Source organism: Carassius auratus, unplaced genomic scaffold, assembly GCF_003368295.1.
Source record: "Carassius auratus strain Wakin unplaced genomic scaffold, ASM336829v1 scaf_tig00031992, whole genome shotgun sequence".
Lineage (NCBI taxonomy): Eukaryota > Metazoa > Chordata > Actinopteri > Cypriniformes > Cyprinidae > Carassius > Carassius auratus.
Genome location: NW_020525967.1, coordinates 55,251 through 127,339, shown reverse-complemented (window position 1 = coordinate 127,339; position 72,089 = coordinate 55,251). Strand labels below are relative to the sequence as shown.

At 37.4% G+C, this 72,089-nt stretch overlaps 1 protein-coding gene and 2 long non-coding RNA genes across 3 annotated transcripts; all 3 read right to left on the bottom strand.

The window, feature by feature from the left end:
* Nucleotides 1–30,667: 30,667 nt before the first annotated feature.
* On the bottom strand, nucleotides 30,668–33,506 carry LOC113080783 (uncharacterized). Its single transcript, XR_003282025.1, has 4 exons — nucleotides 33,442–33,506; nucleotides 33,317–33,339; nucleotides 32,520–32,630; nucleotides 30,668–32,359 (listed from the first exon to the last, which is right to left on the bottom strand). It is a non-coding gene; the product is annotated as an uncharacterized LOC113080783 (long non-coding RNA).
* A 382-nt stretch (nucleotides 33,507–33,888) lies between these two features.
* On the bottom strand, nucleotides 33,889–49,966 carry LOC113080781 (uncharacterized). Its single transcript, XM_026252839.1, has 3 exons — nucleotides 49,784–49,966; nucleotides 34,729–35,055; nucleotides 33,889–34,351 (listed from the first exon to the last, which is right to left on the bottom strand). The coding sequence occupies exons 1-3, from the start codon at nucleotides 49,830–49,832 to the stop codon at nucleotides 33,999–34,001; spliced, it is 729 nt and encodes a 242-aa protein (XP_026108624.1). The 5' UTR covers nucleotides 49,833–49,966; the 3' UTR covers nucleotides 33,889–33,998.
* A 4,005-nt stretch (nucleotides 49,967–53,971) lies between these two features.
* LOC113080784 (uncharacterized) lies at nucleotides 53,972–54,682 on the bottom strand. Its single transcript, XR_003282026.1, has 3 exons — nucleotides 54,602–54,682; nucleotides 54,211–54,516; nucleotides 53,972–54,117 (listed from the first exon to the last, which is right to left on the bottom strand). It is a non-coding gene; the product is annotated as an uncharacterized LOC113080784 (long non-coding RNA).
* Nucleotides 54,683–72,089: the final 17,407 nt, after the last annotated feature.

Sequence of the window (72,089 nt, the reverse complement as noted above, 5' to 3'; positions counted from 1 at the left end):
AGAACCACTACAACTCTGTGATGTTGCCAGGTTTCCTCATATGAACTGCTTGCTGCAGGTCCTTCCACAACATTTCAATTGGATTAAGGGCCGGAATTTGACCATTCCAAAACATTAATTTTGTTCTTTAACCATCCTTTGGTAAAATTACTTGTGTGCTTGGGGTCATTGTCTTGCTGCATGAGCCACTTTGACCTGACATTTGCCTTGTATAATTCAGAATTCATTGTTCCATCAATGATGGCAAGCTGTCCTGGACCAGATGCAGCAAAACAGAGCCAAACCATGATACTAACACCATGTCTCACAGATTGGATATGGTTTTTATGCTAGAATGCAGTGTTTTATTTCTTCAAACGTAACGCTGCTTATTTAAACCAAAATGTTCTATTTTGGTCTCATCCATCCACAAAACAGTTCTCCAGTATTCCTCTGGCTTGTCCACATGATCTTTAGCAAACTGCAGTTGGGCAGCAATGTTCTTTTTGGAGACTCAGACATGGACGCCATGGTTGCTCAGTGTTCTCCTGATGGTGGACTCGTGAACATTAACATTAGCCAATGTGAGAAAGGCCTTTAGTTGCTTAGAAGTTAGCCTGCAGTCCTATGGAACCTAGTGGACTTTTACAGATCTTGCTTCTAGAATGTTCTTTGTTGGTGGAGCACTCCTGGTACACAGTCTGTCTGACTGTGGATTTGTGGAGTCCAAACTGTTTAAAAAATGCTTTGAAACCTTTTCTAGTCTGATGAACAACACCAACTCTTTTTCTGAGGTCCTCCGAGATCTCATTTGTTTGCGCCATGATATACTTCCGCAAACATGATCAAATTTTGATAGATCCCTGTTCCTTAAATAAAACGGCATGCACTGACACCTGATAGTCATCTCAATGATTAAAAACACCTCTGAACATGGACTTTTATTTCAACCTCAAATTAACATCCTAGAGATTCACATACTTTTGCCACTCACAGATATGTAATATTGGATAATTTTCCTGAATAAATAAATGACAATGTATATATTTTCATCTCATTTGTTTGATTGGGTTCTCTTCGTCAACTTTCAGGACTTGTTGTTATATTTATGCAGAAATAGGCCACGTTCACACAGCAGTAGAATACGATTGCCAGTCCTGTATTTCAGTCCTTAATACGGTTACCGAACTCACACCTGTAAATTTTCAGGACTCACAACCGCATTCTCGGAACACACGCGCTGTGTGAACGGAACAGAACTGGATAACTATATTTGTCTGTCATGTCGTACAGCGCAAGAGAGAGCCACTCTGTCACACAAACGCGCGTCTACCATGTGTCACATGTTTTCGGTAACCTACCGTGAAGGAGAAATGAGCTGTGTGTCACCTGAAAGTTTTAGAACCCGTCAGTTTTCCACCGGAGCCACTACTGTCAGTTTTGTTGTCTGTGTGCGATTCAAATGCTCCAGGGAGAGTGCTGCTCTCCCCCCAAATATAAAAGCTGCTGGTTAATGAAAATTTGACAAAAGAACTCGTGGCTCGATTGGACTCTTGTCATGTCAGAGATAAAACTTTATTGTATTATGGATGTTGCCATCTTTGGGCACTTTTTACTTTGGGCACTGTTGCTATGGTACCTGGTAAGGAATACTGGCTTGACTCTAGTTGCATGTTCTTACAGACAGTATTCCTGTAAACTGATGTTTGAGTGTGAACGCTACATTTCTAGACTCATGTGCATAAATGTGGTGCAAGCGCGTGCATGCACACAGAGACGCTTTTCCGACGGTGCACGAACACGGAGATAATACGTCTTTTGCATCTCCTCATATTTGAATGGACACATACACACATAATTGTCAATAGTACCCATCTCGACGATCATTCTCATAAACGCAGTCAGTTATGTCTTAAATGAATGTAAACAGTTGAGAAAGAAATCGGATGTGTATCATTATACTGGAACTATGCGGTCGGATTTAAAGGGAGAGCAGCCTATAAATACGTGCTGCAGTATATGTCACTAATGTTAATCAAACAACAAAACAGCTATAAGAAAGATTAATATAAATTTAATTCATACAGTGGACACTTTGCAGTGTTATTTTACACTTAGTTGTTACATTTCTGTACTTGAATACTGAATACTACCGTTTATTTTATCTATGCTTGTAAACTGGATTTCTTTTTTTTTTTACTTTTCTTTTTTTTACTGATTGTTCACTTGCCTTTAACCATGTTTGAATTTTCTCAGGCTATAGTTTTTGCTGTAGAAAAAAAAGTACTTAAAGTTTATGGTAAGCAAAGTTACAATGATATAAAATTAGTGTCATTAATTTTGTTTTTGTTTGTATGTTCACACTGATGTTTAAGTGACATTTTCTGATTTTTGACATTACTTTTTATAATTGCTGGTCACTTTCAGAAGTTATAGTAATACTTTTCTAAGAAAGACTGTGATTTTTTTTATTTTTTTTATATATTTTAAAATATAACTGAAATTTATTCTACACACTTTAAGCAATATCGTATCGCATATCGAATATCACATTTTTTAAAGGTTTTCTACAATATCGCACAGCCCTACTAATAACAATGTACAACACGTCACTAATATGAAAATGTATCTATACCACTGCTCCTGATGTTACATTAGCCCCTTTCACAGTGCAATTCCGGAAAATAATGAGAATTATTATATTGAGATTCCGGAAAGTAATGAGTTCCGGCATTTGTACCCGGGTCGCTAGATTTTGCCCCTTTCACATTGGCAGTGATTACCCGGAATATGTGCGTGTGTTCACACACAACCCGTAAAGGTCCCGTAATGATACTTGACTTCAGGATGTGACGTGTAATAATGTACAAGTCGAAAACGCTAGGCATGAAAACGTGTCACTTAAGCTGGTGAATGAGCTCAGTTTCAGTCCGGATATTGAGAAGCTAACTGACCTCTGCTTCATTAAAGTTTGCACATATTTTTTTCCTCATGAACGTTGATCTGCCTTCAAAACACCCGGCAATGTTACTTGGTCCCCAACCCGGGATCAATCCCGGAATCAATCCTGCGACGTGTTTGCGTTCACACAGAAGACGACCCAGCAATTTTCCGGCAATTTTCTGGAACCAACGTGCAGTGTGAAAGGGGATATTGAAACAGTACCAGAGCACTGAGAATCTGTTGTAAATTTACAGTTTTTTGCAGATTGAGTTCACACAGTATCTCACCTGATCACTGCACTGAGTCCTTGTTCCTGATCCTGTAATTCAAAAAAACACACATTACTTTGGTTAACTACAGTAAAACCACAAATTTCACATCTGTAAAGATTATTTTCAAACAATTAAAAAAAACATCTGTATGTAATACTTACTACATTGCCCTGCTTGAGGACACTTGAGATAGTAAATCACACCAGCAGCAGCGATCACTATCAGCAGAACAACACTAACACATATCCCTGCTACAGCAGCTGAAGACAGACCTGAATCAGGAACCGATGAAGACAGACACTCATTATTACTAGTAGTGGTGGGCGATATGACCAAAATCTTATATCACGATATTAGAAATTTTATATCACGATAACGATATATATCTTGATATAGCTATTTTTTCTTTTAATAAGGTTTTTTATGATATTAAGATTTGATACCATAGAATTTTCATAATCCTTGTCACCAATGTCAATATCAAACTAATACAAGAAAATAATAATAATAATAATAATAAAAACTCAAGCTCACTGGAGATACATAAAAAGTCATTGATGAATTAAGAACAAGAAACTAAGAATATAATTACAAGCAATAAGACAAATACTACAATAAATAAGAAATACATTGTGTAAATGAATTAGTTTTCACTGTGTAAGAGATATATATATATATATATATATATATATATATATATATTTTTTTTTTTTTTTTTTTTTTTTTTTTTTTTTTTCAATATCAGTGTTGGGAGTAACGCGTTACAAAAGTAATACATTGCAGTAACAAATTATTTTTTGCTGTAATGCAGTAGTGTAAGGCATTACTAATCAATTGTCAGTAATATTTTACTCTGTATATGTTCAGTAAAGCTGAAAAAAACAGCAAGATGATCAAAAATGCCTCAAGTAAGTTCTATTTCCTGTTCGTGGTCAGTCAATAGCCGCGTGTGGTGTCCAAGTTTGGAAATAAAGACTAAACGACAACTTCTGATATGTTAGCGATATATTATTTCATTCATCTCCCTCTCGCTGGTGGAACTTTGAATTGTGTGACGTCGTCCAGTGAAGGGGTGTTTAGGCCGGGTGGCTACTGGCCCAACAGTGGAAACGCGCCATGATTTTGGCTTGTCCGAGGCTAGCTCTGCCCGGCTCGCTGTTAGCCCCGGGTCGCACTGGCCAGAGGAAAAGCGGCTAATGGGTGAAGATGGCAGAAGACTGTATATGCGCGAGATAGAAGTATGCGCATCCTGTCATTTTACAGTTGCATATGGCATTAGTGTTTACATATAGTCCTGTTGTGTTTAATATGAACAGACCCAAGCTATTCACAGATATTGTCAGATGATTACTTTACCTCTACCATACTTTCAACAGACTTGGATCATTTGTGATTCTGACTGTCATCCTTTCTTGTATTGTCTAGAGCCTTCATAAGCTATACTGTTAGTACCCTGGATAGCCCACATCACCCTCTACTGGATGTTAAATGCTCTGCAGTACATTTTGTCATTTTAGAATGAAGGGTTAGCTCACCCAAAAATGAAAATTAGCCTTTGTTTTATTCACCCTCGAGGCATCCTAGGTGTATATGGCTTTCTTCTTTCAGAGGAATCCAGTCAGAGATATATTAAAAATTGTCCTGGCTATTCCAAGTTCTATCATTGCAGTCAGCGGGTGTTGCAGTTGAACAGTCCACAAGTCGTCAAATAAAGCATGCACATCCTTAATAAAACGTGCTTATGCGTGTTTATGCAATCGTTCAAAGCCAATAAAGTGGCAAAAATGCTCACAAGCTCTATTAGCAGCTGATTATGCACTCCTCTCACACAGAAAGAGAGACAGCGCACATATAGTTCTGTTTTTGTGTTTCAACGACCAAAAATAAGTTGTTTTAAACTGCTGTGCTTAAAAACGCATGCAAACATTACGTTTTCGTGAGCGCGCACATGCTGTTATTCACGCATTTGCCTGCATCCCCATGTTATGCATGTAAGACTGCCGTAATTCAAAGTATTAAAAAGTATTGCCGTAAACAATGTATTTTGCGGCACCACGAAATAAACGATAGACCATAATATGAATCGATAGACTTTTAATTTTGTCCATACAAGTTATATCGTCATATCGCCCAGCCCTAATTACTAGAGATTGAATGATAATCCAACTAGTATTTAACAATATTTCTCTACATCTTGTATAAGTTGGTCATCAGTTGTATGATACTGATTTAATTAAATGGTGTCACCTGGTAGTAGTTTTTTTTTTTTTTTTTTTTAGAAACAAAAGGCTAAACAGAACTGTGAGCTGAGGAAAATGTATAATTGTATGCCTTTTTATATAGATAACATCTACATTATCTCCCATCACTATCTTTACATAGATATACTATATCTGGGATCTCCATTGATTTCTACAGTTATTAAAATACTGTTTTTACTTTACCAGATTCTCTCTCCTTCTCTGACGTTCCCTTCATTTTATTTCAATCAGCAGCAGAAACTCCTGAAACACAAACCAACAGATGCTGAATCATCTTTCTAGAGAGAAAACTCTACATCAAGATAACGTCTGCTGATCATAATAAAAGAAAGATAAGTCAAAAATGACTTCACATGCTCTTTCTTTATTGACTTTGTCTAAAAAGTAATGTATCTATATTTTGTACTTGCAAAACAAACTTCAAGGAGAACTAATAATTATTCATGATAGATGCATTTAAACAGATAAAAAAAGATGATCAGACATTAAATGATGAGAAATTGTCATCTAATAAACCTAATGAATGACCAACTAAAAAAAATATTAAATCATTCTGTTTTGTTCAGTGATGCATGTAAAGAGAAAAAAATGTCACTGCAACAATAAACACAATGAAGTGATTTAACACGTATAACCTGGTTTAAACATTCATGAAATGACTCACCATGAACAGTGATAATGAAGGTCTTTTCAGAGTCACTGCCAGTTCTGATGATCTGTAGATGATATTCTCCAGAGTCTGTGGTTCTGGTGTTTGTGATGGTCAGAGATCCAGTCTGATGATCCAGCTTCAGTCTGTCTCTGAATCTCTCTTTACACTGAACATCTGAACAGATCTTACTGAGATCTCCAGTGAATTGTGCGATACGAGCATAATTAAAATAACATTTTATCGTTTCATGTTGGATTGTTGTAACATCAGTGTGTAGAGTGACTGAATCTCCCTCCATCACAAACACTGACACTGACTCTTCATCTACACCAACACTGTAAACACCTGGAGAAGAATAAAAAAAAATAATTATAATTCAAGCTGTGATAGTGGGACAAGAAACACTGTAACCATGTTTGTGTTTGCTTTAGAGAAGCAGATCTGCTCCTGACCTGACATATTTATGATGTATTTATATTATATAGGCCTACTGCATTACGACTAGAATATAACATTTACATTTCTTTCACTATTAAAGTCAAATAAGAAATCAAATCACATGTTTCCAAAGTCTACCAGAAAATCATAAGAGAACAATGGGTAAATATTGTTATTAGGCTACATTCAGCAAAAAAAAAAAAAAAAAAAAAAAAACATCAGCGAGTCTCTGACAAAATGTAGGCCACATGCTTTCACTATATTAACAGTATGTAATCTACTTTCATATAATAAATCCATAGTTCACTTTCATAATGGTAGACATAGGTAACAGGTTAACAAGGGCATATTTAATCGATTCAGTCAGCTGCACATTGTCACAAAATCCTGACTTCCATCAGAAAACTGCGGTTGATCCTTACGAAAACTATCCATGGTTTTATTGTAGTAAAAGTGTGGTAACCTGCTTTAAACCTTCACACTTTTGCAGGGAAATACTGCAAAGTGAGAAGAATGAACAAAGCAGAGTAATATTTTAGTTTTTGTATCATTATGTATCATGTATCAATGTATCATTCTTGTATACATTATCAATATTGAATACAGTAAATCCTGATGGGCGCTGGACTAGTCCATAATCAATCCGTGATTTGCTCATCTAAAACTATAACATGTCTTCAACATCAGTTAAAAAAGCAAATGGACGTCGGTTGAGCGTAAAATCACAAAATCTAATACAAAGAAAAAAGAGATAGTAAAATGTTTTACCACTAAAGCCAAACCTACAAAACGAAAGTACAATGCAGCGCTTCGGTCTGCCCTCTAATCTTCTTCTTCTTCTTTAGGGTTTAGCTTGCATCCATTATTGTTGCACTACCGCCATCTTCCGGATTTCTTTTCCTTTAATATCCATTTACATCATATTCTTCTCATCAGACCTGTTCTTGATAAAAAAAACTAAAATATTCCTCTGCTTTGTTCATTCTTCTCACTTTGCAGTATTTCCCTCATTCCTGTCCCTATTATTCCAACTTTTCCTAACTCTTCCATCATATTTTTCCTCTGTTCTTCATATTGTTTGCAACTCAACATCACATGCTCTATAGTCTCTGCAACCTGACAACAACCACAAAAAACAGTTGGGTGCTTTCTTATAATGTGTAATGTGCTATTCAGATTACTATGACCTATCCTTAATCTTGTCATAACTATTTCTTCTTTTCTATTCCCTCCCCTATTCTTCACAACCCCTACTTTATTTTGAATAGCATACAATATTATTATTGTCTTGCCCCTCTATTTCCTCAAGTTTGTTTATATCTAATTTTCTACACAGATTGTAATAATTTATAACTACCATTTTTTCCTTTCCCCCCATGTTTCTACCACTACATATATTCTTGCTCCTTTCCTACACCTAACACCCTATAAGGAATCCCTTGTCTTATAAATGTAATACATCCCCCACCACCACCATTTTCCCTATCTTGTCTAACTGATATGTATCCATATATTATAAAGTCCAAATTAGGCTTTAGCCAGGTTTCCTGAATGCATATAACATCTGGTTTTTCTCTTCTACTTCTAACAAATTGTTTAAAATCTTGTCCATTTGCGATCAAGCTTCTTGCATTCCATTGAAGGATTAGCATTACTAAAATTAACCCACACATGTTGTCTCTTGACTCGACTGTACACTGAGTTCATCCCTCATTTCTTCCCACTTTAATCCTGCCATGTCTAAATGATGTATTGCTGCTTTAACAATAATCTGAATTCTTTCAGTTTTAGACCTGACTTCAGCCATAGCATTTATCACCCCTGCAATGAATGTCACTATTTTCTTTTTCTCTTCCCATTTTCCCTTCTTTTCTTGACGATCTTCCCTTGTCACCCTTTCTTCACTCTGATTCTTCTTTTCCTGTTCAATTCTCTTTACAGCCTCAACTTATGAAATGTTTCTTTGTATTTTTATCTATGCACTTTCACTTCTTTTTTCATCACTTCACATCCCCAAAATGCAACACTATGGTTCCCTCCACGGTTACAACACTTTGGCCTTACTTCTTCCCCATACTTTCCATATTCATGATCCCCACTACCAGAGGTGGGAAGTCCAGGTGCCAAAGAGTAAAAGTCCTGCCATATTTTTGTTCCACCCATGAACTCATCAGCCGATTTCACCAGAGGAGGAACCAAGTCATTCCTTCCAAGTCACAAACGAGTCTTGAGTCAAATCCCAAGTCCTCAAAGAGTTAAAGTTAATGAGATAATTAAGTGACTAAAAACAAGCCAATCAGATGAAGAGCCCGTTTTTCTTGCTTTGGCCCAAGCTAAATTGCGGTCATGAAGAATATCTCCAAGCTCAGAGGAAAACCAGGGATTTTCCCGCCCCTTAACTCTGAATCTCTTTAGTGGGGCGTGTCTATTTATTACTTGCAAAAAAGTATCCTGGAAAAAGATCCAGGCTGACTCCACATCGGGAATCAGCTCTATTCTACTCCAATCACAATTAAACAAATCATGGCAAAAGCCCGGTTCATTAAATTTTTTGAGATTCCTCTTACATATTACGCGAGGTTTACATTTAGGCATCTTAGTATTTCTTACAGCAGCAACAACACAATGATCACTTAGGTCATTGCAAAAAACACCAACAGCAGAAAATTTGTGCGGGACATTAGTCAAAAGTAAATCAATTAAGGTGGATTTCTCATGGCACTTAATATTTAAACGAGTGGGAGAATTGATTAACTGTGTAAAATTGACAGAATCACAAAATGACTTAAATTCATCTGAGCAAGGTTTCAGCCAGTCCCAGTTTAGATCACCTGCTAAAATAATTTCAGAGTAGTCCAATCTGGATAAGAGTTGAATTAGAGTCTGCAATGCAGTACTCAGGGCAGATGGAGGCCTATAACACCCAACAACAGTAACATAAAGGCCCTTGGCCAACTCCACCTTCACTGCCAAAAATTCTAGCTGCTCACCGATTGATTCTGAATCGACCACCACCCTTCCTTGGTCTGTCAACACGAAACACGTTATAACCACCCATTCCAATATCCATATCAGTGATTGATTTTGTCAGCCAGGTTTCAGATAGCACAACAATATCTGCATCTGTTAAATTCACCCAAATTCTAAGCAGATCCATGTTGGGTAACAAACTGCGAACATTAAGGTGAATTACACTCAAACCAGACATGGATTTCACATCAGATGGCAATGGAATACACTGCAACTCAGGGCCTGGATTTGGCTGCACATTGCCAGATAAAAGCAGCGGTAGCTGGGCTGCTAGGGCCTGGAGGCTAGAGACGGTAGCTGGGCTAGGGCCTAGAGAAGCTAACAGGGCCTCAGGATCCAAGTAGAGCCTGGAGATGGAAGCTTTTCTGCAGCAAAGTAGTCCATAATCCAATTAAAAAATTATTTCATCTAAAAACCAAAGAGCTCAATCATAGAATCTGCTAAAAATGTTTCTCCATATATGAGCATAAAAGCAAACAAATGAGTATAGATAAGAGGACAAACACACATCAAACCATACATGCCGCCATCTTGGATTGTATTCTCATGCTTTTTTATGAGAGTGAAACACATTTAAACGTTTCGGTCACAACATGACTGTCTTCAGTGCCTGAGCTCATCAAGACACAAATAATACAAACAAACAGCAGAAGAACATCTCTGATTTAAACATTCACTCATCAGACAAACCTGAGTCTCAAGAATGATCTTGTACATCTTAAAGAACGTCACACCATAATGAATGTTATCTTGCCCAGCTATCGTCTCTAGCTTTTCTGATTGTAAACAGTTGTCATGTGGTATTCCTCAGGGCAGCTGTTTGGGTCCATTGTTGTTTTCTGTGTTTGTCAATGATTTGCCACATGCTGTTTCAAGAGCAGATGTTGTACTGTATGCAGATGATGCTACAATGTTTTATGCATCACCTACAATAACTGATATAAGTTGTACCTTGCAGAATGAACTTAATGCCATTACAAATTGGGTGAAACTTAATAAACTAGCTCTCAATATATCTAAAACTAAATGTATAGTCTTTGGTACTAAACGTATGCTTGGCAAGCCTTGCAACTTAAATCTAATTATTGATACATCTGTGGTAGAGCAGGTGAGTCAGACTAAACTCTTGGGTGTGAAGCTGGATAGTCAGCTCTCTTGGGCTGATCAGATTGACCACATTGTGTCTAAAATGGCCAAAGGCATTGCTTTTTCCCGAAGATGTTCAGTATATTGTCCACCATTAGTTATGAAAACAGTTGTCCAATCTTTAGTTCTGTCACATCTGGGGTACTGCCCAGTAATTTGGTCCAGTGCTGCACAGGGACATCTGAAAAAATTACAAATTGTTCAGAACAGAGCCGCAAGAGTAGCCCTTGGTTGCTCTTTTCGCTCCAGTGTGGATAAAATGCATACCTGTTTGGGCTGGCTAAAGGTGGAGGACAAACTTAATATAAGTCTTCTCTGTTATATGCACAATGCTCTATTTAAAAGCAATCCAAAATCTTTTGTAGATAAATTGGTTTTTAGTGGGAATTGTCACGCACATGTTACGCGTCAGGTGAGCTCAGGTGTGTTAGTGGTTCCATCCGCAAGGTCCAATTGTATGACAAGAACAGTTTTAGTTAGATCGTCATCTGCTTGGAATAAATTGGACTTAAGAACAAGGCATATATCCAACATATGTAATTTTAAGAAGACTCTAAAACAGATTATTATTAATAGCATTACACCAGTTAATTTGTGACTGTTATATAGGTACTGACATTTTCAAATGTTGTATGTGTGTCAATGTGTATATGTGGATAAATGTATACATGTGGTAATGTTATATGTAAGTTATATGTATATTATATTTGTGTATTTTTAATTGTACATACGTTTCAGCACATTATGGGCCCCAGGAAGACTAGCAACCACATTGTGGAAGCTAATGGGGACCCAAATAAACAAATAAACAAAAATAAACACAAACCACATCCTGTTTCATATACACCCTCCTTCTTATTCACACACAACCAAATAGTGTTCACTATATTAAATGAACAAAGGGGAGATAATTAATTTAACACTATTACGTTTTGCTAAAAATATTGCATGCATTTTCAGATTTACACTTGGATATCCCAGGATAATGTGAATATATCAGTGTCTTAACAGTCAGTGGAATGGTGAAAAGTTTGACATCAAATATGTATTTTGAGCAATGGGTGGAAAATTCAAAACGTGATTCTAAACTTGTTAATATGATTATTTATTATTTCTCTGCCTCTGTGTCAGACACAGTTCTTATGCTTCAGAAGCAGGAAGACACTCTTCAGCTACAAACTAAACACAGATGCTGTGAATGTCCACTCTCACCTACATGAGGTTTGACCACCAACAGATCAAAACACATTTCTACAGAAATCTGACCGAAGCAGGTTTCAGTTTGACTCAGATGAATACTGGTAAACTGAAATCATACATGGTTTTAACTTACATTGTTTTGTTTTTTTCCATACACAAAAATTTTAACTAAATAAATATATACATTTTTAAAATCATGTTGGTTATGTTCTATTTCATCATGAAATGTAGTTCATCCACAATTTACACAATATTTATATACTTTTAGCCAACGCAGTCACATATTTACACATAATTATCTTACAATACATAGGCTCAATAATAAAAATAAAGACTTTTTAACCCATTAAGAAGAGTTAAAGTCTTATTTAGTGACAAGCACTATAACATTATATCATATGTTAATGCAGCATGTGAACTAGGAGGGTCAAATTCTGTCAGGGGAGGATTCACATCAGGTTCAGTGTTTTCAGCAGATCGTCTTATTACATCAGACTCTGAACAACTGAAGAAAATGTTTCATATTCTTGTTTTGTTCTGTTTGTGCTGCTGTCACCTGATTGGTAAGTTATTACAACATTTTATGGCTTTTAAGATTAATTATTCTTGTGACAACTAGTTTAAATTCAGGTGTCCGTTCTGAATTTTAAATCAAAATTTCCAGGCCTGGACATGTAATGAAAATCATAATGTTAAAACGCATTGGAATTAAGGGAAATTGCTATATTACCACAGGTAATGCCAACATCTCTGGCTCAGAAAGACAAATACTCCACTGAACTGTGTTCAACCCTCGTGTCTTTATTTTTTCTTTCTTTCTTTTTTTTTTTTTTTTAAAGATGCCTAAATATGTGCAAATATCTTAATTAGTTAAGTGTGTTTAAGTGTGTTTTATATAATAAAGTTTAATTAAAAAAAAAAGGATGTTGAAAATATCAGGCAGAATTTACCTTGTATAATTTAAGCTGCAATTATCATTGTGCAATTATATTTAAAATGAATTATGTCCTTGACATATTGATTTTGCTTTACAGCAGATAGCATTCAAACGTATTAAAGATTAAATGTTTGGTTGACACACATCTGTCTGTTTTTATATCTCACCTTACATTTGATTTTGTGTTTCTGCTGTTCTGGATGTTCTTCAGTTCACATTTAAGTTCTTTGTAAACCATTAAGAGTTTTAATTTGTGTAAAACTTCTTTACGTTATCCAGGTGTGTGTTGTGTTGAGATGATGTCAGTGATGGAGGGAGATTCTGTGCTTCTACACACTGATGTTACTGCAATACATGAAGACGACGACATACTGTGGAAATTTGGAGCTGAAAACTCTCTGATCGCTCAAATCAATAGAGGGAAACAAATCTTCCCTGATGAGAGATTCAGAGACAGACTGAAGCTGGACAGACAGACTGGATCTCTGACCATCACAGACATCACAACTGAACACACTGGACTCTATGAAGTAAAGATAAGTGGAACAACACGGTCAACAAAAACATTCAGTGTTTCTGTCTATGGTGAGTAGAGATCATTTGCCCTATTATTAGTCTTTCATTATTCTTCTTCATTATTCAGTCAGTATTATTTTTCTTAACAGCATTCGTTGGATAATTTTGATTTGCCACAAAAAAGAAAAAATATATTCAAGTAAATGGGACCAAATATTATATTTGGAAATTAAACACACACACACATAAACATTTCTGTTAAAACTTGTATGTTATGGTATATTTAACTTAACAATACATTAAGTGATTTTTCAAATTTTCAATTAAACATCTTGAAGATCTTATTTGCTTCCATTGTATGTGCTGTAACCATAAAAAAAATGAAAGAGAGAGAGAGAGAGAGAGAGAGAGAGAAAGAGAACAAAAAAATAGATGAAAAAGAACAAATGCTGTTGATTGAGTTTAACTATGAATGAACACGGATTATTTTTTTAACTACCTACTTAAAGTGTGAGATGACAAACACTCTCTGATTGTCAACACGCTACATTGAAAATAAGATTGATCTTTGCATGTATCCATATTACTGCTTGTTCTCTTAATTTTCAGCCCATCTGCCCAATCCTAACATTACCAGAGCCAGAGATTCTCCACAATGTTCATCATCATCATCATCATCATCATCATTATCATCATCTTCATCACAGCAGAATTGTTTATTGTTGTGTTCAGTGGTGAATGTGAGTCATGTGACTCTCTCCTGGTACAAAGGAAACAGTTTATTGTCCAGCATCAGTGTGTCTGATCTCAGCATCAGTCTCTCTCTACCTCTGGAGGTGGAATATCAGGAGAAAAACAGCTACAGCTGTGTGATCAACAATCCCATCAGAAACCAGACCACACATCTGGACATCAGCAAACTCTGTCACACATGTGAAGGTAAGTCTATTGTGCATGAGTTTATGCCTGTGGTTGAGCTGATCTGATCTCAGTTTTTGTTCCTCAGACTCTGTCCACTGTTGTGATTCTGCTGAAGCTGTGATCCGATTGGTCGTCACTGCTCTGGTGGGCGTGGCTGCTGCAGCTGCTGCTGTTGTTCTGGTTTATGACATCAGATCCAGAAGAGCTGAACAAGATTGAATATATTCCCACAGCTAGAACCGAAACGCTTTTATACGGAAGTTCTAAGCGGCCATGGATTATACATTTTTTCCTCCTTTGTTATAACTACTTAATTTTCTCATTATCTCGACATAACGAACATTTGTTTTCTCGTTATAACGACATGACAGTTTTATTGTTGCCATAGTAAAGAACTCAACTTTGACAGGCATCTGATGGACACCCATGCAGGTGCTCTTACTGTAGCCTATATTTCAGCTAATTTTGCTTCGCCTAGGTAATAACGTCTACAATATTGTACATAAATAAAGGCTGATCAATCACTGTTGAATTTTCCAGAGACAGTACACCAAACGTTTTGTTTTTGTAATTAACATGTTTAAATGGGAACACTTCAGAAGGATGCAGAACTATTTTAAGATCTTTTAGAGCTGCTTGGATTAAACTCACTTTTAATTTTCCCTTTATTTGAAATAAAATTATATTAAAAAATATATAATTTTAGTAGTCATTATATGCTGTGAAAGATATCATGTGTGTTACAAGCTTTTGTTTGAAAAGAGCGTTCATGTGTATGTGTTGTGTATGTGTGTGTGCAGAAAAAAACGATTACAACATTATAGAACAAAACTGAATTAAATTAGCCTATAAACTTTACATATACATCACATTTCTAATCAATATGTTTAACAATAAAGATTAGTAATAAGGAAAAGAAGCACATCACAAATAGCCTACATCATTAAATCCTGTCCAACCTTAGATAAACAGAACATCTCCGCTTTTTAACTACCTAATCATGTGCCTAAAAGAAGCACAAATAAAGATATAGGAACAAATAGAATATAGTGAGTCAACCTTGGTTTTGATAAGCAGTTATTTTATGACACAGAATGTGTTGGTGAAACTCATGCATCTAGCAAGAACTTAATACACAAAATAATCATATTGATTCAAGCATTTAACATTTATGAATTAATTAAATGTCAGTAATGAACAAGACTGCACAAATTATAGCGATCACGAGGAAGGTCAGCGTGCAGTAAAGTGGGTAGTGTACACCCCATATAACACCCCATCAGTTATATTCAGGTCTATAGTGCCACCTGCTGGCGCAGTTTTGTAACTTCTTAGAGAAAATTAAGTCATTATAACAAGAAAACGACTTTGTTTATGTCGAGATAACGAGAAAATTAAGTCATTATAACAAGAAAACGACTTTGGTTATGTCGAGATAACGATAAAATTAAGTCATTATAACAAGAAAACGACTTTGGTTATGTCGAGATAACGATAAAATGAAGTCGTTATAACAAGAAAACGACTTTGGTTATGTCGAGATAACGATAAAATGAAGTCGTTATAACAAGAAAACGACTTTGGTTATGTCGAGATAACGATAAAATGAAGTCGTTATAACAAGAAAACGACTTTGGTTATGTCGCGATAACGATAAAATTAAGTCGTTATAACAAGAAAACGAATTTGGTTATGTTGAGATAACAATAAAACAAGAAGGGAAAAAAATTATAATGCATATCACTTTTCACCATTGATTGATTTTGCCGGAAATTTGTCACAGGACACGTGATATGACAGTTTCATCCAACCATATATGAACTAGCGGTTTTAAATACAGTATTTTTATATTTAACGTTAGTTTATCTGTATGTTTGAAAGTATATTTTTGGATTATTGATGATTCCATAGGCTCTCTCTCGGGCACCTGAGCGGTTTAAAACACCAAAAAGTTTTGATATGACGAAAACAAAGAGTCTCTCTCTTGCTCCATGCATGATAATATTGTATATCGTCGACATGAGCTGATTTGAAAAATGTGAGCTGATTTTTTTGTTTGTTTGTTTGTTTTTAATGACCCGCCCCACAAATAAAGTGACAATTTCTATACCCCCCACCCCCACCCCCATCACTAGTGCATGGCGAGTTCAGACCAAACTAGAGTAAAGACGAGTCGAGATGAATCCTCCAGTTACTTGTAGTGCTCTGAAAGCTGCCAGTTCACACCAATGCAACGAGACGGTGCGTGCTTCATCTTGATATCACTCTTTGTACTTCTGTCCAACTTCCGACTTTTCGGCTATTTTTTGTAGCTGGATATATATCATTTGTTGTGTCTAAATATGAATGAGGATATGGTTATTGATACATCGAGTTGTTATTGACTGTTGTTTGTATTATCATTAAGGGGGGCTTAGGAACATTTTGGGGTGGCTTCAGCCCCACTAAATAGGCCTAACAACGTCCCTGGCTATAATCATAAAAAAATGACTCAAAATGAACTATGCGTTTGTCTAATCTAATTGTACAGAGATGTGGTTTGACCTGCTGGGTGGACACATGTTATTTCTGGATGTTAGTGGCTGATGTCAGTGTTTGTCTTGATGTGTCTGTAGCGTGTGGTTGAAAGGTGTTTTTCCTGCTCATCTGATGCTCACAGTTTGACTCTACACAAAACAGCTTCACTCAATACTGAACCCACCAATAATGACCATAAATAATCCAACTTCTGAGTACAAATATCATATACTATGTATTTGTGAAGAATCAAGATATGCATTTATGACACGTATCTTAAAAAAGAAACATTCAGGATGTATTAATTTTGTTGTTTATTGTAAAGAATCCCTGATGACTCATTATCTTCAAGAATAAATTATTTTGGCATAAGCATCTCTATATATATCATGACCTCATACACTGAGTGCTACATTCAGTAGTTATTTTCAGCTCTCGCTATTTTATGTCATATCTTATTGTGTTTTATACCTATCCTGTGAAGATATGCACCCGCTCCAGCTCTGCAGCTGCCATCTGGACAAGGTTGCAAAACACAAGAGGAGTAATATTCATCCTAATGGGGAAGATAGGTGGCTTTAGTGACTTTCAATGTGACGTTGTTAGTGCCAGACACACTGGTCTGAAACTGTTGGTCTACTGGGATTTTCACGACCAATCACAGGTTTAATAGAGAAGACTGGAAAAATTTAGCTTGGTCTGATGGGTCTCTATCTCCGCTGCAACATTCAGAACGTTGCATCAGGATTTGACAACCAGTGTGAAAGCATGGATATGTCTTGCCTCGTATCAATGTTTCAGGCTGCTGTTGGTGTAATGGTGAGGAGAATATATTATAATGGGCCCCTTAGAACAAACTAAGCATTGTTTAAACGCCACAATCTTACCTGAGTATTGTTGATGTCCATCACTTGTTTTCAATAAACAAAGCGTAATCAAGTCACAGTTTTGAAATGTCAGAGATTCTCTGGTTGGGGGTTGATCTTTCTGTAAACCTATGATAGCCTCTGATACCACATTAGCAGTTTTGCTGTAATAACACTACACACGATCATAACTAATAACAGAATAATAACACTGCTAATATTTTATAACAAGGACAGCATCTCGCATGGTGTGCCCCTTATATAGTCTACAGTGTGTTTGTGTGCGAAACCGTTACGCCATCTAGTGTTGAGTTACTATTTATCTAACAGAAAATCATGAATTAAAAAACTTGAAATCAGTTGTTCAGGTGCTGTATTCATATCTTGATTGAAGGTCAAAGGCTGAATCCTAAACTGCTAAAGGTTGAGGTATTAATGCATTTCAGATAATAACTTGAAAATGCAAGTTATGACCAGGGGCGTTGGACCGGGGGTAAAACCAGTACTGATTACCAGGGCCCCAAAGGAAGAGAGGGCCCTTGAAAAGTCTGGAATATATATTTTCAAGGGGAAGGGGACTTTCTAGGGCCCGGGATCTTGTGCAACGCCCCTGGTTATGACAAAGTCCCAGATTCCAGCAAAGAATGGTTTGTATTTAAAATTATAGTTTAAAGGATTTTTTATGTATATATTATTATTTTATTTTTTATTTTTATTTATTTTTTATTTTTGGAAGTGTGTGAGTAGTACTTACCCTGCACTTTGTGTCAAGATGATTTACGACTTTGACCTTTGACCTTTTGACAGGTTGAACTTCCAGTGACCTTATGATGGATGGGTTGAACTTTCCGAATGACTTCATGAGGTTAACCTATTGACCCCCTCCCATGCATCGATCATGTGGAACCTAGTTAGTCCTAAATCATAGTTTTGACGTGTAGTTTTGCGCTATATGAAGAGAGCAGATGTTTTTGCCGGTTGTTTGAACTTTGTCCCAGTTATATGGGTTTGTGTGTGTGGTTATGTGTGTGCGTGTGTGGTTGGCTGCATGCAAGTTCTCTCTGTCTGACATCCACCTCCCATTACATTCCTGAGCAGTTTATAAATGGGGTCAGTTATTTCATAAATGTGGCATTCAGTTATTTCACATTTATATATAAAACATTCTATAATTTATATAATCTAAAACAATTAAAGGTTGAAAAAACATTTTAGTTATTTCACATTCATATGTAAAACATCCTATCCTTTATATAAATTATATAATAATTATCATGCTAAAGTTGAAAAACATTCTATTCTTTTAAAAGTTTATAAATGAAATGGTTATAAAAAATATACTGAAACCGATTGTTTTACCTTATTTTAGAGAGGACCTACAGCTTGTGAAACGGGCTCGCAGCTCCATCTGTTGGACTCTCTCTGAATCAGTGATGGTAGTTTTGCCCTATATGAAGAGAACAGATGTTTTTGCCAGTTGTATGAACTTTGTCCCAGTTATATGGGTTATATGGCTTGTGTCACAGGCCTGCACCAACCTCCCACTACATTCCTGAGCAGTATATAAATGGGGTCGGTTATTTCATAAATGTGACATTCAGTTATTTCACATTTATATATAAAACATTCTATAATTTATATAATCTAAAACAATTAAAAGGTTGAAAAAACATTTTAGTTATTTCACATTCATATGTATTGAGCAGGCAACCACGAGGAGGAGAGGACTCGAAGAGGACTGAGATGTATCGATAAAAATTATTTAAAATCTACTGTTGTGTAAGTACATTTTGTATTATTTGATTAACGTGCTTGGGTTTTACTTGTTTGACACGAAGGAACGGAGAGAAATGATGCCCACGTTGACAACTGAAATTCACTGAGTATGGCTAAAATTAGCTAACGTTAGAAGGCTAAAAGTTACTTATATTGATGTAATTTTTATTGGTATGCTTTAATTATTCAGGGGACATCACAGCACTCCTGTCTTATCAGAAATGTCCTGTTCACTTTTTATCACAGTTAAACCTCTAAACGTTAGTTAAGGGTGTTTCTCAAGGGCATCACATTAAAGCATAACACCTTTTGTACAATAAAAATAAAATCTAATGCTTTTTGATTACCTTTTTTCAGCTGTAGACCATAAAGATATTTTGAAAATAAGTGCATGTCATTTATCTCAAATCTTTTGTTTTATTTATTTTAAAAATACATGTATTCTCTTCCCTCAGATGCTGTGAAGAGGTGGAGACTCTGAATGGGATGCAGCAATGACAGAACACCTGAAGCTCGCTCCAGGAAGAGAAGGGGGTGGAGGTTACAAGAAATGAGCCAAACAATTGTAATGTGTTTAAGGGATAGTTCATCCAAAAATGAAAATAGTCATAATTTTCTCACCCTCATGTTACGATCATAATAATTTTTCCTACAGTGGCAGTTAATGTGAGATTGTGAGATCTGCTTGGTTACAAACATTCTTTCAAATATCTTTGTGTTTATAAGACAACTGTGTAAGTCAATGACAAGATTAATAAAGAATTGATAAAAAGAAACCATCTTTTAACATTCTAGTAGAAAACATTCTCAAAAATGTAATATTTGAATTAATGTCGGTTCTATACAGTTTAAAATCATTTACACCACTTTGATTTTATAAATAGCAATGATTTCAAACATATTTTATGATGAGGGTCTTATGTTTTATGATTTTCTTGTCACATGACAACAATGGCTCCTGCAAGGTGTTTATGCCACATGTTCAAATATTAATAATATTCTTAATATTATATGATTAAAGTATTTTAAAATAAATGCAATTAATATTGATTTATATTATATATTAAAAACATTAATAAACAAACACTTTGCAAATAGAAATTTTTAACAATAATAATGGACTTCAAGATTGAGTATTTCAGCACTTTTTATTCAGTGATGCCCCTCATTAAAACATATTTCTGATGGAAAAAAATGGTAGGCCTGTAAACTTATTTCAGAAATCCAAAATGGATACAAAGATAACATTGAAAAAAAAAAAAACATTTAATAGATTTTTATCATCTTGAAGATTCTTATTTGTCATTGTCCCAGTAAAGCAAACATGAAAACAATATGGTCAGAACACAGAAAGGTATACAGGTTTGAAACATGAGTTTGAGTAAATGAAAGAATTTTCCCTTTATATAATAATTCAGTATTTCGTAATTGGTATTTTAGTTTGGTTAACAGATGCTAAACTGTTCAAAAACAATAAAATGTGCTAAATCAGAACATGCTTCTTTTTTTGCATATGTCCACAAATAATGTGTTATTGTTTGTGATGTACTCTTAATTAAGACGTTTTATGGACGTTCAGGTCCATTGATAACCATTGAATGTTGTTGGCATGACTTTGTGAAACTTTTATATGAAATAGCATACAGTCGAGGCCAAAAATATTGGCCCCCTTGGTAAATATGATCAAAAAAGGCTGTGAAAATTAATCTGCATTGTTAATCCTTTTGGTCTTTTATTTAAAAAAATCACAAAAAATGCATCCTTTCATTGGATAATAAGAATTTAAAACGGAGGGGAAATATCATTATGAAATAAATGTTTTTCTCAAATACTCGTTGGTCACAATTATTAGCCCCCCTATAAATTCTTATGAGTAAAATATCTCAGAAGTATATTCCCATTCATATTCACAATTTTGATCACTCCAGAATGATTATAAACATGAAATCTTCCAGCTCTGGCTTTCTGTTTCACAGAAATATAAAGAGGAGGGAAAACAAAACCCCAATTTCTCTTAATCATCCATCAAAATGAGAAAAACCAAAGAATATATTTCTGATGTGCAGCAAAAGATGATTGAGCTTCACAAATTGGTGAAGTGGCTTTAAGAAAAGAGCTAGAGCAGTGAAAATTCCCATTTCCTCCATCTGGGCAATAATTAAGAATTTCCAATCAACAGAAAATGTTAGAAAACTGCCTGGAAGAGGTCGTGTGTCTATATCGTCCTAATGCATGATGAGGAGGTCAGTTTGAGAGGCTAAAGACTCTCTAAGGATCACAGCTGGAGAATTGCAGAAAATAGTTGAGTTTCTGGTTCAGAAAACCTTTAAAAAACTGTCAAACAGAACCTACATCAACACATGTTGTTTGGGAGGGTTTCAAGAAAAATTCTCCTAGCTCATCCAAAAACAAACTAAATCATATTCAGTTATCAGACACGACTGGAACTTCAAATGGGACTTGCTTCTATGACCAGATGAAACTAAAAATGAGCTTTTTAGCAGTAAACACTCAAGATGGGTTTGGTGAAAACAGGGATAAAAAGTACCCCATGTGTACAATGAAATATACTGCTGTATTTTTGATGTTGTGGGCCTATATTTCTGCTGGAGGTCCTGGACATCTTGTTTAGACACATGGCATCATGGATTCTATTAAATACCAACAGATAAAAAAATCAAAAAGTGACTGACTCTGTTAGAAATCTTATAATGGGCCATGTTTGGATCATTCAACCATACAATAATCCAAACACAAACCTCAAAAACATCACAAAAATGGGTCACTGAGCTCAAAACCAAGCTTCTGCTATAGCCATTCCAGTCCTCTGACCTGAACCCTACAGAAAATGAGAGGAGTGAACTGAAGAGGAGAAGCTGGGAATCTGGAGTGATTCTGGATGAAGAAATGGTCTCTGATCTCTTGTCAGGTGTTCTCTAACCTCATCAGGCATTATAAAAAAAAAATGTAGAAAATGTAGAACTGTTAAACTGGCAAAGGGAGGTTTCAAAAAGTATTGAATAAAAGGGGGCCATTAATTGTGGCCAATGTGTATTAGAGAAAAACATTTATTTCATAATGATATTTCCCCTCCGTTTTAAATTCTTATTATCCAATGAAAGGATACATTTGTGTGAATTTTTTAAATAAAAGACCAAAAGGATTAACAATCTTTTATTTCTTTCTTTTTTTCTTTTTTTTTTTTAAGATGCCTAAAAATGTGCAAATATCTTAATTCGTTAAGTGTGTTTAAGTGTGTTTTATAAAATAATGTTTAATAAAAAAAAAAAAAGGATGTTGAAAATATCAGGCAGAATTTACCTTGTATAATTTAAGCTGCAATTATCATTGTGCAATGATATTTAAAATGAATTATGTCCTTTACATATTGATTTTGCTGTACAGCAGATAACATTCAAACGTATTAAAGATTAAAGGTTTGGTTGACACACATCTGTCTGTTTTTATATCTCACCTTACATTTGATTTTGTGTTTCTGCTGTTCTGGATGTTCTTCAGTTCACATTTAAGTTCTTTGTAAACCATTAAGAGTTTTAATTTGTGTAAAACTTCTTTACGTTATCCAGGTGTGTGTTGTGTTGAGATGATGTCAGTGATGGAGGGAGATTCTGTCACTCTAAACACTGATGTTACTGCAATACATGAAAACGATGACATACTTTGGAAATTTGGAGCAGAAAACTCTCTGATCGCTCAAATCAATAGAGGGAAACAAATCTACCCTGATGAGAGATTCAGAGACAGACTGAAGCTGGACAGAGAGACTGGATCTCTGACCATCACAGACATCACAACTGAACACACTGGACTCTATGAAGTAAAGATTAGTGGAACAACACGGTCAACAAAAACATTCAGTGTTTCTGTCTATGGTGAGTAGAGATCATTTATCATTTGTCCATTTATATTTGGATGTTTAAAAAAGAAAACATTAACTCTTCTGTGTGAACATTGTTGAGATATAAACTGTTTAAACCATAATTTTTTACATTAATTTTAGGGTTTTTATAGCATTATGTTATGACAATGATACTGTAAATTTGAATTTAACTTTACATAATAAAGTCATTTTTTTTTTTATTAAACTCATGTTAAGAGTCATAGTGTTAAAGTCTTGTGACTTATCTACTGAAAGACTAAGTTGATTAACATTTGCAGAACAGCCTCATTCACTTCCTTTGTGCATGCCTTTCTGTAACCAAGGTTATAAATAAATAAACAAATAAAAAATAGAAAGAAAGAAAGAAAGAAAAATGTAAATATCAACATAATTTCACAAAAGCTGTTGATTGAGCTTAACTGGTAGTGAACCTAGATTATTCTTTTAACTATCTGCGTACTGAAATGTGTAACCATTACAAAGTGTGAGATGAAAGAAACACTCAGTGACCATCACCACACTACACCGGAAAAAGACAGATACACAGATTCATCTATATTACTGCATGTTATCCTATTTTTTCAGCCCATCTGCCCGTTCCTATCATTATCAGAGATTTTTCACAAAATCTTTCATCATCATCATCATCATCATCATCATTGTCATATTGTTCATTGTTGTGTTCAGTGGTGAATGTGGGTGATGTGACTCTCTCCTGGTACAAAGGAAACAGTTTATTGTCCAGCATCAGTGTGTCTGATCTCAGCATCAGTCTCTCTCTACCTCTGGAGGTGGAATATCAGGAGAAAAACAGCTACAGCTGTGTGATCAACAATCCCATCACAAACCTGACCACACATCTGGACATCAGTCAACTCTGTCAGTCACATTCAGGTAAGATAGTAGTAAAGATTAGTGATTATTCATAGACTTTGACAAAACCAAACCATCACTGAAAGACCTGTTGATTATAGATCAGGGTCACCCTTCATTTAACATGGTGTTGATTTCTGCTGCTGCTGCTGGATCTCTGTTGATCGTAGCTGCAGTCGTGATGTGCTCCATCTGCAGGAAATGTAGAAAAATTGACCAAGAAGGCAAGTGTTATCTGCTGCTTTTACATTTGTTTTTTTTGTTTTTTCTTTTAATGTTTTAATTGGTAACTAGTCCTACTATTTAAGCACTGTTATTCTCACAATCTGAGAATCAGGAAGCATCTTTTTACGGAAGGAGTAATGTGGCACAAATTACTGGGGATTTCAGTGAATGATGATGTTTCACTTTTTGGGCTTCAATGAAATTTAAGAGCAAAGACCATACATAATCTTAATTGCATATTTTTATTTTTTTTTTAATGTGAAAAGGGTTATAATGTCAAAATGTACATGAATTTTTTTTTTAATTGTGTAGTTAATTGTGTGCATTGAAAGCCTTGATAATACTTTTATTTGAAAGATTAAGTTGTTTTAATGTATATATTATCACTGAAACAGTTGAGACTCATGAAGAAGAGATAACTTATGCTGAGACAACTTTCATCAAAAGAAAAGCACAGAAATCAGTAAGTTTATAAGATTTTACTTTCAAATCACTGTGAAAAATCTTGAATCAGTAGCTTAATCTTTTTAAATGTTATGTCAGTAGCGTCTAATGTAATATAATTTGTTTTTGCATGTTTAAATGTAATAATTCATATGAGTAATATATGACATGTCACATTGAAGGAGCTTATTCACTGATGTCATATAACACTGCGTTTGCTTGCACTAAAAGGCTAGATTTCATCTGAAATTATTCATGTAATTAAGTCAGATTGTCACGTTTGTTACAGATTGTAACAGGTTTGTTCAAAGAAGAAGAAGAAGAAAAAAGAAACCCTCATAGAATTTATAATGGTTTTACAAAAAAAAATTATTGGTTTTAATGGAAACTAAATGGCCCCTGGTGTTTAGTTGCCTTCTGTTGAATGGCTTTAATGGAATATATCCCAAAACACACTACTGTACAGGGTTGCCAGTTCTATGTAACAAAACCAGCCCAAAGGTCAATCAAACCCTGTTACTGGAAAACATTAGGTGATGGTTTTAATGGTTAACAGCTGATGGATTGTAATGCTTGTAGAGTGAAAGCATTAGAAATTATGTGCTGTTTATATTGTTTGTTTCTTACAAGGGAAAATGTTTTTTTTTTTTTTTTTTTTCATATGTAGTAAGGCAAATGTTGTTCAGATTTAGTTTTTGTTTAGTTCTGAAAAAAAAAAACTAACAATTTTGCTACTGTGTTGTGTCATTATTGACATCTGATAACGATTAAGTATATATTACATCTTAAATGATGTGTTTTTACAGAAAGTTAAAGATGAAGATAATGTGGAATATGCTCCCATCACCATGAGAAGATGATCAAACTTTAATCCAGTTCCAGGCTGAGTTTTGGGAACAGTGAGAATCACCTTCTGTCAAAACATTTTGTACACAGGCAAAGATGATCTTTTGAACATGTTTTTGAATTTAGCTGTAATCATAAAAAATTTAGTCAAAATGAATCATGCTTTTGTCTCATCTAAGTGTACAGAGATGTGGTATGACCTGCTGGGTGGACAAATAATATTTGTGGATGTTAGTGGTTGATGTCAGTTTCTGTGTGTTTGTCTTGATGTGTCTGTAGTGTGTGGTTGAAAGGTGTTTTTCCTGCTCATCTGATGCTCACAGTTTGACTTCTGCTCTACACAAAACAGCTTCACTACTAAATACTGACCCCATCAATGATCTCTGACAGATAAATAATCCAACAACTGAGTACAAATATCATATACTATGTATTTGTGAAGAATCAAGATATGCATTTATGACACGTATCTTAAAAAAGGTACATTCAGGATGTATTAATTTTGTTGTTTATTGTAAAGGATCCCTGATGACTCTTTATCTTCAAAAATAAATTATTTTGGCATAAGCATCTCTATATATATCATGACCTCATACACTGAGTACTAGATTCAGTAGTTATTTCCAGCTCTCGCTATTTTATGTCATATCTTATTGTGTTTTATTCCTATCCTGTGAAGATATGCACCCGCTCCAGCTCTGCAGCTGCAATCTGGACAAGGGATCAAAACACAAGAGGAGTAATATACATCCTCAAGAGGAAGAAAGGTGATTTTAGTGACTTTGAACGTGACGTTCTTGGTGCTAGACACACTGATCTGAAACTGTTGGTCTACTGGGATATTCACGCACAACCATAGGTTTTACAGAGAAGACTGGAAAAAATTAGCTTGGTCTGATGGATCTCAATCTCTGGTGCAACATTCAGAAAGCAGGGTCAGGATTTGACATAAACAATGTGAAAGCATGCACTGTTAAAAATCGCTGTAAAAAAACGGCCAAATTTTGAGTTTTTCATTAAAACAGTGCATTCTGGGTAATATTCATCATTTTCGAGAAGGTAGCCTGCTGCTATATATGGTAAATTAACAACGTTCAAAGTCGACACTCAGCGGCTGTGTTTCAAATCACACCCTACACCCTCATTCACTATTCCCTACATGAGTTTACTAATATAGTCCACCTGACAGAGAGAATGAAAACTAATAAGTGAATTGAACTACATGAACTACAACTGACTTCAGCCACAGCCTTAGATGAAATCAACTGAAGATTTAAACAATCAACAAACAGCTTCACCAACTTCACTCATTACTAACCAGACTGACTTTATTTCTATCAGATCAGAGATCAGAGATCGAAAGATCTTACTGAGAATTACAGAGATTTAGATGATAATGTTACTGTTTCGTTTGACGTCACCATTGTGGAGATCAGTGTTTACTTTAGTTGGGCTCCTGACCATTGACTTATGCACTTTACATTTTGTTTCATTGCTGTATTTGTATCTTCATGATACATCTGTTACAGCAATGTTAATTTTGATAGTCAAGTGATTATGGCTGTTTCTGTCAGGCATGATCTACTAGACTGACTTAAAGTGTTGCTATAGTATATATATTAATAATATATCAAATAGTAATTTGGTGTTGAAATATTTGAGTGAATCACACAATTTTTTTTTGTTTCTTCAATTTTGTAAGATTGAAAAGTAGAGTGATAACCAGTATTTATGGATTTACCGACTAGTTTTAGTTAAAAAATATTTCGGGCAGCAGTCCCCTCAACACTCAAAGAGAGAAATCAACAATCAGCATATGAATCTCAACAATGGTGACAATCAAAAGGTTCATGATGCAATGCATGCTGGGTACCAGCACAGGATAAAACTCATCCATGACTCCCAGCATGCATTGCGGCATGAATAAATTATGCCCCTGAATTGTTCACTTATTTTCTTGAATTCTTATGTGCTTATAATTTGGCATTTGTTTTAAGTTTTAGTAGCATGTGTTCTGATGTTCAGAACTGATATGTTTATTTATTTTGTGGATTGTCACCATTGTTGTGATTCATAAGCTGATTCTTGATGTTTCTGTCTAAATTTCAGCAAAGGTTTTTTTTTTTTATTATGAGTGAAATTTTCTTAACAGTCTTTCATGACTTATGGCTCAGCAGTGTTCCTTCTTATGCTGTAGTATCAATATTCAATAAGAGAAGAGACACGGGATTAGATCAAAAATAATAGTATTTGTTCTTGTCAATCTATAAACAACAATATCAGATTTTTTCTCTTCTGTGTACTTTTGTTTTGCTATAACAGGTTCCAAAGGCGCATTGTTACAGCATGTAAAAAAAAAAAAAAAAAAAACCTTAGTTGTTGAAAAGTCACGTTCAAGAGCCCAACTAAAGTAAACACTGATCTCCATTATGGTAGTGAAAAAAACACCTAAACCTATTTAACTCTCAATAAGATCTTCTGTAGACATCTGACAGAAATAAAGTCAGTCTGGTTAGTAATGTGAATCTGGTGAAGCTGTTTTAGTAGTTGTTTAATCAGATCTTGAGAGATTTGATGTATTCTTTTATTCAGTTGATTTCATCTAAGGCTGTGGCTGAAGTCATTTGTAGTTCTTGTGTTTCTCTTTCCTTCAGTGATTCTGCAGGTGTTTATCACTAATGCTCAATCATCAATTAATCACCGAATTATCTCATTAACTTCACTAATTCAGTGTTACTCAAGCACTCTGTAGTGTGCACACATTATAAGTGTTCATTTAAAACTGAGGATTTTCTTGTGGGGTTTAAAGGGTTAAAGATTTAAGATGAAGAAAAAACAGCATGAAACATAATTTAACAGTAATAAACTGTAATTAATTTACAGGAAACAAACTGTAGAAAAACAGTTATTTACTGGCACCCCTGCTGCCAGTAAATAACTGTTTTTCTACTGTTTCTTGCCGTAAATTAATGGTTGCCAGCAAAAAAAAAGTGTTTTTCTACAGTTTGTTGCCGTTAAGTCAAGGAAAAACAGTAATATACTGTAAAATGTAAACGTCAGATTTACCAAATGAAAAAAAAGTTAATTTAACTAAAATAATTGTGAACATCCATAGAAAAAAAATTAGGCAAAGTCATACACTGATAATGAGAGTAAATACTGAACTCGACTGTATTAATGTGTGTTTGCACAAGAGAGATCGTTTAGTTTAATGTAGTTTTGTTGTTCACCATTGTGCTGTAGAGTAGAGCCGGTGCTTCAGTCAATGATGAGCCACAAATTCTGATTTTCTGCTGCTCTATATAAAGGCAGTAAATGTGGAGTCGCTGATACAGTGATGATCTCTGTGTTGAGTATTTCAGCACATACATGTGTAATACAGCTGACAATGAGCTGCAGTGATTTGAGTAAAAGTAATGTATTTAGTTACTTTATTACTGCACATTAAGTGTTTGCATCGTTATATTAAGAAATATTCCTTCTCAGTGGACTCAAATGAAATAAGTTCATAGTACTAACATCGTAGGAATGCTAGTTTTAAAAACTAGAACTGTTTGAAGCAGTGGGAGTGGAGTTAATTTCCATGGTAGAATTTATGGTAAAATACTGTTAAAAAATAAGAGTGGTAAATTAATGGTTAAGAGCTGTAAATTAACAGTACTTTACTGGCGCCCCTGCTGCCAGAAAATTACTGTTATTTAACGGCAAATGTTTTTACAGTGTGGATCTATCCTGCCTTGTATCATGGTTCAGGCTGCTGTTGGTGTAATGGTGAGGAGAATATATTCTTGGCACAATTTGGGCCCCTTAGTACCAACTGAACACCGTTTAAATGCCACATACCTGAGTATGATGTCCATCCCTTCATGACCACAGTATAGCCATGTGATGGCTCCTTTTAGCAAGATAACTTACCATGTCACAAAGCTCAAATCATCTCAAACTGGTTTATTGAACATTACACTGAGATCACAATAGTCAGACGGCCTCCAGTCACCTGATCTCAATCCAATAGAGCATTAGCGACTGATGCTTTCGAAGCACTGCTTTTTGTAAATTGTTTGTTTCAAACAATTGGTTTGGAGCATGTATCAAACTGCCAAAGCCACATGTTTTCAATAAACAAAGCTTAATCAAGTCACAACAGTTTCAAAATATCAGTGATTCTCTGGTTGGGGGTTGATCTTTCTGTAAACCTATGATAGCCACTGATACCACATTAGCAGTTTTGCTGTAGTCACACTACACTACCATAACTAATAACAAAATGTAATAATAACACTGCTAATATTCTATAACAAGGTCAGCATCTCGCATGGTGTGCTCCTGATATAATCTACAGTGTGTTTGTGTGCTACAAGCGCCATATAGTGTTGATTTACTTTTATCTAATATAAAAACGTGAATTAAAAAGCTTAGTTGTTCAGGTGCTGTATTCATATCTTGATTGAAGGTCAAAGGCTGAATCCTGAACTGCTAAAGGTTGAGGTTTAATGCATTTCTGATAATAACTCAAAAATGCAAGTTATGATAAAGTCCCAGATTCCAGTAAAGAATATTTTTGTCTTTACAAGTTATACAGAGTAATTTAAAGAAAAAAAAAAAAAATATATATATATATATATTTCCCAGAAATGAAAATAACTGAAATTATGTGTAACCCTTTGCAATAATCAGTAATAATTAATCCTTTTTATTTTTTCGAAAAGTGTGTGCAAAATTGGGGTATATATACTGAATTAACATTTCTGATGTCATCAAAATTTGTGTATATCTCATCCCAGCTACTTTAAACTCTGTTTGATCAGATTCTAGGGTTACTTTTACGCATAAAACCCCTTATACAACAACACTGATAGGAAGACTGAGAAAAAAGACATCAACATATTTCAAAATGACTTTAATGTAACATAAAAAAAAAAAAAAATGTTATATAAGTGCAACCAGTAGTGCAACATCAATATAGTGCAGGAGATGCTCTAAAACACCAGTCACTAACATGTTTTAGAGCTTAATAAATGAAAACTTTCTTCATGGTCACTATTGTGACTGGTGGGATTAAATGAATTAAAGCAAGACACTACAGGTGAACAGGGTAAAAATATTAAAATATTTCTTCAGATGATCAATCACAGTACTTCAAGACCATTTTTTCCTAAACTGTTGTTTAAATATTAAAATATCACATCATTCAAGTATAAAAGCTTCAATTTACTTATATTTTGAAATCAGAAAACTGAACACTGTATCAAACAGGTTCAAAACGTAAAAATTATTGTTTCATTTTATTGACATTTTAAAGGTTTTTATAAGAGGGGATTTTGGATTTCTCTTCATCAATCAGAAATAGTCAACTGCAAAAAATAAATGTGCAAAAAAAACAAAAAAATACTTTCCACAATGTACTGGGGGAAAGATATATGGACAAACTCCCTCAATAAAAACTTCAAAATATTGATAGGGATAAATCTGGAAAGTATGGTTTGTATAAGTAATGCTAAAGTTGATATATCTGACTCAAGTGCATAAAAAACACCTTTCAAGATATGAAATATCGAATATATAATGTAATAAAAACTATTTACATGGCCTAAAATTTTTACTAAAACTATTAGTATGGCCTTAATGTAATTTACCACAGAATATAAAAATGGTTAAAAAAAATAGTAAATATATATATGTATATATACACACACACACACACAAATGTATACAAACAAAATACTGGTGAGTAAATGAAAAAAATGTCTAGCCAGCTAATGGCAATTACACTGTCAAGGCGTCCATTGAGGGTTGCATGTAGAAAAAGGGAATAGTGCCATCCATACACTACACAATTTAAGCTGTCAGATCACTGTCCCTTTTACACAACACAACAGCGCTTTGCACTACATGATGTGTTGGTGACTGGTGTAACATTACAATATTTCACTGGGAAGAAACCTCCACAAATCCTCATCTCATGCAGAAAAGCCATAAGTAAGAAGTGATATGATGAAATGTAAGATCACACGTGAGCTGGACTCCGGTGTGAGACTGGAACTCTCCCTTGTCCTGTATCGTGCTCTCTCATTGGCTAGAAGGCACCACTGATGTCATTTCAAGTTAAAACACATTTCACACTGCTAGACACTGAATCACAGACAGGTCCAGGTTTTTATCCTGCTATAGGTTGTTAAAAATTCATTTTGCATCTGCGACACAATGGTTCTCTTAAATCACATCTGTGATATTTCAGAATATGTGAACTTCACTCATGAACTCTAGCACCTATCTGCCACAGATTTCAGGTTTTGTGAGCGCTCCCCACAAAACTTCACTGATGTAAAATAGCACCTATCTGCTGCAGATTTCAGGTTTTGTCAGAGATCTCCACAAAACTTCCTTGATGTGAGTGAAAACTGGGCATAAAATTGCGCATACACGGTATACACGTGTATACACAGCATAAAGGAACAAAAGCAGCGCTAAAAAAAAAGTAAAAAAAAAAAAAACAATAAGCTGATTAGCTAAAGCCATGTGCCCATGATGCTTACAAGCGCTGGTTTACATGTGTAACAGTATAATATCCACTGGATTCACACTCCCAGTCTCCCTCGCTGGCTGTGACACTATTCTACAAACACAAAGAACACAAATATTACATGAAATCAAATCAAATCACACTGACTGGACAAATGCATCTCAGCTGAACATGCTTCATGAACAAAACTAAGAGAGACAGAAAGGAGAAAATACCTGTAATGGACAGATGATGTGAAAGACTGAATATCTACCTTTAACGCGTCACATGATGTCCATTAGAAGTCCCATTAAGAAGCGTTGACCTCCGGAGGTATAACTAAAGATGTACTCTGATCAGGAGACAAGACTTGCAATTTTTTCCCCTGTAAGAAAACATTCACAGGAAGTCAAAGAAATAAACAAGACTAATGATTCACAGAAATACAGTTTTTTCTTTCTTTCTGATGTTTGCAGAATACACGGTAGTTTCCTTTTCCTAAATATTTAACATTTCTTAAATGTTTCTCTTAATGAATCTTCTGTACTGTTATCTTTGGTACTGAAAAGATTTGCATGCCATAGGGTGTATGAATTATTGTGATTAAAATAGATTGGTGAGTTGGTGAGTATTAAAACTAAGAATACAGTTGTATTAAGACTCAGAATAAAGTTGTACTAAGTGGTTTTTATATTATTGTTATTTAGTTTATTTGGGGAGATATCTGAATGTTGTTGTTTTTTTTCATGGCCTCGCTGGTGAAGTTTTGTATGAAAAATAAAGGAGAAGAAACAACAGATTCACAATGAACATCTGTTACACCCGGACACTAAAGTGAAGTCAGAACATGTTAAATAAATAATTCACAAAAAAACTATTTTATAATAGCAATACTTAAAAAAGGAAATACTGTTCTTCATTCGGAGTAAAACAGTACAAAAGCAGCAGTGTCTTAAAGAGTCAGTTATTGTTGGTGTTTCTGTGTACTGATTTCTGTTTCTCACAGATCTGAATCTGTGGTTATTTATTCATTTATTCAGGCAGACAGATTCAGTGTTCATAGCATCTCACCTGATCACGATTGTTCTGTGTGTCTGTTTGGAAAATAAACATAATTAAACACTGATTACTTTGATTATTAACAACACAAAATATATATTTTCACACATACATCCCATTCTGTATGTGTTACTCACATTTCCGATAGAGAAACACAGCTGCAGCAGCAGCAGCAGCAGCGATGATCAACAGAAGAACACCAATCCCTGCTCCAGCAGCTGGAGACAGACCTGAATCTAGAACAGATAAAGACAGACAGTCATTATTAATAGAGAGAGACTGATTATACATCCAGCATTTAACAATATCTTTAACTTATATTCACATCTTTCTACTTTGGTCATCAGTTGTATGATATTGATTTAGCTGATAAAGGGCACCTTCTGGTGTTTTTGTAATGAACAGCAGCTAAAGCAGCATCACAGCATTGTGAGCTCAGCTAGAAACAGCAGCATGTTTCAGTGACTCTCTGACTTACAGCTTCAAAACTCTCACTTCATGTGAAGATGATACAGACAATATACAAAACAGATTATATTTTAACACTGAGTCACAGCTCACTTTCGAACAGGCCACATTAATATTACATACATTTATATTAACTAAATTATTTATTATACAATTAAAAATAACATTAACTTGACAATATTTTTGGTCTATATTCTAAAGTTAGAGGGCAAAGGCACTGAATAACTCATTTATACTCACCAATGACCGTTAATACAGTTGATATTCTGCTAATACTGAAGTTGCTGCTGATGATGATGATCTGTAGTGTATAATCTCCAGAGTCTGTGTTTGTGATGTTCATGATGGTCAGAGATCCAGTCTGATTGTTCAGCTTCAGTCTGTCTCTGAATCTCTCTTTACACTCATCATCTGAACAGATCTTCCTCTGATCTCCAGTGATTTCAGCGATGAGAGAGTCCTTAAAATACCACTTCATCACATCATTTGGGTTTTTTATTACTCCAGGATCTAAAGTAACAGATTCTCTCTCCTTCACTGACTTTCTCTTCATTTCATCTCGTTGAGCAGCAGAAACACCTGAAACACAAACCAACAGCTGCTGAAGGATCTTTTTGGGGGAAAACAAACTCAACAAGATAACCGATTAATCATAATATAAGAAAAACTTGTACTCGTAAACAAGTACTTCACATACTCTTTCTAGACTTTGACTAAAATACTACATTTGTCTATACGTTGTGCTTACATTGAACACATCCTGGACAGCTAAAACACAATAATTAACAAAAATCAGATGCACATAAACAGATGATAAGAAAATGTGACGATTGATGATTTCAGAGATTAGAAATGGAAATAATTCTGTTCTGTTTAATGATAAAAGAGGAGCTCTGAATGTCACTGTTATAATAAACATTTATAATCTGTTTCTAAATATTCATGAAATGACTCACCATGTACAGAAACACTGAAGATCTTGTCACTGACGCTGCCGGTGTTGATTATCACTAGTTTATATTCTCCAGAGTCTGTGATTCTGATGTCTCTGATGGTCAGAGATCCAGTCTGATGATCCAGCTTCAGTCTGTCTCTGAATCTCTCTTTACACTCATCCTCTGAACAGATTTCTCTCTTTTCTCCATTGATTATAGCGATTTGATTGCCATTAAAATACCATCTCATCGTTTCTTGTTGATTTGCTTCAATATTAGTGTGTAGAGTGACTGAATCTCCCTCCTTCACAAACACTGACTCTTCACCTGTACCAACACCAGACACACCTGGAGGAGAACAAATGAACATTTAATTCAATCTGTGATAGTGGGACTAAATCACACAACACCTAAACACTGTGAACATGTTTCAGACATATTTCACTCACTGTCTGTAAAAGATTGTATATTTAAATATTTCCAGTCTGAATTAATTTACAAGTGTAGTAGACGATCAAAACTAGACTTCTCATGTCTCTCCTGCTTCTCGTATGAGGGGTGAGATTTTGATCAGGTTTGGGGCTGGGCTTTAGAGATGAGGACCAATCAGGTAACAGTATCCCCACACCAGTTTCCTCCCATTGTTCAGTTCTTTTAGGCATATGGTATTTAATGATTTATAAACAGTATTTAATAGATTATTCTTCTAATAAAACATTTGCAATAGGTTTGTAAAAGGTGTTTTATTTCCATGTTTAACCTAAGATTGTGTTGAATCTAAAGTTTTGACCAGCAGACTGTCGCAAAATTCCTTATATATTCTTAATGATTGCGAACATTTACATTTAGTCATGTAGCAGACGCTTTTATCCAAAGTGACTTACAAATAAGGACACTGGACGCAATCAAAATCAATAAAAGAGCAATGATAAACAAGTGCTATAACAAGTCTCAGTCAGCTTAATGCAGTACACATAGCAAGTTTTTTTTTAACTACATAATAAATAAATAAAAGAATAGAGCAAGCTAGTGTTAAAGGTATTTTTGCGTTTGTTAATTGTATAATAAAAAGAAAACAAATAGAACAAAAAAAGATTAAAAAAAGCTAGTGTTGGTTTTATTTATTTTTTTATTATTATTATTATTTTTAAAATAAATAACAGAATTAGAATAGAGAGTGCTAGAGTTAGAGGGTCAAATAAAGATGGAAGAGATGTGTTTTTAGCCGATTCTTGAAGATGGCTGAGGACTCAGCTGCTGGGATTGAGTTGGGCAGATCATTCCACCAGGAGGGAACAGTTCATTTAAAAGTCTGTGAAAATGATTTTGTGCCTCTTTGAGATGAACAATAAAGTGATGTTCACTTGCAGAACGCAAACTTCTAGAGGCACATAAGTCTGAAGAAATTAATTTAGATAAATCTGAACCAGACTGAAGCAGTAAAAAACGCCTAACCTTTATGTTAAGTCCTGTGTATATAAAGAGTCATTTTCAAGACCTTTTGTTATCTGTTACGGGAAAATAAAGCAATGTGAAACTCCCTCCAGAATCAGGGTATCTTCCGTCCATTCCAAATCCGTTTTCAATTAAAAAACAGAAAACGAAAGACTCAAGAGGATTCAAGTGAGAGAACATGAATTAAATAAAGAGAAATGGAAAAATGGCTCGTTTATTCGTTATTCCATCTAGGTTAACAAACGGAAAATGAGTTTTTGACTTGATTTCTGATTTTGTCGTTTGGGGATTAAAAAACGGTTTATGGCTTCAATATTTCATTCGCACTTGTGGGCGGAGCTGAAACGCTCCTTTCATCTGATTGGTCGAATCGCTCCGCCTTCAACTCGGTCTCCTCAGTCTTTCAGAATAAGAGTCTCACAAGATTAATGTCTGAAACCAGATGTAGCTGGACACATAATTCGTGTTGCTGCGACTTGCAAGTCACCCCTTTAAATTATTTCTAGGTTATAGTATTGTATGAATATTGTCCCACTGTAAATACAGTGCAAATAGTTCTGTCTCCTTGGATAAAAGTGAAGTGGAAATAAAAATCAATAACAGACTGAACAGTTCCATGTTAATATGTCTGTAACATTTACCACTCTCGTCTTTTAAGTCTAAAGGCACTAGGTAGGTGTGTGTGTGACATTAAAAATTAATTGGGAAAATTAATATAGTTCAATTTATGAAATAAATTTGTAATATTAGTTTTATTACATACTAAATTTAATGATGTTTTTCTTTTAGTCTTCTTTGTTGGCCTTGAGAAAGCCGACATATATTGAACATTATTATCATTTATTATGAGAGTAATTGACAACGACTAAAATTTTAATGTTTCACCAAATTCAGCTCAGATCTTCAGACTCGTCTGACTCGTTGCTGTAACTGGTCAGACTTTGTCCTTCTCAAAAAAATCCTAGTGACTTTCATTATCTGAGCAATGAAGGTCTTACACTTAAGGTCCACTAGAGGGGGAGACAGGATTTCTGTTTATGTAAGTTTAAATGACAGATAAATACATGAATTTCATGTGTACTACCATGAATATGCCATATCTGTGTACAAGAATAAACTTCACACTTCAAGTTGTACTTAAAACTTCCCATTCTGGCTTTTTCAACGTACCTCCAAATTTATTTTAAGATTTATTTGTTATTCACACTGGTTTATGCATTTAATGTTTGTCCATCTGGAACTTTTATTTTTCATGAGGTGTACATTTTAAGATGTACTCTGTGTTGATAAATCACATGCACTGAATGTAAAGTGCTAATGTCAGGACTCTCAGTCCTCCTCTTGGATGGCCAGTGTCCTGCAAAGTTTAGCTACCCCAAATAAACACACCTAAGCTAAGCAAGGTCTTCAGGATCAGTAGCAATGTCCAAGCAATTGTGTTGGAACTGAACTCTGCAGAACATGGTTCTCCCGGTTCAGGACTGGGTTTTAAATCTATAAATGAATTTGTACAGTTGGGTGTCTGCATGCAGAGGTGTACTTCAGTAAGTACAATGTAAACTGTATCTATAAAGACAAAATCTTCAGATCAGCATTTAGGCCACTGCCTTGAGGTCTCCATCCATTGGTCAAAACAGACCTCGCACCCCACCACACTCCTGCTAGCTGTCAACATTAACTGCGGCTGGTGCCAAATAAAAATTATTATGTATCCCTTGTGCATTGTTCAAATTCACTACCCTTTCGTTATGTTTGGGATTAAAACATCCACTGAATTAAACTCCTATAAGCATTAGATTAATTTTTTTCCCCCCTAATTTATTGTTGGTGGCTGTTTTTACACCATTGACTTCCATTATAATTACCTTTTTGATTGCAAAGCCATGACACATAATCATGCATTCTTGATTTTTTGTGGTTTTCCCTGTTGGGAAGAGGTAAAATTTGTTATTTTTACAGTTGATCACTAGGTGGGACCATTAAAACAGAACTCCATATAACTCCATATACAAGTTTTGTTCCGAGGTCACCGTGGCCACCAAATCCAGTCTGTGTCCAGATCAGAGGGTCACTGCAGTCACCCGGATCCAGTACGTATCCAGACCAGATGGTGGCTCAGCACCTAGAAAGGACCTCTTCTGCCCTGAAAGACAGCGGAGACCAGGACAACTAGAGCCCCAGATACAGATCCCCTGTAAAGACCTTGTCTCAGAGGAGCACCAGGACAAGACCACAGCAAACAGATGATTCTTCTGCACAATCTGACTTTGCTGCAGCCTGGAATTGAACTACTGGTTTCGTCTGGTCAGAGGAGAACTGACCCCCAACTGAGCCTGGTTTCTCCCAAGGTTTTTTTCTCCATTCTGTCACCGATGGAGTTTTGGTTCCTTGCCGCTGTCGCCTCTGGCTTGCTTAGTTGGGGTCACTTCATCTACAGCGATATCGTTGACTTGATTGCAAATAAATGCACAGACACTATTTAACTGAACAGAGATGGCATCACTGAATTCAATGATGAACTGCCTTTAACTATAATTTTGCATTATTATGCATTATTATTGAGACACTGTTTTCCAAATGAATGTTGTTCAGTGCTTTGACGCAATGCATTTTGTTTAAAGCACTATATAAATAAAGGTGATTGATTGATTGATTGATTGACAAGTCAGAAACTAAGCTTTTTTTGCGCAGGCCTATCTATGGTCCCACCTAGTGATCAACTGTAAAATATTAACAAATTTTACAACTTCCCAACAGGGAAAACCACAAACAATCAAGAATGCATGATTATGTGTCATGGCTTTGCAATCAAAAATGTCATTATAATGGAAGTCAGTGAAAAAAACAGCCACCAACAATAAATTAGGGGGGGGGGGGATTTAATCTAATGCTTATAGCAGTTTAATTCAGTGGATGTTTTCATCCCGAACATAATGAAAGGGTAGTGAATTTGAACAATGCACAAGGGATACATAATAATTTTTATTTGGCACCAGCCGCAGTTAATGTTGACAGCTAGCAGGAGTGTGGTGGGGTGCGAGGTCTGTTTTGACCAATGGATGGAGACCTCAAGGCAGTGGCCTAAATGCTTATCTGAAGATTTTGTCTTTATAGATTACATGTGATTTATCAACACCGAGTACATCTTAAAATGTACACCTCATGAAAAATAAAAGTTCCAGATGGACAAACATTAAATGCATAAACCAGTGTCAATAAAAAATAAATCTTAAAATAAATTTGGAGGTACGTTGAAAAAGCCAGAATGGGAAGTTTTAAGTACAACTTGAAGTGTGAAGTTTATTCTTGTACACAGATATGGCATATTCATGGTAGTACACATGAAATTCATGTATTTATTTGCCATTTTACGTAAATAGAAATCCTGTCTCCCCCTCTAGTGGACATTAAGTGTAAGATCTTAATTGCTCAGATAATGAAAGTCACTAAGATTTTTTGAGAAGGAAATTTGGTGAAACATTAAAATTTTAGTCGTTGTCAATTACTCTCATAATAAATGATAATAATGTTCAAATATATGTTGGCTTTCTCAAGGCCAACAAAGAAGACTAAAAGAAAAACATCATTCAATTTAGTATGTAATAAAACTAATATTAGGCTACTAATTTATTTAATAAATGTAACTATATTAATTTTCCCAATTAATTTTTAATGTCACACACACACCTACCTAGTGCCTTTTGACTTAAAAGATGAGAGTGGTAAATGTTACAGACATATTAACATGGAACTGTTCAGTCTATTTTTGATTTTTATTTCCACTTCACTTTTATCCAAGGAGACAGAACTATTTGCACTGTATTTACAGTGGGACAATATTCATACAATACTATAACCTAGAAATAATTTAAAGGGGTGACTTGCAAGTCACAGCAGCACGAATTATGTGCGCAGCAACATCTGACTCAAATATTATGTTAATTAACAGTGAGCGGTGGTTTCAGACACTACTCTCATAAGACTCTTATTCTGAAAGAATGTAAGACCGAGTTGAAGGCGGAGCGATTCGACCAATCAGATGAAAGGAGCGTTTCAGCTCCGCCCACAAGTGCGAATGAAATATTGAAGCCATAAACCGGATTTTAAACCCCAAACGACAAAATCAGAAATCAAGTCAAAAACTAATTTTCCGTTTGTTAACCTAGATGGAATAACGAATAAACGAGCCATTTTTCCATTTCTCGTTATTTAATTCATGTTCTCTCACTTGAATCCTCTTGAGTCTTTCGTTTTCTGTTTTTTAATTGAAAACGGATTTGGAATGGACGGAAGATACCCTGATTCTCCAGGAACGTCGCTTGGCTAACTGTGCGTTCACACCGCCAGCGTCGAGAGCGTCAAAGTGGCGCGGCGCGACTTGGCCGTTGAGAGCGTCGAGGAGAGTTGAAATCAGGGCAACTTTATGGTAATGAGCTATGACGCGGTTGGGCAGCAACCAATCAGAACGTAGAAGTCACCGCTTGAGCGGATTCCAGAGAACGTCTCCGGTTACTATCGTAACCTCGGTTCCCTGAGAGGCGGGAACGAGACATTACGTCAGCTAAGACGTATATGGGAACTCTTCCCTTCTCCACTTTCACTGAAATCTTATTGGCTAACGCCAGCTGGGGACAGCTGGCCAATTGACGCGTAGCATGCAAATACTGGCGGGTAAGCGTGCAGTATAAAATGCATGGGCGCGAAAATTACGTCAGAATCACGACTGAACGCTAGCACAGCTGATCAAACAGCGACCACGGCGGCTAACGTAATGTCTCGTTCCCGCCTCTCAGGGAACCGAGGTTACGATAGTAACCGGAGACGTTCCCTCTCGAGGCGGTAACTCAACATTACGTCAGCTAAGACGTATATGGGAACTGTATAAAATCCCGCCGTGAGAGCAGTGAAGATAAGCCCTGAACGGAGTCAATCACCCTCACACAAGCAGTACAGTTCTAGCCAATGGCCGTGTCGCTAAGAGCGCTTGCATCTGATAGGCGGAACTAGGCCAATGAGACATCTGCTCCGACCCTAACAAAATATGCATAACTTCAAGCAATATATCGAAATCTGCACTAATCAGGGCAGACACAAAGCAATAAGCACTCAAGCATGAGAGTTAAACAGAGTCGACGGCGTTTGCGGTGACTGCTGCATAAACCATTTAAACCATAACACAGAGTTAGCAGCCATGGTAACTACTGTATAGCTGGTTATAACAGCTTTAATGAATAAAACTTAACTCACCGAAAAACATGTGACGCTACAGAGGGAACATCCAGCTTGTTAAACCTGGCGATTGTGTTCTGGGAAGACCAGCCAGCAGCAAAACATAAATACTGGACAGACATACCTCTAGACCAGGCCCATCAGGAAGCATTTATAATGTCCTCGCAGAATGAGCTCTGATGTTGAGGGGGTAATCCTTCCCCTGGCATTTGATAGCGTCCACGATCCAGTGAGAAAGTCTCTGTTTAGAAACAGCACGTCCCTTATTACATCCACCAAGCACACGAACAGCTGGTCCGACTGACGAAAGGCGGCCGAGCAATTCATATACATCCGTAAAACCCTAACAGGGTCCCGGCGCTCTGAGTATCAGCGTCGCGCGAGGCTGACGGCTCAACAGATAAGGCGGGCAGGGAAACAAAACGGTGTATTGAGTGACTTCGAAACGAAACCCGGTCTCGGCCGGAGAGTGATTATCTACTTGCTCCCCTGAGAAAACTGAATACCAGAGCGTGCTTACCGATCGTTTACCCGTAACCGGGGAACGAAAGCGGCAATAGCGGTCACATACACCTTCAGCGTGGATGGTTTCAAACTCCCGCTATCCAACTGTGCTGTAGAAAGCGCAAAACATCCGACACGGAACAGGTCCCCGGGTCAATATAAATGTTCTCGCACCATTTTGTGAAAACTCACCACTTCCGAGTAGCAGCGAATGTTTGATGATGCTCGCGTTTCAGTAAGTGTGTTTAGCACTCGTCAGTGCAGAGAGTCCCGCTCATTAGGGTCCCCGCAGCGGCCACACATGAAGGTTCCACAGCTCGGGGCTGGGGTGCTATATTGTGCCATTCGCCTGAGACAGCAGGTCCTGCTTGAAGGGGATTCGCCATGTGGGAGCCATCAGTAACTCTCTCAGGTCCGCGAACCAGGGCTGATTCGGCCAGTTCGGGGCCACGAGTATAACTGAAGCTTTCTCCTCCCTGATTTTGCACAACACAGGCAGAATCTTCACAGGAAGGAACGTGTAAGCCTGGCTTCCGGCCAGCGCGATGTCAGAGCATCTCCCAGCAGGGGGGAGTGAGATAGCAAACGTGTTCTCGCTCGTGGCAAACAATCCACTTCCTCCCTCCCAAATCATTAGATCTGATCTTGGGTGAAGCCAACATCTCCTTAAGGAATCCCGTTCCTCAAAAGCATGCTCACTCCACGGTTCAAAGTACCGGGGATGTGCGACGCTCCTATGGAGATTAAGTGTCGGTCCGCCCACAACAGGAAACTCGCTGCCTGTTTGAATAGAGCTCTGGAGCGCACGCCGCCCTGGCGATTTATGTACGAGACCACAGACGTGTTGTCGGTTTGAATCAGTACATGTTTCCGCTCCAATTTCGACCAAAAGGCTTGCAGGGATATTAGGACACCGCTTCCATATTCCAAACGGTTTTGTGTCACCTTCTCTGTGACTCCGACCACAGGCCCAGACGGACTGCTCCCCGGCCTAGATCGCGTTCGTAGAGAAAAGAACTCCTGGGCTGAACATAACCGGGCTGTTCCACGGTCTCAGAGTGCTGACGCAACTGTGAATGACCGTAAGTGCTTGTGGACCGAAGACCACGCCCTCGGCGGAACTCGAGTTACAGCCAAAACTGTAGCGGCCGCAATGTAGCAGACCCAGATGGCACACTGAAGAAGCCGCCGCCATCAGTCCCAGAAGCCTCTGAAATTCCCTCAGTGCAAACGACCTGCCCAGTCAGAAACAGCGCAGAGTCGATGAAATGCTCTAGAGAGAGATGGGCTCGCATCGCCATCGAGTCCAAACATATTCTCAGATATGTTACAGTCCGACTCGTAAAAACACGCTCTTCTGCATATTCACACGCAGTCCCAGCGTATCCAAACGGCGAAACATTGTTTCCACGTGACTGATAGCACATCTCTTGAGTGGGCTAAAATCAGCCAATCGTCCAGATAATTCAACATGCGCATTCCGCTCGATCTGAGGGGAAATTTCGCTCTATCGCTCTCTCACGAGCAGACTGAGAACTTCCTGTTGCAGAACAGGACGGTTTTGGGGCAAAGTCAGTGACGGGACCACGCCATTGAAGCGGGGAGGTCTGCGTTTGAATTGGAGAGAATATCCGTCGTGAATTATTCCCAGTATCCACGGTGAAACGCCCGGGATAGCCCTCTTACCGTCCATGAGATGACACGGACGACGCGTTAGGTCTACAGCCACTGATGGCTTATTTTAATGAGGGCCTCGGCCCCGCGAGGCTGGAAGCACTGGCGGGAGGGCGGGCGCGTCGCTAAATGGTGTGACACTCTTGCGCCATAATGAGGCCATTATAATCATGGACTGTGGCTCTTCGCTGTTTGAGACAGGGCGAGTGACACAACGTTGGGTGCAAGAATTTGTATATATGCTTCTTTAGTACAATTTTTACTCACAAAAACATCATTTAAACACATATAGCAATCGTCACCCATAGTGATGTGGGGGACATGATGCATGTGTCTTAGTGGTGTTGGCACTCTCGCTCCTTCGCGAGGCCATTATAATAATAGGTTGTGGCTCTGCACTGTTCTGAGACAGGGCGAGTGACACAGAGATGAGTGTAAGAGGAAGTAAAGCTCTTTAGTTGATTGTAACATGCTTTTATTGTGGAACTCACACAAACAGCATTCAAACATAGCAATCGTCGCCCGAAGAAACATGGGGGACATGATGCATCTGAACATTGAGGGTGACACCGTGTTCATGTGGTGTTGGCACTCTCGCGAGGCCAGTATAATCATGGGTTGTGGCTCTGCACTGTTCTGAGACAGGGCGAGTGACACAGTGATGAGTGTAAGAGGCAGTAAAGTTCTTTCGCTGATTGTATACCTGTTTTATTGTGGAACTCACACAAACAGCATTCAAACAGACATAGCAATCGTCGCACGAAGAAACATGGGGGACATGATGCATTTGAACATTGAGGGTGACACCGTGTTTATGTGGCGTTGGCACTCTCGCGAGGCTAGTAATCATGGGTTGTGGCTCTGCACTGTTCTGAGACAGGGCGAGTGACACAGAGATGAGTGTAAGAGGAAGTAAAGCTCTTTAGTTGATTGTAACATGCTTTTATTGTGGAACTCACACAAACAGCATTCAAACAGACATAGCAATCATCGCCCGAAGAAACATGGGGGACATGATGCATCTGAACATTGAGGGTGACACCGTGTTTATGTGGTGTTGGCACTCTCGCGAGGCCAGTATAATCATGGGTTGTGGCTCTGCACTGATCTGAGACAGGGCGAGTGACACAGAGATGAGTGTAAGAGGCAGTAAAGCTCTTTCGCTGATTGTATACCTGCTTTTATTGTGGAACTCACACAAACAGCATTCAAACAGACATAGCAATCGTCGCCCGAAGGAAATGGGGGACAAGATGCATATGAACATGGCGCTTGGGGGCGGGGCCTCCCGCTCACTCACTCTTTCACCGTCAGGGAGACGGCTCGTATGGCGCGCTGGCTCTCTCGCGGCGCGGGGTCCTAAACTGACCCTGGCGTTACCTTCCAGGCTCTTACCACTGCTGGTTTCGGCAGAAACGAGCGTCCGGTTCAGAGCGGGGTGCCACTGCGGGTTATTTTAGCTGGTTTCAGAGCCTGGCCCGGTGCATAAGAATCTCGCAGAAGAAGACTGGGGTGAGCGACGGGGTATCACATGGCTCATACTTTGGCGCGCTTTCTGCGTCTCTGAGAATAGCTCCATGACGTCACCAAAGAGGCCGGAGGGAGCAACTGGAACGTTTAGGAGCGGCCTACGGTCCGCGTCTTTCAGGACAGCTAGGGAAGCCATAGGTGCCTGTAAAGATGACCATGAGCTCCGTGAAACAGCTGAGCAGAGCGCTTAATAGCAATCAGCGCGAGATCAGTTGCCGCGATCCTGATGACGTCAGCGCTACTGTGCCGCCGTTTGCCTGAAACACCTTGAGTATTGCCCTGGCAAAGAGCAGAAGCTGCACTCGCTCTTCCTAGACTGTGGTCCGGACCAAAAGCAGAGGGAGACGAGCACAGGTGTGTGGTAACAGTCTCCTAGACGGGGGGGGGGAGGGTTTCCGTCCCGTCCACGTGCGTGATATGGCCTTCGTAGCAGAGTGGGTGCGCGCCGATTGGGGTGCAGCCCACGATTTCACCACGAGCTCTTGCATACTGGAGGAGCCACGAGTCTAGTTACCTATCACAGGTTCGTCATGTGCGTTGCAAGCGAGACTCAGCTCCGAGACGACCTTTCCGAAGACCCTGACGAGCTTCTCCTGGAGGTCTCAGGGCCCTCTTGGTCGGGGCGGTCCCACTGAGAGGCCCAAACCTTTTTCGACGTCGAAGCGACATGGAGTCGTTTTCTTCGCCAGCACCGAAGAGGACGAAGTTCGCGGAAGCTATAGTCCACCACGCCGACGTCAAACTCGTCTTCGGGCAGGGGAGGGCCCACCAGCGGCTCGCTGGCGGCAGTGGGCCTCATTCCCGCCGTCCTCCGAGCCACTCTGGCTCTGAGGGCGCGCACTGGCAGCTTTCGGTACAGTGGGCGCAAGTGTTGTCCGTGTGAGAATCCCAAGCAGGTCACACAGAACTGTTGAAGGTCCGAATCTAGCATTAGCAGCCATCGGATGCGGAGAGGAAAAACAGGGTGAGTAGTCCTCTATTGCAACTTCCACGATGACTTAGATAAGACTTCTAGCGTGAAGAAAGAGATTCTGACGTAATTTTCGCGCCCATGCATTTTATACTGCACGCTTACCCGCCAGTATTTGCATGCTACGCGTCAATTGGCCAGCTGTCCCCAGCTGGCGTTAGCCAATAAGATTTCAGTGAAAGTGGAGAAGGGAAGAGTTCCCATATACGTCTTAGCTGACGTAATGTTGAGTTACCGCCTCGAGAGGGAACTCAGCTCCGAGTCGACCACATTAGTTCTCAAAACAAAAGGTTGATTATTGCTGTGGCGGGTTTGCAATAATCTATGATGTGTCCCTGTTTGCGTACAGGGACATAAAAAAAAAATGATACGTGGACAAAGGTGTCTGAGATTGTTCATGTTTCTGGTGAGTTGCTGATGTGCAGTAAATATATAAGATTAATAATCTAATGATATAATAAATAATACTAGGCTACAGTAGGCCCCGTTTTTTTTTAATTCCTTGATTATACGTACATTAAGTAATGTTCATACTTTATATTTACTTAAGTAACATTTTCAATGCAGGACTTTTACTTGCATCAGAGTATTTTTACAGTGTTTTATACATTATTAGGTAAAGGATCTTAATACTTCGTCCACAACAATATTTAATGAGGTTAACTTATACTCTCATTGTGGTTAGTCTGCACAAGATCAAGAAGCTTGTTTGCTTTGCGGCCGCTTTAAATACACGATAAGCATTCGCTCTACGTCAGAGCGCTCACGAATCTTTCTGCAGCGTTGTGAGCAGGGCGGCCAGAGCGATTTTTGACGCTCCCGACGCCGGTGTTACGGTTTAACTGGTTACCGTGTTATCTGGTGACCAACTTCCTGTTTAGGTCTCCGCTGCAGATGTGCTGGAACGACGGCAGCAGATTCGCCGATTCTGAAAGCACAAACTGACATGATATTAAGTGTCTAATAAACGCAGACTTGCTCATTGCATGATTTTGATATTCTTGCAGAGATAACAAGTTATAGGTATGATCGCCCGTAGCGGCTGAAGTAAGTAGGATAAACAAAAAAATAAAATAAAGTAAATCTGTGTTTGCACGGGTTTCGAACACGCGCTAAAAGACAACGCGCCGCGGGACAACACTCACAAACCACCGAGCCACCGATCTTCACGTTAACAGCTCCAGATCTCTGGATTCAACACAGGACTCTCGGCGTCACATCTTGAAACTGGCTGAATCAAGGAACTGTGACCGTGTTAACTTGTGACCTCTGTTTGCAAGCAAAAATCAAATTTTACTGTTGCTATAAGTTAACAATTCCAGCCAAAGCGCTTCTAATGCTGCTAAATGATTTGATACCATCTGAAAATTACTCATCGTCAAAAATTACGAATCCCATTAATGTAAACATGCATAACAACAGCCCAAAGTTTAAGTAGCTTAGTTCCATTGGTTCATTGGCAAAACACATTCTTACAGTGGCAGGCTGCCCACATACACTTCTTGGCTATGAACTGCAAAACTACATGTACAGAATGCATCATTTCACTTTGAGGAACAATATTTAATAATAATAGGTTGCACTACTTTGCTGCAAAGTGTAATTTACTTTGTTTAAATAACTTTGCAACATATTTTTCTGCTTGTATGGTTGTGATTGTATGCATCTGAATTGAAATCAACTAGACACAAAGCACAATTGACTGTACATACAATTGTCATTACAGACTTACATGCAAAGACCATCAAAGTTTGATTGAACCCAAATGGCCATTTCCGTTACAACCATTAAAGCTCTTGAAAATGTTCTGTGTTGTTTTTATTCAGGGTTTTCAGCAGCATTTAGATAATATAATAGATGATATTTCACATAATCTTTATTAAACAAATTAGATGATAAACAAGTTAATACAGGCACATTGTCTTTAAAGTGCAACATGCATTCTTCACAGATTAATATCACATGTGACCTATGGTTTCACTGGAACTGTGTTGGTCAGCCTCCTATTGAGGAAGATTTATTTTGTCCTGCTTGTGTTTAAGTGTGTGTGTGGTAAATCAGTGAAAAGTCCTCTAGAAGTGTTATATGAATTTGTTTTTTACCTTTGTTTATATAGTGCTTTATACAATACTGATTGTGTCAAAGCAGCTTTACAGAGTCAACAGGAAAACGGAGAACAACAGTCATTTTCCAGCTAAAGTCAGTTCATTGATTTAGTGATGGACCAATGAGCTTAGTGATTGTGAACCAGTGAAATGAACCACTTCTGTGTCTTTTGTAGCATGATTGATTTGAGCATTAACATTTCTTTGATTCATTTTGTTTTCTTTGTATTTTTGACAAATGTCTAGTACACCAAGATAAATTCCTTGTACCTGTAAACCCATTGTATCTTACAATAAAAGGGATTGTGATGGTGAAAAATAGCTTGTGGAGCATTGATTGAAAGATTTTGGAAATTTGTCATTTACATATTTTGACATTGTGGCTGAGAGGTTCCATGGGAACAATGTCCCATCAAATATGGATCCATTTCGAAATGCTGATTTTTACTAGTGTTTTTGACACTCTCTAAAAGTTGTTGCCATTTATTAACACTTTAAATGTTGTCTTGGATAGATGACAGGTGATATATATATATATTTTTTATGTTGTAAAACAAGAAGTGTATGTGGGCAGCCTGCCACTGTAAGAATGTGTTTTGCCAATGAACCAATGGAACTAAGCTACTTAAACTTTGGGCTGTTGTTATGCATGTTTACATTAATGGGATTCGTAATTTTTGACGATGAGTAATTTTCAGATGGTATCAAATCATTTAGCAGCATTAGAAGCGCTTTGGCTGGAATTGTTAACTTATAGCAACAGTAAAATTTGATTTTTGCTTGCAAACAGAGGTCACAAGTTAACACGGTCACAGTTCCTTGATTCAGCCAGTTTCAAGATGTGACGCCGAGAGTCCTGTGTTGAATCCAGAGATCTGGAGCTGTTAACGTGAAGATCGGTGGCTCGGTGGTTTGTGAGTGTCGTCACGCGGCGCGTTGTCTTTTAGCGCGTGTTCGAAACCCGTGCAAACACAGATTTACTTTATTTTATTTTTTTGTTTATCCTACTTACTTCAGCCGCTACGGGCGATCATACCTATAACTTGATATCTCTGCAAGAATATCAAAATCATGCAATGAGCAAGTCTGCGTTTATTAGACACTTAATATCACGTCAGTTTGTGCTTTCAGAATCGGCGAATCTGCTGCCGTCGTTCCAGCACATCTGCAGCGGACACCTAAACAGGAAGTTGGTCACCAGATAACACGTTAACCAGTTAAACCGTAACACCGGCGGTATGAACGCACAGAAAGCCCCGCCTCAACCAGTCCATCGTGCTAACAAGCATAACCATGATAACAGGAGAGGTGTAGGGACAGAAAACAGACTTTGAAATTAAACGGTGACATGCATTGTTAAAACAGCGAACATTATGCTCACAATTATTTAAAAAATTAACTAAGATTCATTAAAAAGCTCTCTTTGTTTAATAAGTGTGACTCATAGCTGCCTGCTCCGTTCCTCTTTCGGAAAAGCGTCTAAAACTATAACAACATGTCATCTTCACTCCTCAGCTACATAAAACAACATCAATTTCTGTCGAGTAGAAAGTGATTCGATGGAAATACAAAATAATACAGAAAAGAGACCCGTAAATGCATGTCTTACCAAGCACGAGAAAAACATTCACCAACATCCACAAAACGCCAGGACTCATTTTCACCAGACTTTCGTCTTTACAAAAAAAAAAAGTAAATTAAATGTAAATAAAAGCTCCGTATTTATTAACACAGCGCATTGGGAACCCTATGACAGCCCCTACAGAATAATAAGTAGACCAAAAAGCTTCTGCTTCCAAGAGGGTCCAAGAGGGTCTGGCTTCTTCTTCTTCTATTTTCTTTCTTTCTTTTTTTTTTTAACGGCGGTTGGCATCCAGCTTAATGGTGCATTACCGCCACCTTCTGTTCCGGAGTGTGGATCAGTCAGTAGGTTTACAGTATAATCTATAATATCAAAAAAAAAAAAAAACGGTAAGGGGGGGGGCGGGGGGAAACCCTTTATATCCTATAATAAAGCCCAGTATCCTTTAAAAAAACCAACAATTCTCTCACCTGTGCTCTGTCATTCATACTAAGTACTGTTTTTAAAGTGAGTTTCTGCACCCCTTGTTCTTTAAATCTGTTATCCATTATCACCCTCTCCCTCTGATATTTCCTACAATGTAGAATTACATGTTCCACCGATTCCTCTTCCTGACATTCCTCACACATACCCGTCTGATGTTTCCCCACCATTCTTAATGTTTTATTTAGAGCACAGTGTCCCAGCCTTAGTCTCGTAAGTACCGTTTCCTCTTTTCTATCTCCACCTCCTACCTTATTTACTTTAATACTCTTTTGGATATAGTATAAATGTCTCCCTTTCTCCTCACTATCCCACATTTCTTGCCATTTTTGGTTAATTTTTTCCCAGATTATACATTTTACTTCTGCTTTACTGATTCTTATTTGCATTTCTACATGTTCCTTCTTTAATGCCTTCTTTGCAACCTTGTCCACTTTTTCATTGCCCTCCACTCCTATGTGCGCCGGAACCCAAAAAAAAATAACCAGTCCACCTTGGTGTGTTATTCTTGTAACTGAATAGAGAATTTCAAATAAAATATCCTGTCGACTTGAATGGAACGATATTAAACTAACTAGAGCTGAAGCTGAGTCTGAACATATTATGACTTTGCTATTTTTTGCTTTTTCCACCCAACGTAAAGCAACTAAAATTGCCACCATCTCCACTGTACATACTGCTAAATGATTAGATGTTCTTCTATTGATTTCAATTCCTCTTGCTGGAACCACCACACCCATTCCTGTTACCCCTGTTTCAGGGTTCTTAGTGCCATCTGTATATATTTGAGTAAAGTTTTTATATACTTCAGTAATATAATCATTAAACACCCCAACCAGATCAGCACTTTCTTCTTTCCTTTTCACCTCTAACAAATACCAGTCTACCTCTGGACTTCTCATCTTCCATGGGGCTATGACTGGATGTACTATTGAAGAACTGATTTTCATATCAGATACCCCAAGCTCTTTAGCTGTTTTGTTCCCCAAATAACCAAAGTTATCCTTTTTACTTCCCTCTTTCCTCCAGCATTCCTTCAACACTTCTTTTGTGGGGTGCGAGTCATTATGCCCCTGCAAGTTAACCCAGTAGTTTGCTATTATATGCCGTCTCCTCAGTTCCAATGGCATCTCTCCTACCTCTACCTGAATAGCTGAGACAGGTGATGTCTTAAAAGCTCCACTACACAATCTCAACGCCTGAGCCTGGATCACATCCAAATGTTTCAAATGGGATCTAGCTGCTGAAGAATACACTATACTGCCATAGTCCACCGTAGATCTTATCAGGGCCACATAAATTCTTTTCAGTGCTTGGCAACTTGCCCCCCATTCTCTACCAGTCAAGCATCTCATTACATTTATTACTTTTTTACTTTTTTCCACTATTCTTCTTATATGATCTGCCCATGTTAAATGGGAATCAAAAAGAACCCCCAAGAATTTGAATGTTCCTACTCTTTCTATTTCTTTCCCATACATCCTTATTTTCAATCTTTCATCTATTCTTTTATTAGTAAAGAAAACACTTTGGGTTTTTTTCCACTGAGAATCTACATCCCCATTCTTTCCCCCACTCCACCACTTTATCTACAGCTCCTTGCACTTTCCCAACTACATAATCCATATTTCTAACGCGAGTTACTTCAGATTACTTTTTTCAAGTAACTAGTAAAGTAACGCATTACTTTTTAATTTACAAGAAAATATCTGAGTTACTTTTTCAAAAAAGTAACGCCAGTTACTTTGTATTCCCATTTTTTGACTGACAAGCCTCCTGTTCCCATATTGGGAGAAATCGGAAGTATGGAGGCATTGTGTGCGCTGTGTGAACATGATGTTACTGTAGTCTAGACTAAATGTGAATGTGCATTAATTCATCCCACTCACAAAAAAAACAAAAAACAAAACAGATTTAGTATTCATCAAAATTAATAAAAACAGTGAAATGCAAACTCAGAATATGACGCAAACCTGCAATAACTAAATATATTAAATAACACAAATGTATCTATTCCCATTTTATTAACAGTGTCTTTGCTGCTGACCTTTAATGATCCAGTTCAACCATACTAATAATCAAAAATGACTTTAGATAAACTAACAATTGTGCTTCATTGTTTTTGTTTTTTTATTGCTGAAGAGTGTTGAACCTTCTTCTCCTGTGTTCTACTGTACAGATGTGAATTTACTTTTCCTTCAGCCTGAGGTTTATTCATTACACTTTTTGGTGTGAAAGGGCTTTTACATTTGCTATAAATAGAACTTCTTATATTAAAAACAATCAAGCCCTGCTCATATTTAAAAAGTAATGTGAAAGTAACGCAAAAGTAATGTAACACATTACTTTCCATAAAAAGTAACTAAGTAACGTATTTAGTTACTTTTTTAGGTAGTAACGCAATATTGTAAGGCATTACTTTTAAAAGTAACTTTCCCCAACACTGCTTATGACAGTCCCAAAGCAGACAAGGGGATGGTGCTCAGAAGTTCCAGTCTCTATTTGTTGTTATGAGGATGGATAACACTTGATATACATTTGATCTGAAACAAAAAAGCCAAACAATAGAATAATAGAACAACAAAATAGAAAAAATAATTATGTACAGGTTAATGTCACATGTAAAAAAACTTTGACTTCTAGGGTGGCAACATACATTTAAAATAAAGAGTGCTGCATCTTCCATACCAATCCTATCCCCGGAAGTGAATGAAAAGTTAAATATTAAAACAACCTCCTCATATGACTTTTTTAACATTATACAGCAAATGCTAGAGGCATACACATACAAAACGATCATGTCCTTTCATTATTCACTACGTCATTTTAACACAAGCCACCAAAACCTAAGTTACACCTATGCTATCCGTCATGTACTGTAGGTAACAATTTAAAGAGCAAACAATTTAAAAATAAGTTTATCAGAAATGTATTATCCAAACAGTACTTCCCCAGTCAGCTAAAAAGAAAATATGTTCTCCAAGAATTTAGTGAAGAAGAGGCAAAGAAAATAAGGAAGCGTTATTTTACTTATCCAGTTCTTCCTAAAGCCAAAGAAGTAACATTTAAAATACTAAAGGACATTTATCCATCTAATAACTTCCTACATGAAAGATTTCATTGGGAGAACGATTCATGTGGGTTCTGTGAGAAAGATATTGAAACTGCAGAACATATGTTTTTTCAATGTGAACCTGTACAGACTTTTTGGCTGGAATTTCAAAACTGACTTCATTCCAAACATTTATCAATACAGCCTTTGACTGTGATCTCAATTAAAGTTGGAGTATTGTTGAAGGAAAAGATCCTAGACTTTGATAAATAACTTGGCAAATGTCATGACTTTCACTTTAAATTGTGTATTCGATTAAATTTGCACTTATTAAATCAATTCAGTAAAAACAAACAAACAAAAAAAATTTACATTTGGTAATACAGATGTGTATACAAGTGTGTGTTTTACATTTAATTATTAATTTTCTAAAGATATGTTTACTTATTTCAGCATACTTAACAAATGACTGCATCTAAGAAACACAAAAATTTATTTTTTTCAAATTATTTATTCAAATTCATTCATTCATTCATTCATTCCCTTCCTCCCTCGTGTACTACAACAATTGCTGATTGAGGAACATGACATTGACCTTCAGGCCTTGTTTATCAACACAGTATGACAAAACTGTTTCCATGTCATCTTGAGACTGAAAAATAAACAAAAAAGTCCTGCCCAGGGCCTTTCTGGGTGCATTTTGTTGATCGTCACTGTTCATTTGCAGAAAAGCAGGCTCCGTCACCTCTCCACAGAATAAGTCTTTGTGATTTTGTACCCAGTACCAAGCTGTATGAATGTCTCTCACAATGGTGGGCTGTTGCACCTGAATATACAAATATATAATGGCACAAAAAAATGAAACTATTTATCCGACTTGCATGCAACTCCGTGATATATGACCACTAAAATCATTTACCTTATCAGTGTCCTCTTCAACCACAACTCTTCTGCTGGGTGACTGTTTGGTGGTGGTGGATTTTGACACCCTAAAGACAAGGGTTCCCTGAAGGAGCTGGGATGCTTCTTCGGTCCAGTGTGCAAACCTCTGTCCATGCCTTTGTAAAATATGTAAATGTATATACACTCTATTGTTATAACACCTTTCTAGTATAGTATCAGCCGAGTTACTGAAATTTTATCTGTAGAGTCTGTCATACCCTTCAAGGTAAAAGCTCTCCATCAGTTGAATGCACCACCACTGGCGAATCACTGGCACCTCCTCCTAAGAGTGCAAAACAAAAATAAAAACAAACAAAAAAATGCCACATAAAAGTAATTTGGTATATTTTTGTGTAAATATAGCTTACCTCTGTGAATGTTAGTGGGCATGATGTACATGTGCTGAGAGCATACTGTGTAATACAAATAACACTATAAGATGCTGATTTTATCATTTACCAGCTTTGACAAATGGAGACATGGGCTGATGACGTCAAAGTTTCAAAAAATATATGGATTCATTGTTCACCCAAAGAAAGCAAGGGCGGCATTTTCAGATGTATCCACTCTGGGGACTGTACTGTACCCAGAACACTGTACCCAGAGCTACTTCTCTCTGTTTATGTCTATGACCAATCATGCAGGTACTGGGCTACTTCGCAGTGGTTCCTACCAGAACCAGTCTAAAATAGTCTGAATATATAAATGTATTATAGGTGTACCGTAGTGATTCATGATTAGCCAAAAACACAGTTTGGAAAATGGATTTATGATGCACTCGCTTATTATAAAAAAAAAAATGTTGAATTTTCAACAGAAAAAAGTTACAGACTGCAGATTAAAATAATGGATTATTCCCATACTGAATTGTTAATAAATAATGGCATATTTTCTTGTTAATCACATCAAAACTAGGCTGAAACATTTGAATTTACTGAAACCTGCGTTTTTAGGCCTGTATAGCAGTGTTGATTTTCTATGTTCCTCCTAATGACAAATGAACGTGAAATACATAAATCATAATTTTTATATCTTATTTAATATAATAGTAACCCACTGGCACACTTCCTGTGCCCTTGACTTGTGCATGTGACCATGAACTCCATGACCGCTGTAAATCTGGAGGTGCTCACAAGCGAACCCTAGTTACTCTGTCCTGACCTTAACCTAGTCAGTTGTAGCCTTGGCTTTAAGGATTAACAGTGATCTTAATTTTGAAAATGAAAATGAATTGTTTGGTTTGTCCTATTTGTGAATTGTTTAGAGTTATGAGATGATCATCAGCCAATCAGTTTATCAATTTTTCATCATGATGGGTATAAATCATATTTGACATCTGACTAGTTTGCTGTTTTTGGTGGATTCAGTTATTTATTTGACTGTATTTGCTGTTCTGTGTGAGAAGAACAACACAGTGATCATTGTGTGAAGCTCACAGTGGCAAAACAGGAAGAAACTCTACACCTACAAACGAAACTCACATCAAACAAATGGCTATTTACAGAGGCTTTTGTCCACCAAACCATGTTTCTGATGAAAACCAACCGCAGAGGGTTTCAGTTTGACTCAGAAATGAGCTGCTAATGTCACACCTCAATGAGTAGTCTGTGGCACTGCTGAGGTGGTATGGTTTTTGAGATGCACCAATCTGCATTTTTTGGTCTCTTGTTTCTCATTTTCTTCTTGACAATAGCCCATAGATTCTTTATGGAGTTCAGGTCTGGTGAGTTTTCTGGCCAGTCAAGCACACCAACACCATGGTCATTTAACTTTTGGTGCTTTTGGCAGTGTGGGCAGGTGCCAAATCTTCCTGGAAAATAAAATCATCATTTTCAAAAAGCTGGTCAGCAGAAGGAAGCATGCATGCTGCAAAATTTCTTGGTAAACAGGTGCAGTAACTTTAGTTTTCAAAAAACACAATGGACCTGTCACGGCGCGGTAGAGACGGCGCCGTGGAAAGAACAAGATCTGGGTCCAAGTGCAGGGAAGAGACAATTTATTTTCACAAGAACAAACGAGAACTAAAAGGCCAACACGGCAAAAACAAAACCAAAACGAATCACAGGGGCAAGCAGGAAAACTAGCATGAGAAACACAGGGACAAGACATTCCAAGACATTACAATATAGCCAGGCAGAGTGGTGGGAGAGACGAAACTATATACTCGTGAACAAATAGGGAACAGCTGTGTGAGTGATTATGTGCACAGGTGTACAGAGTGAGTGGATGCAACAGGTGTACAGAGTGAATAGGTAATGAGTGAGGGAGCCAGGGAGAAACACAGGTGGAGCAACTAAACAGTAATGAGGTGACAAGGTGGGCGGGGTCAGAGAAGGAAAGGAGAGAGCACATGGCACCAAATAACACAACACAAGCCATGTGCTCACAGAAGACAAAGACAGAAAGACAGAAGACTGTGACAGAACCCCTCCCTTAAGGAGTGGATTCCAGACACTCCAAAATAATAAATCACGGAGGGAGGTGGACCGGCAGAGGATCAGGGGAAGGGATGGAGGGCCAGGTCCATAGGAGGAAACAGAAAGAAAGACACAGACCGCAGAACAACAAAAAATAAACACAAATACACAAGTCCAAGAAGGACATCACGTGACGCCCCACGAGGGCGGAGCGGAAGACCACCACATTCTCACGGTCAAGGCCGGAGTCCCCCAGGGCGGAGCGGAAGACCACCACGTCCTCGCGGTCGAAGCCTGAGTGCCCCAGGGCGGAGCGGAAGACCACCACGTCCTCGCGGTCGAGGCCTGAGTACCCCAGGGCGGAGCGGAAGACCACCACATCTTTGTGGTCAGCCCAATGGGAGGACGTAGATCACCGATGACTTGACTCAGTTCTCGAAGATCACCGGTGACTAGCCCTGTCTCTGGAAGGTCGACGGTGATTAACCCTGACTCTGGAGGGTCCACGAACACCGCCTCGACCTCTGGAACGGCCTTGGGCACCGCCTCGGCCTCCAGAACAGCAGCGGGCACCGTATCGGGAGCGGCCTCGGGCACCGCCTCGGCCTCCAGAACAGCAGCGGGCACCGTATCGGGAGCGGCCTCGGGCACCGCCTCGGCCTCCGTAACAGCATCAGGCACCGCATCGGGAGCGGCCTCGGGCACCGCCTCGACCTCCGGAACAGCAGCGGGCACCGCATCGGGAGCGGCCTCGGGCACCGCCTCGGCCTCCGGAACAGCAGCGGGCACCGCATCGGGAGCGGCCTCGGGCACCGCCTCGGCCTCCGTAACAGCATCAGGCACCGCATCGGGAGCGGCCTCGGGCACCGCCTCGGCCTCCGGAACAGCAGCGGGCACCGCATGCGGAGCGGGCACCGCATCGGGAGCGGCCTCGGGCACCGCCTCGGCCTCCGTAACAGCATCAGGCATCGCATCGGGAGCGGCCTCGGGCACCGCCTCGGCCTCCGGAACAGCAGCGGGCACCGCATCGGGAGCGGCCTCGGGCACCGCCTCGGCCTCCAGAACAGCAGCGGGCACCGCATCGGGAGCGGCCTCGGGCACCGCCTCGGCCTCCGGAACAGCAGCGGGCACTGCCTCAGCCTCCGGAACAGCATCAGGCACTGCATCGGGAGCGGCCTCGGGCACCGCCTCGGCCTCCGGAAGAGCAGCGGGCACCGCATCGGGAACAGCCTCGGGCACCGCCTCGGCCTCCGGAACTGCAGCGGGCACCACATCGGGAGCGGCCTCGGGCACCGCCTCGGCCTCCGGAACAGCAGCGGGCACCACCTCGGCATCGGGCACCACCTCGACCTCCGGAACAACATCGGTCACCGCCTCCTCGCCGGGAAACTCCTGGGCAGGCACCCCCACCCTGACGGCTGAGCCACTCAACTGGAGAGCCAGGTCGATATAACTCTCCAGTGTCCTGTCGGGGTGCCAGAATGGCATGAGAGACTTGAGGGGCTCGGCTAGTCCTCCCCAGAAGAAGACCATTAGACAGGTCTTCTCTGTACCTGACAGCCGAGCCGCCCCCACGAACTCCCAAGCATAATCCTCGATGTTTCGCTCTCCTTGGCAGATGTCGAGGAATTTCCCTGCTGGACCCATATTTGCTGGCTATATTCTGTCACGGCGCGGTAGAGACGGCGCCGTGGAAAGAACAAGATCTGGGTCCAAGTGCAGGGAAGAGACAATTTATTTTCACAAGAACAAACGAGAACTAAAAGGCCAACACGGCAAAAACAAAACCAAAACGAATCACAGGGGCAAGCAGGAAAACTAGCATGAGAAACACAGGGACAAGACATTCCAAGACATTACAATATAGCCAGGCAGAGTGGTGGGAGAGACGAAACTATATACTCGTGAACAAATAGGGAACAGCTGTGTGAGTGATTATGTGCACAGGTGTACAGAGTGAGTGGATGCAACAGGTGTACAGAGTGAATAGGTAATGAGTGAGGGAGCCAGGGAGAAACACAGGTGGAGCAACTAAACAGTAATGAGGTGACAAGGTGGGCGGGGTCAGAGAAGGAAAGGAGAGAGCACATGGCACCAAATAACACAACACAAGCCATGTGCTCACAGAAGACAAAGACAGAAAGACAGAAGACTGTGACAGGACCAACACCAGCAGATGACATTGTACCCCAAATCATCACAGACTGTGAAAACTTAACACTGGACTTAAAGCAACTTGGGCTATGAGCTTCTCCACCCTTCCTCCAGACTCTAGGACCTTGGTTTCCAAATGAAATACAAAACTTTCTCTCATCTGAAAAGAGGATTTGAACCATTGGGCAACAGTCCAGTTCTTCTCCTTAGCCCAGGTAAGATGCCTCTGACGTTGTCTGTGGTTCAGCAAATTCCTTGACACGTCTGTGTGTGGTGGCTCTTGATGCCTTGACCCCAGCCTCAGTCCATTCCTTGTGAAGTTCACTCAAATTCTTGAATCGATTTTGCTTGACAATTCTCATAAGGCTGCGTTTCTCTTGGTTGGTTGTGCATCTTTTTCTTCCACACTCTTTCATTCCACTCAACTTTCTGTTAACATGCTTGGATACAGCACTCTGTGAACAGCCAGCTTCTTTGGCAATGAATGTTTGTGGCTTACCCTCCTTGTGAATGGTGTCAATGATTGTCTTCTGGACAACTGTCAGATCAGCAGTCTTCCCCATGATTGTGTAGCCTAGTGAACCAAACTGAGACCATTTTGGAGGCTCAGGAAACCTTTGCATGTGTTTTGAGTTGATTAGCTGATTGGGATGTCGCCATATTATAATTTGTTGAGATTGTGAATTGGTGGGTTTTTGTTAAATGTGAGCCAAAATCATCACAATTAAAAGAACCAAAGACTTAAACTACTTCAGCCTGTGTGCATTGAATTTATTTAATACAAGTTTAACAATTTGAGTTGAATTACTGAATTAAATGAACTTTTCCAAGACATTCTAATTTACTGAGATGCACCTGTGTGTGTGTATATATATATATATATATATATATATATATATATATGAATTCTCTCCACACATAGCACGTGTTTATCAAGTACTTTTACTTCAAATTCGCTAAATCCCAGCCTCAAACCAATCAGAAATACCTGTACTTATAAAGTAGCCAGAAAGAAATTTTAAAGAAAAATATCAGACGTACTTAGATGCTTTTGCACCTGAAGTCTTCTATCTATCTATATATAATGGTAAAACAAGAATGTGTTAAATGGTTAAGGTCATGTACTGGGAGGGTCAAACTCTGTTGTGGGAGGATTCATACACTAGCTTGAGAGTTTTGATGTATAGTCTTACAAGATTTCACTGAACAACTGAAGAAAATGGTTGGCACATTAGTTTTGTTCTGGTTGTGCTGGTGGTGTTTGACTGGTAAATTATAAAAGCATTCTTATGGCTTAATTTATTTTCATGTCATTTCACATTTAGTTGCAAACTGCAACTGATTTAAGTTTTGTAAACCTTTGTTTTAATCTGACCATATGTCTTCTCCAGGTGTGTTTGGCGAGTCATTATCAGTGATGGAGGGAGATTCTGCGCTTCTACAAAATAATGTAACTACAATACATGAAGACGATGACATACTCTGGAAATTTGGAGCTGAAAACTCTCTGATCGCTCAAATCAAGAGACAGAACCAAATCTTCCCTGATGAGAGATTCAGAGACAGACTGAAGCTGGACAGACAGACTGGATCTCTGACCATCACAGACATCACAACTGAACACACTGGACGTTATGGATTAGAGATAAATGGAAAAAAACTGTCAACAAAAACATTCAATGTTTCTGTCTTTGGTGAGTAACAAAATGGTTCAGTCCTCTAAACATTCTTCATTAAGTAAAGGAATATATCAGGTTCAATAAAAGTTAAGTTTATGGAGCTGCTTTTTCAGCCACGCATCCCTTTAAAAATGAAAGAAAGAAAGAAAGAAAGAACTTAGATTAATTCGCTGGTTAAAACTAGGAAATTATTTGAGGTGTAAAGAGTTTTAACTCATTGTTGCGCCCGTTTAAGGGTGTTGTATATGTCTACGGCCATTTAAGTATTTTATTTGAGTATTTTAACATTTACAGATCTGCTGCATTTACTTAAATTGTGAAAGTGTCTCTCTGTATATATTTTTTACAATTTTTATGCTGCAAATGCTATGAATTTAGTATAAATTGTACTACAACCATAAAAATATTGTAATGTTTAATCATTTTATATCTTCATTTGACAGAAACACTCACCTTGTGTCAGCACACTACACCAAAAACAAGATTGTTGTGTACATGTCTCTATACTGTTTGTTCTCTTACTTTTCAGCCCATCTACCCGTTCCTAACATTACCAGAGACTTTTCACAAAACTCATCATCATCATCATCATCATCTTCATCATCATCTTCATCACAGCAGAATTGTTCACTGTTGTGTTCAGTGATGAATGTGAGTCATGTGACTCTCTCCTGGTACAGAGGAAACAGTTTATTGTCCAGCATCAGTGTGTCTGATCTCAGCATCAGTCTCTCTCTACCTCTGGAGGTGGAATATCAGGAGAAAAACAGCTACAGCTGTGTGATCAACAATCCCATCACAAACCAGACCACACATCTGAACATCAGCAAACTCTGTCACACATATTTAGGTATGTCATCAGTGATATACAAGTTATATACTGTAGCACTGAACACTGTTATATAGCACTCTCACTAATGGCTCATTTTGTTCATCACAGATCAGGGCCCACCTTTATTGTACATAGTGTTGATTTCTGCTGCTGCTGGATCTCTGTTGATTGTAGCTGCAGTCGTGATGTGCTGCATCTGCAGGAAATGTAGAAAAACAGGTAGCAAAGCAGGCAAATCAACTATATTTTTAAGACACAAATGTCAAAATAATTTTGAACCTTTATCATTTTAACCCCTCTGTGATCATTGTTAATGCAGTCCAGACCCAGGAAGAAGACGGAACTGATTTAGCATTGTGTAAACCAACAACTCGAAAAACGGTAAGATCATTCATGAGTGTGTTGCAAGAAAATGCATTGCAGTCAGTTAGTCTGATTGAAGCTTGATGTTTGAAGTTTTGTTAACAGACCTGGGTGATCTATCAGCCCAACCGTCATCAGTATTATCTTCAGTATACAGGGAGCAGATCAAACGGAGAATATGTTTTATGCACGTTCATGCGTATGTGCTGTTTGCACATCAGTTTTTCCATTTTGCATTTTACAGACCTTAAAAAAGAATGATTTAAAACGTATTACAGTAATTTTTTGTAGTTTAATCACAGTTATTTCTGATGTACTTTTATTGTACCATACAGACTATAGAACAATTCTATATAAAACAATAGTGGATTTAATATAAAAATTATCGTCTAATGTAAAAAATGTAGCCTGTTTTTAGCATGTTTTTAATGTAACCTTCTTTAAATACTTCAAGAGTAATTTATGTAATTTTATATTAATTATTTAAAATAATTAAATGAACCATGTGATCTCTATTCCTTGTGTTGTTCAGTACGGTCCATCTAGAGTAATGCAAAACTTTTAAATTAAATTGTTTAAGAATTAAGGAATTGGTAGCTATAATCTGCTCAGAACACAGGCGCCAATTAGTAAACAACTTGCATATTGTCGATTTATTTGTAGATTGATTTTATCTTAACTCACACAGCACTGTCACGGAGAGGTTACGGAAAAGAGAATCAATAAAAACTAACATGTGCAATTAAATTAAATTTAAGAGTCATTTTAATTTTAAATATACATCGTTCACACACTGAGATTATCACTGTATTAGTATTAACACTGTAGGACATCAATCATTTGAACAAAAGCCAGTAACAGTGGACGTCTACTCAATAATAACAACTTAATGTAAATTAACATCGACTAACTGTAGATGTGTGTGTAAACAATGATCTGTCCCCATTACATTAAAAATGTACGGTAAAATAATCACACTACTTTTCGATTACATTTAGATTACTTTTGACCTAACTCGTTAATCACATTGATTTAAATAAGAAGATTTTGTAAAGTATTGATAGTAAAAAATACAAGAAATCTTCCATTTGTGTATTTAACAACATGAAGTGCATTAACATTAGGCTTACATAACATTCAAGACTCCCAAACTGGGTTTCGTACTGCAGGGGGTTTGTGAGTGCAATGAAAAGCTAATAATTAATCATAAAAATTTAATATATATATATATATATATATATTTGCCAGCCTAAGTGTTTTATTTTAAATACATGTTTATATGCCTATCATGTGACCATGTCAGAACCAATATCAGAGAACCATGAACATGCAAATGCAATATTTATTTTAAACTCTCAGGGAGTACTTCCAGTAAATATATAGTTGAAAGAGATTCAGATGTCAAAATAAGTTTGACAATACCTGCATTACAGGTAAGTAAGAAAGCATGTGAATTTGTGCACACTGTAAAACCCGACAAGTTAACTTAACTCAAATCGTTTGAGTAAACCGATTGCCTTGACTGTAATACCCGACAAGTTAACTTAACTCAAACGGTTTGAGTAAACAGATATCCTTAAGTTATGTTAACTCAAACCGTTTGAGGAAACCGATTGCCTTAAACCATTTCAGTTGAAAAAACTAACAGTTATGAGTACTCTGAACTTAATTCAGTTGAGTTCACTGAAAGAAGATATACATTGCAATTAAGTGATTAAGTGATTAATTGAGCTTTAGTGATGAACACCTGCTGTTAACAAACATAATTACTGAAGAAAAGAGAGAAAGGAACAACAGCTGACTTCAGACACAGCCTCACTCAAACCTGACAAGTTATGTTAACTCAAACCGTTTGAGGAAACTGATTGCCTTAAACCATTTAAGTTCAAAAAACTAATAGTTACGAGTACTCTGAACTTAATTCAGTTGAGTTCATTGAAAGAAGATATACATTGCAATTAAGTAATTAAGTGATTAACTAAGTGCTGATTGAGAATTAGTGATGAACAGCTGCTGTTAACAAACAGAATCACTGAAGAAAAGAGAAACACAAGAACTACTACAACTGACTTCAGACACAGACTTAGATGAAATCAACTGAAATAAAATACATGAAATCTCTCAAGATCTGATTAAACAACCCCACAAACAGCATCAGCAGCTCCACTTATTAATAACCAGACTGACTTTATTTCTGTCAGACGTCTACAGAAGATCTTATTGAGAATGAACTAAGGTTTAGATGTTGATTTATTGTTTCATTTGAAGTAACCATGTTAGAGATCAGTGTTTGCTTTAGTTGGGCTCTTGACCCTTGATTTCTGTCTTAGTCTTTTCTCTGGCTGTTATAACCGTGTGTTTCTAAAACACATTTGTTGTAACTCAAAAGCCCAGAAGAAATGCCATCAGGTGTTCACCTGTACCTACATGTAGATTGTTGTATGTTATAGCTGTGATGATAATTTTTCATTATTATTCACAGATATTGATCTATACAGAGTCTAATCTCTGATTAAACTAATGTGTAATTAGTAGAAGTGGACCTAATAAAAATGACACTAACAGCCAGTGACTCTGTGATAATTAGTTAATATAAAAATGATTTCATAAACATTTTGCACACATACATTTGTCTTCTATGCCTGTAGCTCGTCACACACATACATCAATAATCAGAATATGAACCTCAACAATGGTGACAAAAAAACATGCTGCAATGCATGCTGGGTACTATTGTAGTACAAAACTCATCCATGGCTCCCAGCATGCTCTGCAGCATTTTTTTTTTCTTTTATGGTCACCATTGTTGAGGTTCATATTCTGATTATTGATGTCTGTGTGTGACTAACTGACACCAGAGAAGACCAAACTGTTTGGAAAGTCTTTGTATTAACTGATTATTACAGAACCACTGCCTCTAAGAATCACTTTTACTATAGTCAATTTAATTACACAACCCATATTTCATCAGAGATTAGACTCCTAGCAGTTGCATAATTATATATATATATAATTGGTTGTTATACCAATATAAAGTATAACAACCTACATCTAGGTACAGGTTAACACCTGATGGCATTTCTTCTGGGCTTTTGAGTTACAACAAATGTGTTTTAGAAACACACGGTTATAACAGCCAGAGAAAAGACTAAGACAGAAGTCAAGGGTCAAGAGCCCAACTAATACAAACACTGATCTCTAACATGGTTACTTCAAATGAAACAATAAATCAACATCTAAACCTTAGTTCATTCTCAATAAGATCTTCTGTAGACGTCTGACAGAAATAAAGTCAGTCTGGTTATTAATAAGTGGAGCTGGTGATGCTGTTTGTGGGTTGTTTAATCAGATCTTGAGAGATTTCATGTATTTTATTTCAGTTGATTTCATCTAAGTCTGTGTCTGAAGTCAGTTGTAGTAGTTCTTGTGTTTCTCTTTTCTTCAGTGATTCTGTTTGTTAACAGCAGCTGTTCATCACTAATTCACAATCAGCACTTAGTTAATCACTTTATTACTTGAATGCAAAGTTTTAAAACTTACAGGGTTTCAATCAAGGCAATCTGCTTACTCAAACGGTTTGAGTTAAGTTAACTTGTCGGGTTTTACAGTGCATTTGAATGTGCTTGAAAGACAAAAGCCTTCAAATGACGTAGTAATATATGGTTATATAACAGAGGTTAGTAGTTGATGCAATGTTCAAACACTTCTTAAACCTGAAATGATTTTTAGTAAAGTGCAGTGGTCAAATGTTGTGAAGCCACCTGACAAGTGACTGGTCTTTGTGTGAATGCCGATAAACAAAAATCAGCACACTTACATTACTGCTCTCAAAAAAAAAAAAAAAAAAACATTTGACCACTACACTTCAGCCTGATGTGGTCTGTGGTCTACTAATTTAAATAAATAACCTGTTACCTGTGCTAGAGTCTGTCCTCGAGCTGCAGCTGCTCCACAGTATATACAATAATTACTCCGAGGTGGACACAGCTTTAGTGGCCACATACTTGTAGATGTGCTGAGACAAGTATCTTTGCTGCTACTTTTGTGTATGAAAAAAAGAAGAAAAAAAAAGTTTTCAGTAGTGAGAAAACTTCAGAACTGAAATAAGCTGTTTGATGTTTTAACTGTTTAAAAAGTGAAGCGCTAAACTAAATGTTTGATCTCATTTCCTCTTTCTGCTCCATGTTAGCATCTTTTCTGTAGCACTGTTTCCAGAAACGTCAGTATTTGTAGATTAAAAATTGCATGCTTAAAATAATAAAGCAATGTTTTGTAAAAATGAGTAAACATAATGAAAAATTACATTTAGTGATCTATTTTTAAAGAAGTATTACTTAGATGAATCATTTTATGTAAATAATTTTTTATTGCATCAGAAAGATTCCTGACTGAGTTTGTGTTTTCTTGCAGAAATCAAAGTCGAATGCCGTGTATGAAAATGTCCCCAGAAAACGATGATCAGAAAGTTATCTAGCAGAATGGATTCTCACAGGACCCTGACTCACACAGTCATTCTCTGCCAGGATGTCATTCTTCTCTCAGTCTAATTTTTCTCTTTGTATCACATCTTGGCTTCATCTTTGCATTTTTCTTTTTTCTTTTTTTTTTTTTTTTTGCTGTTGGTTTTTGTATTCGTTTAATTTAGTGGTTCAAAATAGTAGAATAACAGAATCCAAAATCTCAACTAAATGTTCTGTTCTCATTATTAAATATTGACCTATTTACTGCTTGTTTTTTGTTTATATGTTTTCTTGTCAGTATGCACTATTGGAGATTTTAGCATCATCATCTCTCTAGTGTTTTAAGGAGAAACTTGAGTGCGCTATAAATAGATGGTGCTGTACTCAAAAAGGAACAGCTAATGATAATGATAAAATAGACACATAACTTTAACATCTAGTAAATCAATGGAATGTTAAAAGTAATGTCATATTACAATAAACAAATGTAAAGACGCAGAACACAAAGAGTGCATGTAATCTGTATAGCACTTAAATGAGCAAAGAACCTAATAAAATGCAAAATAAAACAGAAACTATGATAGAGTTTCAACTTCCTCCCAAAAGAATAAAAATAGATTGTGGCAGTCAGAAAAGAGAAAAGCTGCAAATTGACCGTCACATCCTCAGCAGTACAAACACCCTCCCTGCAGTGTTTACTAGTTTAGGCCTAATATAATTAAAAGGTAATATAACACAAAGCAATTTTTTGATAAATGTAGGAAGGTAATTACTGAAAGACAGTCTGTGAATGTCTGGCCTTTTGACAGTTCTTCGCTTTAGAGACTTTGTTTTGTCTGCAGTCGTTACTGCACAAAAATGGAGATATAGCCTATACTTTTCCCAGGTCAAATACGATAATTATTGTGTATAACTTGAGTTTCATATAGCATTGTTCCAGTCATCTGAATCCCTTCAGTTTCTCCTTAAGAAAAGACCCAGGAAACTCGCATGTGCTTCAACTGGAGTTTCAGAAAAGTTATTTTGCATAGATTCCAAAGTCTGCGATTAAAAGCCAGTTATTTCAAACACGAACTCAAACTAAATTAACTCTGCAGTTTTATCTGTACAGAAATGTGGTTTGATCGCTTCAACTGGATGCATTTGGTCGCTGTGTGTGTAGTTTTATTTATTTATTTTCACTATACACAACACAAACACACTTTACAGTGAAATAAACTGCATTCCAGTAGTGTTGGTGACGATAATAAATAACCCGCACAGTAGAATATTCTGCTGCAGGACAAAGACTAAAGACAAATGAAGATGAATGAAAAGAGGTCAGAAAAATTATTAAATAAGTACTTCAGATTAGAGTCACATCACATTAAAACTGATGCATTTTGCATCTTTTGTCATAAAACGATTTAAGTCTAAATTAATTTGTGACAAAACCTGGTTCTGTTTGTTCTGTGATTGAGATGATGGAGGGAGATTCTGTTACTCTACACACTGATAAAACCAAAATGAATGATTAAGATCTGATTATGGGTGTTTGCAACTGAAATCACTTTAGTAGCTCAAATCAATGTATGATAAGATTTAATCTAAATGACGAATGCGCTGGTAGAAGTTTCAAAGGCCGACTGAAGCTGGATCATCAGACTTGATCTCTGACATCACACACACTGGTGACGTCTGAACTCTATGGACCAGTGGTGAATGTGAGTCATGTGACTCTCTCCTGGTACAAAGGAAACAGTTTATTGTCCAGCATCAGTCTCTCTCTACCTCTGGAGTGTCTGAAGGATTCCTACAGCTGTGTTGTGTCTTATTCATTCATCTGAACATCACTCTGTCACACATGTTCATGTAAGTTTATTGTGCATGAGTTTTTGCCTGTGGTTGAGCTGATCTGATCTCAGTTTCATGTTTTCATTCCTCAGACTCTGTCCACTGTTGTGATTCTGCTGAAGTTGTGATCTGATTGGTCGACGCTGCTTTGGTGGGCGTGGCTGCTGCTGTTGTTCTGGTTTGTCAGACCCAGAAAACCTGAACAAGATCGAGCATATATTCCCAGATCTAGAACCTAAATGTTGGTAGAATGTTTTCATATAACTTTATCATTTATAAGGCAATTATCATTAATCTAATCCATTATTTTTAATGGCTTTATACCTTTTCTGCTGGTAAGAATGTTCATTACCAAAGACCAATTTTGGTTAAGTTTCTTCTAGGGATGTCCCGAGCCGATCTCAATCATTGGGATCTGTTTTTCGGAGTCGATTCTTTTATGTCAGCTGTCCTGTCAGTGTCATGCAATATGAGTGGGTTTGCCAAAAGCCATTAAAGGGGTCATCGGATGCCTATTTTCCACAAGTTATGATTTTTAGGGTCTTAATTAAAAGTCTATAACATACTTTGGTCAAAATTTCTCAGTGGTAGTGTAAAACAACTCCCTTCTTACTTTATGACAAGTTAAGTTTTTCATTATAATTATGACTTTTCTAAAAAAAAAAAAAAACTAAAAAAAAACATTATTTTTTATTTAATTAAATATTGAAACTCAGATCTGTTTTAATGGCACTTGTAATATGAACATACAAATACATTACATGTTCCTTTTTTTAATCATTTTATTAACTAAAGTTTAAGTCATTTAAGCCTTTATTTATGGAGTGCTTTATACAACACACGTTGTGTCAAAGCACAGGGCTTGGACACTGCAAAAAAAATAAAAAAATAAAATGTTTCTAAAAATATAAGTGCGCAAGGCACATTGTTTAGGTTTTCTGCTGAGGTTGCAGTACAGATTTTGGTGAGGGGTGATGACACTGAAATAACATTTCTAAAAGCATTTACAAAAACAGAACCATAATAAATATCACCTACTAAATCTTGCTGTACTCATAAACTCCAGATAAAAAGAAAAGCTAAAAAGCTTTAGTTACAAAGGAAAAGAAAATCAATTGACAAAGAAAGTATAATTTTACAAATGAAGACATTCAGGATGAAGTAGCAAACATCTGAACTTTACAACAAAGTGCATATTTGTGTTATATCAGTAAAATGACTTACAGTAAACAGACTTGGGAATAAAACATTCATTTGTTAAAAAAGCTCATGCTGCTTCAAGAAACACATTTAGAAGTTAATATATAACAAAATATTTTTATAACAACAAAAAAAAAAAAACACTTATTTGGCATTTTGCTCCGATCCAGTTACTAGAGCTCCTGTTCCTACAGGTTCAGTTCCTGAGATCCAGTTTCCAGCATTTGGATCAAAGACACTATGGTGATACTTCATGGAAACATTTACTAATTTTCTAAAGTATAAACAAATGCAAGGGTAATTTCACTATATATATAAATTTTCTGTATCACTTTGTATAGCTGTAAATAAATTGTTGTGTAAGGAGTGGGCCTTGGGAACGGGGCCGCCTCCTTCTTCCCACGAAAGAACTTTGTTACATTGGTGCTGAAACCCAGGAAGAAGGAGGATGGAACCGGCAGACAATCAAAATGAAGTTTAATAATAAAATAAACACAAAACAGCGCGACAGCCCCTCACGGACGACTGCGGCGCACAAACAAAATCAAAACATAAAATAAATCCAGGCCTGGTCTTCTCTCGTCCTTCACTGTTGTCGTTCCTCTTTTGTATCCTTCCAATCTCCTCCATGGGACGCAAGACCGGTGGGTCGAGCAGATGTCACTCATTTCCAATCACTCCACCCGCCCCACTCGTCACATTGTGTAATTACATTTTTCTCATGCAAACTTAATCAAGTGAGTTCTTTACTTTTAAAATGCATTCATCATAATGAAATGTTTATATATTTATAATTACAATGAAAGTAATACTTTTTTAATTGAAAGATTAGTGAACAGTAAGGTAGATAAGGGGTTAAAAATGAACCGGCTCTGATGGAGTCGTGTCAGAGTGTATTTTGCTATCTGGATAATTATCTTATCCTTTTTTTTTTTTTTTTTTAGTTTTCTATTTTAGTAAAAGAAAACATGAAATTTAGTCATGCTGCACAATGGTTTAACTGATCATCATGATTACTTTGCTCAATCTCATTTCCTGATTTACTATATTTCTCATACAATTTTTTTTTTGGAATAAAAAAATAAAACAGGATTTTAATAAATTAAAACCTAACTGTAGTCTTAGTGCTGAAATCTAAATCTCTAATATAATAAGCTATATCTAAGCTATTTCTCTTTGTGCAATGTCCACTTATCTCATTCCCAAATCCTCTCTCCATGTTTCTTTTCAATGAAAATATTAAAATAAAAAACAGGCTTATGTTAATGTCTCACTGGCTGCCTCAGACTGATTTGACAACAGTTCATTAAGAGGCTTTGCCTCTACAAGCTCAGACTGATTTGATGACGATTCATGAGGATTGTTCAACTCTACAAGCTCAAGCTTATTTGAGGATTCTTCAACACCAGTTGCCTGTAGAAAAACAGAAAAATAAATAAAACCGATAAATATTAAGCTAATTTGATAAACATTATAATTATGTATTGGTTCTGTAAATATCTTGCAATATGGTCACTGACATAAATGTTACATGTTAATTTATTTTGAATAATTTGTTAGCAGTAAAATCACAGTTTTCACAAACTGACTATTCTCTTAGTATAGTAACCATAATTATGCTATTTGTAGTAAAACTAAAGTAACCACAAATTTAACATAGTTGCATTATACTAACTATAGTTTAATATTTGTAGTTAAACTATGGCAATACAAATGCTAGGCTAATATATCCATCAAAAATGGCTGCTATTACCATATATAAAAAACCTTACTACTCAGGCCCACTTGTAAATTGCTGCTGAAACCGGGTCAAGGAAGTATACAAATACGAACATTTAATAAATACATTTTTTTTTTTTTTTTTTTTTTTTTTAATTATCAGTAAGTAGCTTTTTAACTTTTTTACAACTTTGGAATCTAAACTGGGAATCAATAAGAATTTAAATCAATAAGCAGAATCAGAATGGATACAATTCAAACATTACTCAACCCTAGCCACATGTTGTGAAGTTCACCGATTTTTGAGTATTTTATGAACACTAATCAGTTGATAGCAGAATTAAAAAAAAGATGGTTCTTTGGCACAATGTGCACACCCATGTTCATACTGAGCGAATACGTTCCATTTTACTGAAAAGACTAAAGATTTGTTTTCTTTTCAGTGTTCAGTATTGAAATGAGTTCAACGTAGCTGTACGAGTGTTAAATAAAAAACAAAGATGATTATCTTCATTCAGTTGTTCCATTTCTATAGGTTTGGTAACATACAAGCTCTTAATTCCAAAGATAATACAAGCTAATCAGTGTATTATTGCATTGATAGCATAAGGTGTTGTAAAGGCTGATTTATACTTCTGAGTCAATACAACACTGCAGCGTAGCCTGAAGTGCACCTCTCCAAAAATGTCACAAAGTGTCAAATCTGTGCAGACTGCAAGCACTGTGATAGGTCTGCTAGTACAAATCCCCCCCCCCCCCACCCCATATTAAATAAAACAAAGCAAAGAACAAGCGTCTTATTTATTATAAAATTAAAATGTAGCATTACATCACTTTGTTTTCCGCGACAAACAGTTGTTCTGCCATGGTACAAGTCTTTGTGGAGATTGAAAGAATGTCATCTTTTGTTCCGTTGTCTTTTTTTTTTTAGTTTTAATAAATGATCTGTTATTTGATATTTATTTGCCGCCGTCACGGCTAATGCATCTCTGACCAGCTGCTGCTTCTTCAGCATTTGCCGTCGTACAGCGGGTTACACCAGCAACATGCCCGTGGACACTAAAGTTTGCATGTGTACTGCACGTCGACACGGACAATGGCAAAGAAGTATAAATGAAAACTGATGCACATCCTACGATGAAGGCCCGACGCAGAAGTATAAATCAGCCTTAAGTGTACAACAATGTGACAATAAAACA

What these genes read in the sequence shown, in the direction of transcription:
- LOC113080781 (XM_026252839.1), bottom strand. Translation starts at nt 49,832, where the DNA reads ATGAGTCCTGGCGTTTTGTGGATGTTGGTGAATGTTTTTCTCGTGCTT. An exon ending in GAATGTTTTTCTCGTGCTTG is followed by an intron (nt 35,056 to 49,783) that starts GTAAGACATGCA and finishes GTTCTCCTCCAG; the next exon opens with GTGTGTCTGGTGTTGGTACA. An exon ending in CTTCAGTGTTTCTGTACATG is followed by an intron (nt 34,352 to 34,728) that starts GTGAGTCATTTC and finishes TTTGTGTTTCAG; the next exon opens with GTGTTTCTGCTGCTCAACGA.